Raw genomic sequence first — 60948 nt, forward strand, 5'->3', positions numbered from 1 at the left:
AAGAGGGATGTTTTTATTAATTAGTATACCAACCCCATTATGTTTGGTGGAATTGGAGGCAAAATATGTAGGGCCAAATCTCAAAAAGGAGGTCAGAGGTTCATGACCTCTTTTAAAATGTGTCTCCTGAAGCATTACCACATCACAGCGAAGTCTTTTATAATCTCTAATTGCCACAGATCTTTTCTGTGGAATGTTGAGACCCTTTACATTATGTGACAAAATTTCTAGATTATGCGGTTTTAGTGACATCTTTAATTTTAAGAGTATAGCTTATGATAAATAGCCTGGGACAATAGTAGACATAACCTTTAACCTTCAGGGTAGCAAAGTATAGGGACAATCGAGACATTGCAAACACAAACAACAAAACAGTAACACAAATAAAACAACTGTGGTAAACATTTTGAAAACGTAGTGCATCTTTAAGGTTGTACACCATAATTGGGGGGAAATGGTGTCGATTCAATGCTCTAGTTAGGTACGTTCAAGTTATAATATAGGATAGTGAATAATCTACTCTGGCGGGGGGGGGGCTGACCTTTTTGGCATTAACAGAATCAACCCGTCTCCACGGAGAGAGACCCTATCAGGTATCATATTGATGTTGGGGTTGGGCTTGAAGAGCCCCAAGTTTTAAATTAAAGGCGTAAGGGTGATACCACAACCTTCATAACAACATACAATTATGGCATGAACACAATGTTACATTGATATTATTTTTCAAGTACATAACATCGAACCTCCAGGTCTGTATACCCCCCCCAAGATGGGCCAGCAGAGGAGGCTCCACCCCCAACCATTAGGTGAAGATTAGTATATAAGTCTCTACGGGTATAGTGTAAAGTTATGTTTGCATGGTCCGTGAGATTCCTCTGTTAGAGGAGGGTTCCCCATCTGTCCTCCAAGGTGTTTAAACAAAATTTATCACATCGATGGAGAAACTAGACCTGATGGTCCCAACATTAAACTTAAGAGGAAGGGTGTTATCAAAATAGCTATGACAATATATAGATTATACTAAGCATCCTATCACAACAATTTTTTCTTATATATCTTACCCAACCTTCGTATCAGGGTGTCCCCTCAGAGAGGACCACATTACATTACACAGTGATGGAGAAACCAGATCTGATAGTCCCAACATTAAACTTAGGAGGAAGGGTACTAGCAAAATAAGTATAACAATATAAAGATTAAACTAAGCATCTTATCACAGCAATTTTTTTCAGATATATCTCACCCAACCTTCGTAGCAGGATGTCCTCTCAGAGAGGACCACATTAAGTCTAGTGCAGGAGATCTCATGGAAGACCCTGTTGTTAAGAGAAAACTTTTGGGTCTCTGGAGACTTATAGAGGAAAGGAAAAAAGGAAAATTAAGGTTTTAGCGTTAGTGCATGTCCTCCTGTGGGGGAGAGTCTGTTTTCCGTCTTTTAGGCTGTGACTTGATCCATTGGGAACGTTGCTCTTTGGGAGGGCCATGGTTAGTGTCCTTTGGCTGGGAGGATTTGTTTAGAACGTTGTCCTCTGGAGGGGCAATTGTGATATTTAGTTTCTTGGCGAAATTTTCTAAGTCCTGAAGATTTTTGTATATTGCTTGGGAGCCATTATGAGTAGCTATCAAGCTGAAGGGAAAACCCCAACGGTAACGGATGTTATTGTCTTGGAGAGCCTTTGTGATGAACTTCACTTCTCTTCTCCTCTGAATGGTCTGGGGGCAGAGGTCCTGGTAGAGTTGTAGGGCATTGTCCCTGAATGAGATTTCCCTTCTAGTTCGTGCTACATGCCACAGTTCTTCTTTTGTGGTATGGCGTAGGAACTTTACAATCACGTCTCTAGGAGGTGCAGGGGGTTTTGAGGGTGGCCTAAGCGCCCTGTGTATTCGTTCAATATCTTCTGACTGGAGTTTAGGTGACCTTGGTATCAAAAAAGCAAACAAATCCTTTAGGTATGATTTTAGTTGATCCTGCTGGATCTCCTCTGGGACACCTCTTATCCTAAGGTTGTTGCGCCTTCCTCGATTATCCAAGTCTTCTATTTTTTCTTGTAGACCTTGAACAATAGAATCTTGTATAGATAGATGGGTTGTGTTAGAACTGACTATGTTATTGAGAGCTTCTTGTCCCTCTTCCAGGTATTCAATACGAGAGCCCATGTCTGTAAGGTCTTTTTTGAGATCCCTCATTTCTTCTTTGATAAAGGACTTTAAGGATGCCAGATCGGATTTAGAGGGAAGGTCTGCAAGCTGTGATTGCAACAGCTTTAATGTTTGATGGTGGGTAGTTGAAATTTCCAGTTGTAAATCAGAGGGGGTTTAATCTTGGGATTGCGGTGGATCAGAGGACGCCGCCTCTGAAGAATGGAAAAAAGCAGTCACTGAGGGTGTAGTTGAAGTTGTTTTAGCAGGTTTATCCATTTTGGAGCCCTTGCGCTGTGACATTTCAGTAAAACGTACTAAGAAAAGTTATCAGGCTTCTATCTCCTTCAGCTCTAATAAGCTCTGAATCCCTTTTCAGCCCCTGCGCCACTCAAAGGCCAAGATGGAGTATCTTAAAGTTGCTCAGTCCTTACAGATATAGGTTGAGTAAGTGAGTTGAGCAGATAGTAATTAGGTCTGGCAAGAAAATATTACAAAGTTTATACAGGTATTACTGATAAAAATATTCTCAAAATTCCGCTTTCTAAGGACTTATAAATTTGCTGGGTTAAGCCTTCTGTAATAGAGCAGTCTAATTCTCCTCACCGGATCAATGCACAAAGTGTGTAAAAGGGTCTGAAGAAAAAAGAAAAAAAACCCTCAGCAGCTCCCGCAGGCCTCGTGGGATACAGTCTGCCCCCTCTTATAACTACAGCTTTGCAGATATTATATGGCCTTTGATCGGTCTTATCATTCCCCTCAGGGTAGTGGGTATGGTTAGATTAAGGGGTCCCCCGAACTCCAGATCAGTCAACTCACCTCTGCGTAGGCCGCAGTTAGGCATAGCACGGAGGGTCTGCAAACAGCGCTGTTCCGATGGCTGCAAGGAGCTAAACCAGGTGTCCGTGCCAACAGTAGGAGTAGCCCCTGTACATTTGTCTTGTGTGAGCGATTACTCCAGGTGAGCGTTATACAGGCGCTTACAGGATCTCCTCTCCACGTTGTTAATTAAGATGGCGGCCGCGCCGTCGGTAAACTCAGCAGGGATCACATATAAACACTCCGCAACAGGTCTGTGGCAGGCCAGATACTGTTCCGCTTTAAGCCCTGAGTATTAGCAGCTGGGATATGAGAGACTTAAAACCTACACTCATCCTTTATGCATCATTAGAGCTACGGAGCTCTTCTAGAACACAGCCATGTCCCAGCACGGCTTGGCTCCGCCCCCCCATTAATCAAAGTTTTTTATTGAGGTATTTCGTAAAATAACATTCACTTTGTGTTAGCATACATATAAAATACAAAATACATATTTTAGAAGGAACGCTCAAACGACCATGTCAAACAGAAAATAAAATAAAACTAAACATACTTTTCATATAAATTCTCCTGTTTCACAAATCTGAAGACAACAAATAAGCTTCTCAGAAAATATTACAAACTAGGTTGTCTCTAATAACAATGCAAAACTAAAAGTGCAAGAAATAATATGATACCTCTTTTTAAATTATATGATGGTTTAATACAATAACCTCTTGCTCATGATCTGCTGCCTATTAGGGTGATACGTTATGATAGCCAATTGTAAGCCAGAACAAACTGTTAATTATGAGAGGTTACATTTTTTATGTCACATGTATATATGGTCAGATTATTATGAAATCTCATTTTATATAGTATTATAAAGCCTCCCAGTCTAAATAGGGTCACTCTTGTACCCAGACAGAGAAACATGACACAGGGGAGGGTCTCAATTGAAAAAGACGGTCAATCTTGGACTACTGAATGAATAGGTTCACTAGTATCTATCTAATGGATAATAAGTAATGATATAACATAGCTTAACATAATGTAGCATAAAGAGGATGCTGTAACGCACAAAGAATGCTAAAGTATAAGCAATATAGCTGAGGCTCCTAATCTCTGAAAACTCATCATTAATGGTAAAAAAAAACTGTTAGTAAGGGAGATGAGCTATGGGCAACAAGTAGCTAATCATAATCAACTTAAACTAAGTATAATCCCCAAGGACAGGAATTTTAGTATTATTATAAAGAGCTCTCTTATGTCAAAGGAGGAAGGCCAATCTTATAAACCTGCTTGAGATGAATTGGGACCTTTTCTCAGTCGTACCAGGAATTAGTAGCTACAGTAGAGAACCAATGTTTATGTGGGATTAAGTCCCTTTATATATTAGGCAGGGGTCTTTGGTGGGCAGAGTGAGGGAAGATATTTAAGACTTTATAAGCAGACCTATGGAGATATCTAAATATCTGTTTTTACGTCGGTAGTGACTGCGTTTCTGCAAATAGCAAAAGGTACCTTCCAGATCAGTATACTATCTTAAAGAATAGAAGCATAAAACAGAATTATAAGTGTTTAACAAATGTTCCAGGAGAATAGAGAAATGGGTGTACTAGTTTGAGGTGGATTGTAGCCTTTTCAATGACATATCAGGGATCAGAATCTATAGTAAATTACTACCAAATATGAAGGGGATATTGTAGGTATAAAGTGTCATACTTATATATATAGTAGGCAGGGGTCCTTGGTGGGCAAGGAGGTGAGAAATATTTAGACCCTTATAATCGGACCTGGATCAGTATACAGATATCCGTTTATACAGTAGTGATGACTAAGTATTTCTATTAGTAGCTAAGAAGATTTCCAGGTCGATATGCTAACTTAGTATCAGGGAACATAAAACAGGAGTATAAGGGTAAAACAGGTTTCCAAACAATAAAGACAGTTGTGACACAATTATATACATTTGCCGTCCCTAATAATTACTGTCTGCCTCATCTCCAACCTATGCCACTATCTGAGAACATAAAGTCAGAGTCTTTCCATGTGTTCCAGGCATATTGAAAGATCTGATGGCTGGAGATGCGGTGTTCCTTTGTGGGGGAGCAAACAGAAAACTAAGCTGCTGAACGCCAGTAGGAGGGGCAATAATCTTCTCAAGGTGTCTGGTGGTTTGAGCCTCTAGATCATTAAGATGACTGGAAAAAATATGTACATATCCCGGTGAGACTCTCTGTATGCTTCAATTCAATGACGCATCTTGATCCCCCTCCGACTGGCCGCATTGTCATGGGATTTAGCATTTATCTTATATAGATGTTGGAGTCAGGCCATGCGTGTAGGCTAGAGTTCGGAAGGGTATTGTATAATGGCTCCTTACAACCAACAACCTATAGTGTACCAGCTTTAGCGGTTTCATGTCGATCAGGAACGAGGTCTCCATCTTGATCTTGATATAATTCACTCATGTCTGGAACCTTTGCTGGAGTTGAAGCTGACCTGAATCTGACGTTCTCATCCGAAATGTTGACTCCCTTTGCTCTCAAACTCCCTATGAGGGAGGTAAAATGGTCATCCATCTTGAGAGATATCAGCTCTAGAAGTGCAAAAAGGTCAGACTCCATGTTTGTAGACAACAGCCTGATAGCCTCCAGTGCGCTGTGAGTGGTGTTTTTCACTTGACTCTTATGTAGGAGCTCAGTCAGAGTAGCGAAGCGAGTTACTTTCAGCGGACAGGAGCCGCTCTTACCCGGTCAGGTAACCGGGGGTGTGTGTGTGTGTGTGTGAGTGAATGTTGTTAGTGTGACAGAGGCCGCCGCCAGTAGTCTCGATCAGTTCAGGTCTGCTATGTTCTGGATCTCCACAATATAGGTATCAGCTAATTCAGATACTTCTTCCAAGTGTAGATTATGAGTTTCTTTGACAGTAGAGATGTTAGAAATAAGATAAACATTAGATAAGTCCAAGTATGATCGGAGCTACTGAAATTCGTGACTGAACATGGCCACGGCTTAGACACGCCCCCCTTCTTGGTTTTTAACACAGAACATAAGCAGATAGAACAGAATTGTGCAGGTGGGCAAACCAGTCTTCTCACAATACAAACATGCATTCATTACAGTGATCGCTGAAACAGAACCCTCTGAGGAGTTAATATCAGAATCCTCCATAGTGGGTATAAGGTTTCAATACCGTTAGTTAAAAATTAAGTTTTTTAGTGTGGCACCTCTACCCTCAGCCTTGGCTAAGGTACTTACCACCTCCTAGCTAGACAACCTGGACCGGAATGAAGTTGGATCTCTCCTAATGCCTGAAGCAAACTCTGTATGCTCATCACTCTACGCAGGAGCAAACTTCCGACCAGCCTCAGAGAAAAACTGCACCCTTGTCACATGGTGCGCATCCAGAGACCGCCCCCAGCTAGTAGAGAAACCGCACGAAGCTGAATATCAGCTGTGTAGCGGTATAATGGCCCCAGTAGGAAACTTTTTGCCAAACTGCCCTGCATCATCTATCTGCATCCTCATGAGCCAAAAAAACCCTTACACATGTGCTCCGGTTGGCAAGGAGCTAAGCAGCACATATAAATTAGCCTCTAAAGCGCAATATAATAACCTTCTTATATAAAAGGTATTAAATGTCCCCAAATCTGGGGGGGTGGAGCTGACTACCGTTGCGGCTGGACGTGCACTGCAGGAGCTCCTGCTACAACTACAGAATATAGAGAATTTAATATATATTTCTACATTCTCCAAGATTGTGAGTGGGATCCCCACAATAAAACTCCTTGCAACTACCTTGAGAGATCTGTGGAGCAAACGCGGTACTTGATTACCTGACCTATGTTCCTCGGTAAGGCCACGAGGCCGCTTAAAGAATATATCACTACTAAGTTATGGACGCTTTTTGATATAAGCGGCTCCCTCCAAAGCCTAGGCTGCCGCATAATCCCCCAAGATTGTTGGGAAAAGCCGAAAGAGCTATAAAACTTTCTCTGATACACTTCGAGTATAATTTGGGAAGTTTGGAGAACACGAATATCACTTTTAAAAAATGGCGGTGGTGGAAACATGGGGCAAAGATATGCAACATGTGATTGACTTACAATTTAGAGGATTTGAGTTAACTCTGAGAACCGCAGTGAATGATCTGTTTACAGCATATAAATACAGTATAGCGGCACCAAGGGGGAAACAAACGGAGCGCTTGACATATTCTAACACAGGGAATGCTATTATGAAGAAGTCAATCCAGCCCCAGGCGGAGACAGTCTCAGTAATAGATGTGCCTATTTCTTCGCTGTTCCCCCTTCCAGTAGATCGACTCTATTCCAGAGAGCGCACAACACAGAACGACTCATCCGGTCTATATGTGCTTGCTACAGAGACTGAGGAAACGTCTGCATATGGGACAGTGATACCTACTTTCTTATGCGAGGAAGAAGCTATACGGGAGAGAGACGCTGGCCCTAGGGAACTATTGATCCTATGTAAAGCTGAGTCAAGGCTAACCAAGGGGGGCCATAGGAGATATCCATCAAAACCCCCTGCTAGTTTACAGTGGCTGGGAGTGGAGGATTTTAAGAAAGTAGGTGGAAATCAGCAGAAGAACCTTGTACTGACATATATACCTACACTATTCGTCTCTCTTTCCACTGAGAAACCCTCACTGTCGGAAGGTTTACTTTTTTGGGACTCTAGCGTGGCGAGCTGGAGTAGGCTAACCATTTACCACACCCGGTCCACTCGCTTCCTATCCTAATTGAAGGCAGATTGACCTCCCTATTTTGAGACATTCTATTAGGGGCGAGGACATAAAAATAAATAATATATAGCTCCTGAAGCTCTCAATTTTTTCTCTTCATTTTTTACTGTGTGACGTTACTTGGTAGTAACGTCACACAGTAAAAAATGAAGAGAAAAAATATTTAAATATTTAAGATTTGTGTTTGTGTACCATCAATACCATGTAATATTTAGGGTGTATTGCCTCATTCACTTCTAGATATTGCCTTAGGAGATGTCTTGTTTGATCCTAGGGTGCTTGCTACTGCAGAATTGTTCCAGGTGCGTATATCCAGCACAAGTAAATATTAATATTCATTTGTTGTAGCTAGAGCAGTAAATCATATGTGGGCAAACATTTTATTGTGGTAGTACTGCTTCTATTAATCATAGTCTGCTACGCATGACACTACAGTATGATGTTTGAATACTCTATCCTATAAACAAATATAATATTTAAGATTTATATGCATGACACTAAATGGCTGACATTACATCCCTGGATATTACGCTTTTGGGAGCTAGTCTCCCTGATATATCTAATAGCTCACTAATGTTATGATACCAGTACTGAACTTGTGTTATATAACTATATTACTCCATATCAATTATGATAGCATTGTGCGCACTTTCAGACTATGAACCAGTTGTGAAAGCAGGATATATTTGTTTGGAGCAACATAAGTAGGTCTCTTGAGATTAGGATGCCTCTTATTGTAATGTTACCTCTGTTTATATGGCAAGACTACTACCCAGTTTAGAAGAGTCGGTTCTAAGGGACTATTTTGCTACTACTAACACATCTACTCAAAACTTTCATGAGGAGAGAATATATTTTACCCTGGCATAGACTTAAAGGGACATTAAACACTAAATACATGCTAGATAGAATGATGCATTCAAAGAAAAGATTAGTCCATGACTAACATGTAGATGTATTTTTTAAAGTTTCATTAGTTGTTTAAATAGTGAGAAAATAAATGTAAAGTTTTAGTGTCTATAAAACAATGGGAGCTGCCATGTTGTAACTTGTGTTACCTTCTCTGCTGTGGCCAATTAGAGACAGTTATAAATAGGTCACTAGTGTGCCGCCAATGGCTGTGTGGGATATAACAGTGTTCTGCACTTCCATTTCTAACAAGAACTGAAAAGCTCACAATTTCAGAATGGAATTACAGGCAAAGAGCACAAAATAAATAATGAAAGTATATTGCAGAGTTGTTTTATATATACAATTTATCATTTTATATTAACATCTCAAAGTGTTTAATGTCCCTTTAAGGTGTTTCATTGATGTAACAGTATAATTACTTGACCTGCTGTCAGCGGCCGAGTTGGCGGGGTATTTAGGTTATTATCAGTCACCTGCTAGAAATATTATTTTCTCTTAATATTAACAGATAAGATGTTGCATTACCCAAACCAGACCCTAGAACAGTATTGATAACTATACATTACATCTTGCATTTCATATGAGCTAGGATTGCTTTAGGTTCAGGAGCAGCCTCCCTCCTCCTAGCTATGATTTACTCTATATCCACTGTTAAACTTTTGTATATAACCCACCTATCTATAGTAATATTGTTTTAGGATTAGCCTTATGCTCTCTATGCGATAATTACGTCACATGCTTGAAATATGCTTCCCAATTTTGAACAATAATCGCTGCATGCAGTCCAAAGTGATTGACATTCTTTTTTAATTAGTCTAGGACCACGAATGTCTCTAAAATAAGTAAATTGAGGTATATCAGTTGAGATCCAAGAGTGGTCTCCTCTTGGTCAAAACTACCTTCTATGACGATTCACTTGTTACATTACTGCGAGGTCCAAAAGTGGCCTAATCTGTTATCTTGAAGGTAACTAGTTTGAATGGCAAGTATATTTATATACAGGTACTCCTGAAGAATGTTTTATCATTATGTAATGTTTATCGAGTTTGACTCATTTTGGCTGTAAAAATTGAAATAATCCTTCTTTATGATTTTTCATGACAGTTATTGTATGTTTGCCTTGAACTTTACCTCAATAATAAAATAAAAAAATGTCCCCAAATCTGGAAGAGGAATAAAAAAAAGTATCACACTGCCAACTGTTTGCTTAAAGGGACACTGAACCCAATTTTTCTTTCGTGATTCAGATAGAGCATGACATTTTAAGCAACTTTCTAATTTATCAAATTTTCTTCATTCTCTTGGTATCTTTATTTGAAATGCAAGAATGTAAGTTTAGATGCTGGCCCATTTTTGGTGAACAACCTGGGTTGTTCTTGCTGATTGGTGGATAAATTCATCCACCAATAAAAAAGTGCTGTCCAGGGTGTTGAACCAAAAAAAACTATGCTTTTTTTTTCTTCAAATAAAGATAGCAAGAGAACAAAGAAAAATTAATAATAGAAGTAAATTAGAAAGTTGCTTAAAATTGCATGCTCTATCTAAATCACAAAATAATAATAAAAAAATTTGCATCCCTACTAGGCATAATCCATAAAAGTAAAATAAAGGACTTACCCTCCAGGATCAAAGCTATGGAGCAGCCACAGCGTATCAAGGTCGGACAGTCTCACCAAACACATCAGACAGGGACCTGAACAGAAGGGGAAAACAGTGTAAAACGTTAACACTGATTTCCCAGGAGGTGATAGCTTTAATTCTTAGATCGTGGTCAGATCATCTAGAGCCGGCTTTCACCACAACTATCACTGAGAGGATTACATGGTTACTCAAACACCTCAGTCCACACATGAAGGGAAACTACCCATTAATGGACTAAACTTTTCTTTTAACACTTCTCTGCCATCCTCCTATAGTGACGAAAGGCAAAAAATGACTGAGGGGGGGGGGGATAGGGGAAGTGGGAGGGATATTTATAGCCTTTGGCTAGGGTGTCTTTGCCTCCTCCTGGTGGCCAGGTGTTGATATTCCCAACAGTAATGAATGAAGTAGTGGACTCTCTCTCCCCGCCTTTGGAAAGCAGTTAATTCAATGTATGAAATGTTATGGTCACTTCCTTGGGATGAGTTAAATGTATCCCCCCAGCATGCTTCAATTATGGTCACTCCATTATAACAGTGTCTATGTGTACATGCACAAAACAAATTACAAATTTTGCAACTCTCCCATTTATTTATCACAAACAGGGGAGGGCTGGCATCCTTAGGCCTGGGGGGCAAATCTAGTCAAATGGCCAATCGCACCACCGAATCAGCTCACAGCCAGCAGGACCCACCATAGGCCACAGAAGGACCGATAGTCAGCAGAAACCACCACAGGCTACAGCAGGATCCATAGCCAGCAGGACCCACCTCAAGCCACAGCAGGACCCACCGCAAGCCACAGCAGGACCCACCAGGAATAACCTTTACTGAAGCCGACTGGGAACAGATAGTTCATGTTCACTTCCAATTCTTGGAATTAGAAAAAACCCTTAGTTTTCAAAGTCTAATTGCAGAAAAGAGTGCAAAATAATGAAAGTTTATTGCAAAGGTGTTTCACTAGACTTTATTTAAAATGTTGTATTGTAATCTCAAAGTGTTTACATTCCACAAAAAATGTGGACTGGTGGGATGTGCCACAAGTTTTTTCTGCAATGATTTTAAACCACAGATTTTTTTTTAATGTTTTTTGTAGCACATTCATTGCCTCTGTAAAAATACGGTGACCATGTAGGCTGGTAGAATTAAAGGTCTGTACACACCGGATTCACAGCTAAATAAAAAAAAAAATATATCTAAAATTTCTTCTGAACTAAATAAGCCTACAGTTAGAGCGATCACACGTTACCTATTTTTCATGCTGCATGGAGTGTGTGCAGCCCTCATGTACACCTCAAGCCATGTCGCTTTCATATTTAAATTAGTGATCTCTCGTATTAACACCCTGACTGCTACAATCACCGGATGCCAATGAGACTTAAAGAGGTGCCCCACATGTATTCTAACCTAATAAACAGTAAATAATATAATATATGAATGTACATACAAAGTACTCACTGCATCCCACACCAGCACTGCCATCCCAAGGAAATTTTGGGACCCCCTTACTAAAGCAGTGCTTTTTTCTCTTGGTATCCTTTATTATTATTATCTATTTGTAGAGCGTCAACATATTCTGCAGCCCTATAAACATACAGGGAGTGCAGAATTATTAGGCAAGTTGTATTTTTGAGGATTAATTTTATTATTGAACAACAACCATGTTCTCAATGAACCCAAAAAACTCATTAATATCAAAGCTGAATAGTTTTGGAAATAGTTTTTAGTTATAGCTATTTTAGGGGGATATCTGTGTGTGCAAGTGACTATTACTGTGCATAATTATTAGGCAACTTAACAAAAAACAAATATATACCCATTTCAATTATTTATTTTTACCAGTGAAACCAATATAACATCTCAACATTCACAAATATACATTTCTGACATTCAAAAACAAAACAAAAACAAATCAGTGACCAATATAGCCACCTTTCTTTGCAAGGACACTCAAAAGCCTGCCATCCATGGATTCTGTCAGTGTTTTGATCTGTTCACCATCAACATTGCGTGCAGCAGCAACCACAGCCTCCCAGACACTGTTCAGAGAGGTGTACTGTTTTCCCTCCTTGTAAATCTCACATTTGATGATGGACCAGAGGTTCTCAATGGGGTTCAGATCAGGTGAACAAGGAGGCCATGTCATTAGATTTTCTTCTTTTATACCCTTTCTTGCCAGCCACGCTGTGGAGTACTTGGACGCGTGTGATGGAGCATTGTCCTACATGAAAATCATGTTTTTCTTGAAGGATGCAGACTTCTTCCTGTACCACTGCTTGAAGAAGGTGTCTTCCAGAAACTGGCAGTAGGACTGGGAGTTGAGCTTGACTCCATCCTCAACCCGAAAAGGCCCCACAAGCTCATCTTTGATGATACCAGCCCAAACCAGTACTCCACCTCCACCTTGCTGGCGTCTGAATCGGACTGGAGCTCTCTGCCCTTTACCAATCCAGCCACGGGCCCATCCATCTGGCCCATCAAGACTCACTCTCATTTCATCAGTCCATAAAACCTTAGAAAAATCAGTCTTGAGATATTTCTTGGCCCAGTCTTGACGTTTCAGCTTGTGTGTCTTGTTCAGTGGTGGTCGTCTTTCAGCCTTTCTTACCTTGGCCATGTCTCTGAGTATTGCACACCTTGTGCTTTTGGGCACTCCAGTGATGTTGCAGCTCTGAAATATGGCCAAACTGGTGGCAAGTGGCATCTTGGCAGCTGCACGCTTGACTTTACTCAGTTCATGGGCAGTTATTTTGCGCCTTGGTTTTTCCACACGCTTCTTGCGACCCTGTTGACTATTTTGAATGAAACGCTTGATTGTTCGATGATCACGCTTCAGAAGCTTTGCAATTTTAAGAGTGCTGCATCCCTCTGCAAGATATCTCACTATTTTTTACTTTTCTGAGCCTGTCAAGTCCTTCTTTTGACCAATTTTGCCAAAGGAAAGGAAGTTGCCTAATAATTATGCACACCTGATATAGGGTGTTGATGTCATTAGACCACACCCCTTCTCATTACAGAGATGCACATCACCTAATATGCTTAATTGGTAGTAGGCTTTCGAGCCTATACAGCTTGGAGTAAGACAACATGCATAAAGAGGATGATGTGGTCAAAATACTCATTTGCCTAATAATTCTGCACTACCTGTAGGTATAATATGCATTTTTAAGAGACAAATGGGTAGGGGGCCCTACCAAGAGTTGCACTGTTGCAGTTCAGCTCTCATGAAGGTGATCTATAAAGCAGCTGGGCTTGTATGTTTATGTGCTTGTTCAGGAGAAGCAATGCACTACTGGGAGATAGCGGCTGATTGGTGGCTACATATATGCTTCTTGTCACCTGATGTGTTTATCTAGCTCCCAGTAGAGCAATGCTGCCCCTTCGAGAAAAGATAGCAAGAAAATGAAGCAAATTTGATAAAAATACTGTAAAACAATTGGAATGTTTATTTGAAACTGTATGCTCTATCTGAATCATAAAAAAACAACAACATTGTGTTTCATGTCCCTAAAAGTTACTGATTAATAATAATGGAATAATGTAAATGCAATCAAAAGCTCCACAAACTATGCACATGTTTAATGACTTAAAGGGACATGAAACCCAATGTTGTTGTTTTAAGATTCAGAGCATACATTTTTAACAACTTTCCAATGTACTTTTATTATCAATGTTGCTTCATTTTCGTGGTATTGAAGGAGCAGCAATTTACTACCAGGAGCAAGCTGAACACATTGTTAAAGGGACAGTCTACACCAGAATGTTTATTGTTTGAAAAGATAGATAATCCCTTTATTACCCATTCCCTAGTTTTGCATTACAAACACAGTTATATATACTTTTTACCTCTGTGATTACCTTGTATCCAAGCCTCTGCAAACTGCCCCCTTATTTCAGTTCTTTTGAAAGACATCCATTTTAGCCAATCAGAGCTGGCTCACTGGAACTCCGCGTGCGTGAGCACAGTGTTATCTATATGACAAACGTGAACTAACACCCTCTAGTGGTGAAAAACTGTCAAGATGCCCTGAGAGAAGAGGCGGCCTTCAAGGGCTTAGAAATTAGCATATAAACCTTCTAAGTTTAGCTTTCAACTATCTGAATCATGAAAGTTTATTTTGGACTAGACAGTCTCTTTAAGCCAATGACAATAGAAATATATGTGCAGCCACCAATAAGCAGCTAGCTCCCAGATCCTAAGCTTACCTAGGTATCGGTTTCAGCAAAGGATACCAAGAGAACTAACCAAATAAGATAATAAAAGTCAATTGGGAATTGTGTAAAATTGCATGCTCTATCTGAAGCATGAAACTAAAATGATGGGTTTCATGTCCCTTTAATAAAAATGCTTCAGGAAGCCTGTTTTTTAGCCATTTCCTCCTAGAAACCAAGAAATGAATAACTTAGGGGGGAAAAACAGCACAGACACAGCTTATCTGAATTAACACCAACACAGAATGCTTTTAAAAGATAATTTGCTTCCATATTTCCATGCAGCTCGGCTCACTAGCCCTGGGGTACACATAACTCCCATTGCAGAATTGTATAAAAATGTGCAGCCTAGCAAGGGAATGTTACCTACAGTTAAACAAATATCACACAATAAAGCAATGCATAGGTGACAAATACTGCTGCTGTGAATGGTAAAAAAACTAAATGTATGCTTACCTGTTCAATTTATTTCTTTGAGATGTGGTGAGTCCACGGGTTCATCTTAATTACTGTTGGGAATATCACTCCTCGCCAGCAGGAGGAAATGGCACCCTCTACCTTGGGTGCCGAAGACCAAACCTCTGAAATGGAAGAATCTACTGGAAACATTTTCTTAACCCCTTAATGACCACAATGTACCCTGTATGTCACTGGTCGTTAAGGGTTTTTTCAGGACATAATAGCACAAGTCTAGCAAGAACACGCTATTAATGCACTCCCTCCAGCAGGCTTTGCGGAATAGAGCAGTCTCAGCGCTGGTGGCAAGACCGCGCTATAAAACAATCAAGTCCCAAAAAAAGGCCAACGACATACAGGGTACGTCGCTGGTCCTTAAGGGGTTAAACACCAGAGACTGATTAAAAACCACTCCTGGTTTCTCCCACTCTTGCGCTATGATTTCCTTAGCCCTATCTGGGACCGGAAAAACCTCAGAAGAGGAAGGAACATCAAAAAAACAATTAAGTTTATTGGACTTCTTAGGCGTTACTACTGCCTAAGAATTAGAATCGTCCAAAGTAGCTAAAACCTCCTTTAGTAACACCCGGAGGTGTTCTAGCTTAAACCTGAAGGAAGAACCTTCACTATTAGGGAAGGGCATTATAATGTCTGAATCTGAAATTTCGCCCTCTGAGCAAGAATTCTCCTCATCCTCCGATCTTAGAGGAACATGAGGGTCAGCATTAGAAACAGATACCCTAGTCTCTGAAACCTTAGATTTCCTCTTGCGCTTCCCTGAAAATCTGGGAAACTCGGCTAAGGCGGCAGATATCGATGAGGACACCTGTGCAGCAATCTCTGCCTTTAAAAATGCTCCGCTGGAAGTTAAAGAGGAACCGAAGCACACAGTGTTAGCTGCCATAGAGGCTTGGGACGAAATAGGGGAAGGTCCTGACATTACCTGGACAACATCCTCCTGAGACACATAAGGCTCAACGTTAAAAAAAAAAACCTGCAACGTCTGTTTTACACAGGAAGAACAGAACTGCATTGGAGCTGCAATTTGTGCGTCTAAAAACAATAAACAGGGATTGAAATGAGTGGAATTCATATCAGACATAACTGGTATTATCCTCTATTCAAACTCTCTAGCATTTAATATACAACAAGAATTAAACAATTCAAAAGAATAAGTCTTTAATAAACACTTTTAATAAAATGACCTCAGAAAAAACCTCCCTCCGCACCTCTGTATACCGAGGTGCTCTTACCACCACATGAAGCGGATCAACCCTGCAACGTATCACTTTCGCTCCTAAAGCGCTCCTTACTACGCAGCAAGAATTCACACAGAGCCGAAATGCGCATGCCCAATGAAGTCACCGACGTCAGGAGGCACGAAAACGCTCTTGTGGTTTGAACAAGGAGGTGGACGTGGTTAAATCCCACCCGCAAACTGAAGCAAAACAAACCGTTTAACTAATAATAAACAGTGCAGCTAAAAAAAAAAAAAAAATTGCCTTGAGAGTCTTCAGTCTCACGTCTCTATAACCTGTGCCTGCGAGCATGTCTAGTAATAACACCCATCCCATGAGTGCATTATACGTCCCTTACATTAAATAAAACAGGTATTCTGAAGTGTCCTCTCCCCTTAGGAAGGAAAACAGCACTTACCTGCTCTGTTGTCTGACATGACGACAGCTCCTAATATGAGAGGACACATTCTCCTCACAGCAACTAGGATAACATCAGTAGCCAAGTAAACTTAGATATCAAAATAAGGGCAGCTTAGGTAGAGAAACGGAGCAAGCACCACTTTGCAAGTCCTCCTTCGCTTTAAAACCACCACAGCTCGACTGCAAAGGCTAACGTGGGCTAGATTATACACTGTAGCTTGATTGAAGACTCAATTTTATTTAAAAATATATTATTATTTTTTTAGAAATTTTATGCATGTCCGCAAGACAATTCCAATAGAATAATAACATGCATATACATATCAAACGAGGTGTCGACATAAGAAATAACATCCAAATACAAGTATGGTAGGCATATTCACTCTGAGTAAATTATTATGTAGCTATCCCCTTGAACAATGATAGTCAATGTACAGTAACAAAAAAAGAGGGCAACTGCATCATGCGCCATGGGACTACATTGCACATTCCTTATGTATGTTCAGGGAGGAGGCACCGCAACGGATGTATACTGCAGGAGGTCATCTAGAACATAGAATTCTGAAACCTCATTTTAAATTTTATAACAATAGTATTGATTTTAAATCATATGAAGAATAGAAATGGTCCCCACATTGCAGTAGACAATATATATTAGGTTATCTTATTCTAGAAGGATTGAGGCAAGGTGGGGGTTAGCTTCAAAGTTTTTTGGGAAGGGAAATTCAGCTGGCGAGAGCCACTCTAAATGAGATCAAAGGGAGGATAGGGGGCGGAGCCAGTTAGGATGTCAGACTAGTAAACACTTTTGGGCCTCTGAGCTTTGGAATACAAAACAGGTAAGGGTAACACCTATCTATTCTATGGGGCCTATTTATCATATGTCTGTCAGACCTGATCCGACATTGCGGATCAGGTCCAACAGACATCGCTGAATGCAGAGAGCAATACGCTCAACGTATTCAGCATTGCACCAGCAGCTCTTGTGAGCGGCAGGTGCAACACCGCCCCCTGCAGACTTGTGGCCAATCGGCCGCCAGCAGGGGCGTGTCAATCAACCTGATCGGGTTGAATTCCGGCGATTCCTGTCCGTCTCATCAGAGCAGGCGGACACGGTTATGGAGCAGCGGTCTTTGTGACCGCCGTTTCATAACTGCTGTTTCTGACGAGCCTGCAGGCTCGCCAGAAACAAGGGCCATCAAGCTCCATTCAGAGCTTGATAGATAGGCCCCCGTGTTTGGTCTCTTAATGATCTCTTAATGATCCAGTTAATGGCAGCATGCCGTTAGTTTGCGAACGTTTAAGGAGTGTTTGTTTTAGAGCTAAGTTAGGGTGTTATAATGCCCACCAACCACTATGCGGTCCTCCTCCTAGAAAAGCTAAGGTGCTTGGACATATTTAAATAATATAGCAAGGTTAGGCTTCAAACCGTTTTTCAGTAAATTAACAGATCTTGTATAGCAATAGTAGGACAAGAGAAAGGGAGAGAGGATTAATATATAGTTTGTTAAAGCTGACCATCTAGAACTAGTCAATATGTATTTATCATTGCTGATAAGTTAGGGTGCATATCTACCTTTTGTCTATAAATGTATTAACCAATCAAGATATAAAAAGGAATAGAAATAGAAATAGCAGTGGTCTAAACATTGAGAAGGTGATGCGCTATCCCGGCCCCAGACAACACACCACCAGGGCTAAATAACGCATACCAACCACTCAGAAGTCCCTGTCTGCAACGTGAAGTTTAACCAGATCTGAATAATAGGCTAGAGAGTCTTCCAGCGTTTATACCTGATAGTGAGAAAGGCTTGAAAGATAGTAGAAAGTCGATGCAAATACCGCCCCTCGCTGGTTGACAGTTAAATATCTAGCTTACTCTTATGAAGGAATATAACGATCTATAGTGGTGCAGCAACTAGCTAGCATTATGGTATTATGCCGATATACATAACCCTATGTAATATAACACAGAATTTCTAGGTGACCTAGTTTGCCATACAACTATGGATTTAATACGTGCCTTGGTGATTCATTATGGCTTTGTTACTTATACAAGTCACACCAGGCTCAGGTTGGGTTAAACAAATGATATGGCTATAATAAATAACTGCAGGCACTACTGATTACTGGTTGACAATTAAACAACTATAGTAGTGTAGTAACTAAATAGCGTTATGGTGTTATACAGGTATACATAACCCTATGTAATGGGTGTATAATAAATAACTGACCGGCTTAGAGAGCAAAGCAGGCATGTGGGCAACATAGTTAGTCGCTCATGTGTTGCAGTACAGATATGAGAATGATATCCGGTGAGGAGTATTTAGTAATAAGGGTATGGGCTAAAAGTGTAATAGCAATAGAGTGCCCAAGAAAATATATGAGGGTGCTACCTGCTAACATAAAACTATGAGATATATTCTATAAAAGTTCCAGTCTATGACAAAGATGTGGCAAGTCTTCTCGACGAGGCTACAACACAAGCCCTCATATGCCTATGGGATATCATAATATAATATTTGCTAGATTAGTATATGACAGTGAGTAAAACAGATAACAGATGTGTATTATAAATGTAACAAACATGAGAACTGTGATTGAATATTAACACACAACCATTATGCCCCTTAAGTTAACATCAATTATTGCAATGTTAGAAACAAATATTGAGCTCACATTCCCCAGATCATAACAACATGATGTCTAGTATTGACTCTCCCACAGCATAGAACATTTTAAGTATCCCAATGTTCCAGATCTAAAGTGAGCTATCAGGTAGGCACCATATTAAGCTCAGGATGGAGAATTTTTACAGGTGCTGCATGTGTCTCAGGTGTGTAATTGGAAAAGCCTTTGAAAATAATTTTAATTACACAAAAAAATTCACCTCCTCCATGCACATGGAGGCAAAGAGAATGACTGGCGTTTATGGGTTGGGAAGTGATACTTAACAGTATTTGCTGTGGTGCTCTTTGCCATCAGTAATTAAGATGAACCCGTGGACTCACCACATCTTTAGAAGAAAACGGTTTTATTATTTTCCTATGTAGGAGACCCAGATATTTATACAACATAAACTGAAATGGCTTATCCCAAGGCTTAAAGGGACAGTATACACTTATTTTCATATAACTGCATGTAATAGACACTACTATAAAGATGCACAGATACTGATATCAAAATCCAGTATAAAACTGTTTACAAACTTACTTAGAAGCTCTCAGTTTAGCTCTGTTGAAAGGTAGCTGGAAAGCCCACTGCAAGTGGCAAATAAGACCCTCCCCCCTCCCCCTTCTTTTGCATATGAAAAGACCCTTTACACAAACAGGAGCAAGCTGGAGAAGGTAGCTGACGGTATTCACATAAAACTTTGGGGCTTAGTTAGGAGCCTGAAAATCACAACAATGTTATTTCAAAATAAGCAAAACTATACATTTAAAAAAAAACAAAAAACTTTATGGGCTATATAAATAGATAATCTACAAAACATTTATGCAAAGAAAAAATGAGTGTATAATGTTCATTTAAGCTAAAATAAAAGCTGCACAGTATTTGCTGTATTCTACATGAGGATCTCACTGCAGCCCTGAAGAGACCCCACACACTTGCTGAGAGCACATTTATGTACTTACTGTTTAGCTGTGGCTGGAAGCTTATTAGTTAGTAGAGGTGGCCACACATGCTTCTAGCAGCGCACACTGATGCAAGCAGCCTTTCCCTCTCCATTCATTGAGACTGCGCTCTGTTTGACTAAGAAAAGCCTGCCCTAAGCCCTTCCCCCTCAGTACATGGCCTGTCAGTGACAGAGAGAGAAAGGTTGCTTCACTGCTCCTTATGTGTATACAGCTGCTCCCCCTGCTGGCCAATATTAAAATTACAATAATAATAAAAAAAAAGCAGCAGCCGTTTTTAACATGATTTAGGGCAGCCTGGGGGGCAATTGCCCCTCTGCCCAGTCTGCCCCTGATCACAAACCCACATCAACTGATTATCTTGTTCTTGTGAAGCCACATAAAAGGGAATGTAAGCGGTTAAATAATAAACTAGCTTATATCCTTCAATCAGGTTAAATAGGTTAATTGCCACTATGCTGAGCCAGTTGTAATATTTTAATTGTTAAGTGTATCTAGTGACGACGCTTTGAACACAAGTCAAGCACACTACTGATTTATTGGTACATTCTGTAACAGTAATACAAATAAATAATTTTGATGCCCTTAACACCTCAGCACACCATTGCAAGATGCTTCGGAGTGGAATGTGCCATTAAACACTTAAAGGGTCTGAAAGATTTAAAATCAAGTAAAAACACCGGAGCCCGTCATTGGTGGCTCTGCCCGAGTAAAAAGCATAAAAAAAAAAGAAAAAAAAAAAAGGTGAAGCTGTACAAATTTGTTTTTGCATATTTTAAAGCTTTTTCCAAGATGTAGAGTCTGCAAAGCGCATGATGTCAACATAACTGCATGGTCATCCGGTATGGAGTGGTGTCAGTTTTTTAGTCTGTGCCAAAGTACTTCTGCCCAAAATGTGTAGGAGCAACTGGATGGACTTCTGTGGTTAAAATAGTGATGTCTGGAAATTCCTGGATAATGGAGATGGCACCTGTGAAAAAGAACACAGCAGCGTAAAGTACTGAGAGCTTATTACATATTTGTTCCCTCAGCACCAGAGGTTCCCCTTACTATTCTTCCCAGGAACTGACACAGTATGGCTCTTGAAGGGATTGTTGTTTGAACACAGATGGCTTTATCATTTAGATTAAACAATGGGAAGTAACCTTACTGTAATGCTTTCTACATATGCTGGTGGTGTGGAATTGCCAAAGAAAAAAACTTTGTAAGCAAAGTTTTAGATATTTGATAACATGAGGACACAGTCAGATTGCATTAAAGGGACAGTCCTGTGTAAAGGTAAAACGTTCTACTTTGTCACAACATTATATATTCAACAAATTCATTTGCCTCACTTTTAATGTGCTCATGATAATGCATCCTCCAATCACTTGCCACAGTCTTAACTGAACATGGTATGGGCCTAGGGGCTAAATACTTGATGGAATGGAGAGAAGTGAACCAAAAAAAAAACCCTATTCTTTTGAGCATTATATGGTTAATGTAGGTGCGTCTCCTGTAGATGCGGAACACAATTTCTGGATAAACAGCTCTCAAGCTAAAAACTTTGCCTTTCTAAAATTTGTGAGCAACTTTCACAGTATTTAAAGATTCAGGCCCAGAGTGTGAGAAGGAGTAAAAGTAATAATAATAATAATAATAAGTCTTTAAACAAAACAAAAAATATGTGATGTTTGCAAAAACAGGGGGGAGATGATTAAGATAATATATAAACAAAGTCTTGACTGAAAAGTAAAATATAAAAACTTTCAAAACCACAAACTGACTGTTTACCACATTTTAATATAAAAAACTTGTTGACAGAGCACATGCGGAAGCTACTTGTGTTTGTAATCACAGTGAAATTCAGCACGTCCTGGATAGGCCGATTCAGGGTTAGCTTACAATAATGTACACATTTTATTACCAAAAGTTGTAATTTAGCTTATAAACACAAAATGTATTCTTACTTGATAAATTATTTTCTTTCTTGGTAGCGAGAGTCCACAAAATCTATTCTTACATATGGAAATACATCACCTGACCACCAGAAAGAGACACCCCAAACAAAGCATTTAACTTTTCATCCTACTTCTCCTCCCAGTAGTTCATAAACAAGGATAGGGAAATAAAGCAAGATAATAGAGGGATAAGAGATGCAACTAGAACTGCCACCGTATTATAAATAAGGGGCAGGTTCATGGACTCTCACTACCAAGAAAGAAAATAATTTATCAGGTAAGAATACATTTTGCTTCTCTTTTTAATGGTAGCGAGAGTCCATGAAATCCATTCTGACATATGGAAATCTATACTCAAGCTGTGAAGTAAACAAAGAATTTAGGGTGGGATAAAGTAGGCAAGGCAGTCACCTAGATAGTAGGCACCACCCGTGAAGAACCTTTCTCCCAAAAGATGCCTCTCCTGAGGCAAAAACCATCAAATTGGTAAAAATTTGTAAACATATGAAGTGATGACAGAGTAGCAGCTTTGCAAATCTGTTCTACTGAAGTCTCATTCTTAAAAGCCCAGGACACAGACACAGAACAAGTGGAATGGGCAGTTATACATGCAGAAGACTGATGACCTGCCTCTAAGTAAGCCATATGGATTATATTCCTCAACCAAGAAGATAAGGAAACAGCAGTAGCCTTCTGACCCTTTGCCAGAAAACAGCACAAAAACTGGTGAATATCCTTGGTAGCATGGAAGGAAGGGGAAAAAAAAACACACCACACTTTAAAGAGCCCTAGCCACATCCAGGATAAGAAGGCTAGACCGAAGGGCCGGTCTACTGCCTGTTTTCTGTCCTTTCGTCAGATCGTCTCAGAGGAACTCCTCTTCAAACAAATCTGATCCACCCACTCTTAGCTAGGGTAGAGATAGTACCATCTACTTTAGGGACAGTATTCCACAATTCCAGATGAACCTTAGGAATGGGGAATAACCTTTTAAAAAGGAGGAGATGGGGGGGGGGGGGGGGAGAACCCCACGCTTCTCCCACTCCTTTAGGATTATAGTTTAAAGTACAAAAGAACAAGGTGGGGGGGGGGGGGGCAGAGTAATTATAGGACAGGTAATTCCAGTACGTTACTTCACTTAAATGAGGTGAAGGGTACAATTATTAATAATATTGACCTTATTAAAATGGGAATTTAAAAACCTGTTGCAGAAACTGAACAGAGAACAAGTAACAACTAGCAAACTAATTGTAAAAAGGGTTACAATAGAGTGTGAGAAGTCTAGCTCTGCACAAAAAGGAATTTACATGACTGCAAGACTGGTTGAAATAAAAGGGTATATCATTCCATTGCATTCACACTATTAAACTTTTTTAGGGAAAAAAAAAGAAGGCATCCACGAATGATCATTCATACACAACAACTTAGGTTAAATTTTAAAAACACTTCAACCAGGAGGTAATAATAATATATCTCTTAGAAGTATTATGGTGCTAGTAGATAAGCCAGTAGTTTAATATTTAAATATATACTAAGCCCTTACAATCCAAGGGCTGAATTTACAATTACTCTTAAAGTATAGAACTGCTGAGCTGAATTAGTGAATAGTAATTATACTAGAGACTTAAGTTAGACCATGGTAAGCAGGATTAAAACACTAAGGAGAGACAAAGCTACTCCTGAGGACCCCCTGGGGCCGTATACCCCTGTTTTCGCGCGAGTCTTCATGCTCGCCGGAAACAGGAGTTAAGAAGCAGCGGTCTTAAGACTGCTGCTCCTTAACTCGTTAGCCTGCTCTGAGGCGGCGGACAGCAATCCGCCTGATCGTATACAATCGGGTTGATTGACACCCCCTGCTATGGCCGATTGGCAGCGAATGTGCAGGGGGCAGCATTGCACAAGCAGTCCACCAGAACTGCTTGAGCAATGATAAATGCCAACAGCGTATTTTCACAATGCTGTCAGCATTTATCGATGACTGGCAGACATGATCGCTACAGGGGACATATGATAAATCGGCCCCTTAGTCAAATGAGTAGCAGATTTTTTTTCTGACAAATTTCAAAGTTATGTCTATTTCCTCCAATCCTGTATCATATGACAGCCATCAGCCAATCACAAATGCATATATGTATATTCTGTTTATTCCTGCACATGCTCAGTCGGAGCTGGTGATTCAGAAATTGTAAATATAAAAAGACTGCGTACATTTTGTTAATGGAAGTAAATTGAAAAGTTGTTTAAAATTGCCTACTTTATCTTAATCATAACTTAAGTGTCCTTTTAAGGAGTCCCTTCCCTTATCACCCATTTACCATTGAAAAAAATCATAAAATCCTTAATTTGGATAAAGGGGCAATAATTCAAATAAAGGGGTTTAATGTCATTACAGAAGTGATAGGAAAATAAATAACCTGCCAAAATAAAGTATCATAGATCACTGTTTCTCTGAGCCAATAAAAAAAAAAAACTACAAATAAATGGAAGAATTAGGTAAAAGTGTAAACAGATGTAATTTTTATTGTGTGTGTGTATATATATATATATATATTTAAATATTTAATTTAGTGTAAACTAATTTTTAAACTATGTTGCATCCACCATTAACTTCATAATGAATCAGACTCACATTTATAGGAATTGTATTGTTCTTACCATGTGGGGTAGAAAATAGACTGAGCAGAATGATACAGGCTGGCTGGACTCCATGTTCAATAAGAACTTTCACAGCTTCAATAACCGTGTTTCCAGTGCCTAAAAGTTCAATATGCAACACAATTAAATCACAGGCCGGCAATAGGCATTCTCTACATATTTATCTTGCGCCCAATGAGGACAAAGACATACGAGCCACATTTAAATTAAGATACATTATGTATGGAACTATACTGTAATTTCTCCAATATATACATCAATAGCAAAAATTGTTAGCAAATTATGCATGCTCAGGCAGTAAGACTTACTGTCTGCAAGAGGAAAAGTACTGTATTGTAACCATATTGGCACATGCTTTTATAGGAAGCCATAGTGAATTAATTTACATTATTGATTCCTTAAAGCAATGGTCAACTTTAGCTAATCAAATGTCATATATGTGATCTTGGCCATTAAAAAAAGGTATACAGGCAGCCCTCAGTTTACGCCGGGTTAGGTTCCAGGAGGAATGGTTGTAAATCGAAACCGTTGTAAATTGAAACCCAAAAGTAACACCTAATACATTATTTTTAAAGCTTTGAAATGAAGACTTTAAATGCTAAACAGCATTATAAACCTAATAATATAGATTGTATCATCACCAAACTAAGTTTAATGAACAAAAACATTTGCTAATTAGCACCTAATAAAATAATTACACAACAGACTGCATCATCATCAAACTAAGTTTAATGAGCAAAAACGTTTTTTTACTTGCATTTTTCTGCAAACAGTTCTCTGCGTTGTTAGATAATATTGGGTCTGCACCTAATTTATGCATTTCAATCTGCAGTTATTAATAAGCAGTTAAGCACCCTCACCTCAAGCAGCTGCACAGGAAGATAATAGGGAAGTGCCTGCTAAATTTTGCTTGATAGCTAATGCCTGCTCTGTGTACACAGATCAATTTAAGGCTGTTAAGTTGCATAACTTTGCTGCAAAACAAGCGGACAGCTCCACCTACTGGGTATTTTAATTAGTGCATTGCTTTCCAAAAGCTTTTCAATAGCAGTCACATGACTGAAAAAAAAAGGTTGTTATTCTGAAATGGCGCAAATTGAACCGCCGTAAACCGAGGGCCACCTGTATAGGTGTATCTTTTTATTTTTTTAACCTATCCGTGAAAAGGGTTAAATCCATGCCTATAGTAATGCTTCTATTACAATGTTTTCCTGGCCCACTGGGATCAACTCTCTATTTTTATGACAATTCTAATGAACATCCAATTAGTGTGTGTGTCATAAGTCCAGCCCTTGGGAAGCCTATGTAGAGTGGGTAGGACTGCTTGCTCTCTATGTCACAACTTAGCCAAAAGAGGAAATGAAGGGGGGCGGAGGAAAAGAAGATATGAAGTGGAATTATAAATCTTGTATTATAAAATATATATACTTTTTTTTTTTTTAATAATTATACAGTTTTGCTTGGACACTACTATATTTTTCACTGCAACATTCTTAAAGTCTGACATTTACCATCACTTGAATATTCTTTAAAAGTAGGAGTTGACAAATGTATTATAAATTTAAGAGCTGGCAAGAATGTTATGGAGCCAGACACATGTTTAAAGGTCAAACAATGTTGCCTGCATTTAACCATATATAAATAATTAAAAAATAAACAAATACAGGCCGGAAGTAAAAATCCCAAACCAGTCGAGTGGCATTATGAAGTAGCTGGGTGGGGGTTGTGTAATATTTTCTAACATTTTGTGCTATCCAAAGCACAAATTGCATACTTTAACATAAATGTATTCAATGATAATTTGAGTAAAAAAAAAAACCATTTTTAATATTAGCTCATTTCAGCTTAATATTGGCTAAAAGTTTAGCCGGGTGGTCAGTAAAATCAGCCGCTGATATATATAGCTCACTCATTTTGATTTATAGCACTATTCCCTCACTCACATTGACTCTCTCTAAGTCGGTGTGGTGAAGTATGGTAGTAGTTATTTCTTCTGCATCTGTGTTTCCTCTCCCTCATGTTTTTCTTAATCCATTTCCTTGAGGTACCAAATAAATGTTCTAGGGCTTATATGTAACAACATTCACAGACACATTCTCTCTCACACACACAAACGGTGGTGTTATTTCTATAAAATGATTTTGTCTTTGCTTCTCTCAGTTACCAATAAAACACTGTTTGTTCACTACTTGTCCTTATTAAAAGGGATAGTCTAGTCAAAATTAAACTTTGATTCAGATAGAGCATGCAATTTTAAAGTGAAGGTAAAGTTTTAGCCTTCATAATTCATATTTACAATCCTGTTACCCTGTTCACTACAGTCGCTATATTTTTTTTTAATAAAGATTAGTTATTTCTATCTTTTTAAACATTGATTTTTATTACCCTTGCCTTCCGATTCTCCTCCCATTCCTTATTTCCGGCTTTAGGATACAGTGACGTATAGAGCTGTCCCACCCGCTCTATACGTATCTACCAAGCTCGTGCTCATCTACAAACCGCGCATGCGCATCCTTATTCCAAATTGATAATGCGTATGCGCAAAACGTGGACGCGCGAACTACAAAAAGTTACGCATGCGCATATTGAGCCACAAAGTCATTACGTCAATTGACGTCCGCCTAAAGGCCAGAGAATCAATTGGCTGAGTAAAGAACGTGACCGTGGATTAGAAAAAACAAAACAAAAAAACGGCTGATTTGCAGATAGCGCAATCAGTCAGAAAAATATAAGATATGTAAGTTAATAATTAAATTTCGAAAAATTGATGAATGAAAGTTATATTATTTTGGGATAATAAACTAACTTATTCATTATATACCGTTTTAGTTTACCTTCACTTTAAGCAACTTTCTAATTTACTCCTATTATCAATTTTTCTTCGCTCTCTTGGCATCTTTATTGGAATGTAAGCTTTGGAGCCGGCCCATTTTTGGTTCAGAACGTGGGTAGCGCTTGCTGATTTTTGGCTACATTTAGACACCAATCAGTAAGTGCTACCCAGGTTCTGAACCAAAAATGGGCCGGCTCCTATGCATACATTCTTGCTTTTTCAAATAAAGATAGCAAGAGAGTGAAGAAAAATTGATAATATGAGTAAATTAGAAAGTTGCGTAACAATGCATGATCTATCTGAATCATGAAAGTTTAATTTTGACTAGACTATTCCTTTAAGATACCGTAGATGGGTGCTCTTAATAAAAATAGGCTATACCTAATCTTACATGAAATTGAATTGGGAAGTGTTAAACATATTTTAAAAGCATTGTGATATAAATTGGCATAAAATTTACTATAGTAATTAATACTCTGACACTTAAGTGAGCAAAGGGCACCAACATGACTTGAAATGTACTTGTGACTTTCAAAACAGACTTTGTACCACCTCTGCTTCCAACATTTATATATTGCAGAATACAGAAAAAAATATATAAAATTATTATGCTAATATTAACGAGTGCTTTAACCGATGCTTACTCAATATGGGGTACATTAGTAAAACTTTCCGCCTGTAAATATCTGGAGGGAATTTGGCATAGTAAACTTTTGCTCGTTGTGTCTCCTCATCACTTTGAATAAGGATCTTCCCGATGCGTATAGAGCGGCAGCAGTCTCGAAGCCCCTGCTCCATGGCCTCACCTGTAGAGAGACAGAAGCCACAAAATGAGGATGTCTAGGAAAGCTTGGCATAAAGTTGCCTACAGGGTAAATTGACAGAGCCGTAACAAGAGAATTATCATTGAAAAGAAGACAGATATAATGTATATGGCTTACTAACCCTGTATGGGTAGAATACAGAACACTAAGGGCCAGATGATCTAAAGCGCTCTGCTCTGGCCAGATTACCAGAGTAGTCTCATCAGTACTGCAAGGTCCCTTAAAGTATTTCAAAAAGGAAAGTTTTAGCTTAAGAGCGGTTTTAAGGCGCTATGTATAGTTCTGGGTGTGAAGGAGAAGCACCTACATTACAATATAAATAAACCCCTTTAAAAAAAAAACGGCATGATTTCTCTTCATAACGGAGACTTTTCTTTTTTTTCTTTCAATTATCGGGCCCCAAGTGTGAACCAAAAGCACCCTTTCACTTTCTTTTAGCATGTTTGACATTTCTGAAAATCTCTCTCACTAGGGATATACATGATTTTTCTAACTGCCTAAATAACTAGACAGCAGGATCAGAGCGCAACTATGCTTGAGTCATATCCAGCTGCCAGTTTTGACCCAAATGCCAAGGTTATCTTACTGTATACTTCTATTTCAGTTTATAATAATGATAGGTTTTCTTCAACAGAGTTGACTGTACTTAAAGTCAACTCCAAAATAAATTTTCACGATTCAAACAGGGCATTTAATTTTAAAAAAAACTTTCCAATTAATATTAGCACCAATTTTGCTTTCTTCTCTTGGTATTCTTACTTGAAAGCTAAACCTAGGTAGGCTCATGTGCTAATTTCTTAGACCTTGAAGGCCGCCTCTAATCTGAATGCATTTTGACAGTTTTTCACCACTAGGGCGTTAGTTCATGTGTGTCACATAGATAACATTGAGCTCACGCACGTGACGTTACCTAGGAGCCAGCACTGACTGGCTAAAATGCAAGTCTGCCAAAAGAACTCAAATAAGGGGGCAGTCTGCAGAGGCTTCGGTACTCACAGAGGTAAAACGTGTTATTATAACTGTGTTGGTTATGCAAAACTGGGGAATGGGTAATAAAGGGATTATCTATCTTTTAAAACAATCAAAATTCTGGTGGTGACTGTCCCTTTAAGTCAGACACAGCCCTGGGATTTATAAGAACAAAGACTAGTGAGTTTTATACACATTATAATGAAATGTGTTAATTTCATCAAAATGAGATTGTTAGTGCATGAGCAATGAGCATGCTGAACGACAGTAAGATCTGTGTATTTTTCTGTAGTCAGTGATCATGTCTAGTGTTTAAAGTTTTAACTGTGGTATATACAATTGATTGACAGGTACTTTTGGGTAGTGGGGTGGTCTAGAAGAGGGAAAAGATTATAAAATAAAAATCCTGCTTACCATGGTAAAATTTTAAAAGGATGTTTATTTGGGGATTTAAACAACAACAACAACAACAACAACAACAACAACTACTACTAATGTGCTTAGGAAATAATCATTTTTATAATAAATTACATACAATGAAATAAACAAAAAACGGAAAACTGAACCCACATTATCTCCTAAATCTAACAATTTTAAACTGTTACTACGTGAACACCACCTATTGTTTTATGCAAATACCGTAGATCTATATTAACAGTGTATAGTGCAATGCACAATTGGGCCATTCCATTTGAAATCAACCAGTAAAGAGGCACTTTTCAACCTCACATTCTTTGATTATTATTTTGTCAATTTGGCATACTAGGAACATATCTTTTGTATTTAAAAAAGTAATTAGGGTGCAAAATGTGCAATTTTGACCATTTTGTTAACTTTAACATTCAATATTGTGGTAACCTGTGTACCTGTATAAATGATTCAGGTGTCTTTGGAAATGTCTCAAAGAGCTCTTTCAGTTATTTGTCTATATTAGGAAAAATGTATTTGTAAGCCATTGTAATCAATATTTTGGCAGCCATTTTCGCAAAAACTGGTCTTTTCATTTTTTTTCCAAACTAATATGTACTACATTTTCTATTACTCATTAATGGTAACAAATTTGAAGACGGCATCAGGAATTATGTTAGATTCAGTAAAACAGGAAGTCCCATTTACAGTAATTTCCTTACACCAGACAAGATTAAACATGTTCTAACCCCCAAGGCAGAACATACTGCCATGTGCGATCTCATCGCAGAAAATGTACCGTTTCTGCAGTAATTTTTTGCTGCCTGCACTTTTAATTCCTGCCTGCAGGTGTCACTGTTCCATTCTCTCTCAATGTAAATATTTACTACATTCCTCTCTCTTCAATTTCCTCACCCTTCCTGAACTCCAGTGTGGTACAGGGTAACAGCACATTGCAGAAAAGATAAGTCAGGGCTTAACAAATTTATTTCTAGGAGTCAGATTTTTTTTGTTTGTTTCTGTGTGTATGTATGTATATATATATAAACCACACAGAGCAAACCCAACACTCACTCACAAGCTCTCAGCTAAGATTTAAAAGCAAACATGGAAAGGTTAGTTACCGCATCTGGCCAAATGGGACAAGCCCAGGTACCTCATTAAGGTCCTTTCCAATACCTGGGAGCCTAAAACAGCCACAAAATGCAAGCTTTCAAATACAAACAAACTGGGAACAAGGGAAGGGTGCACAGGCATATGTAATCACCCTAGACATATACAAAACACGGAAGGGAACTGCACTCTCATACCGGACCGGGTACACATCCCATAACCCTGCAACATGCTCAGCCCTGGGTGCCACTGGCACTCACAGGAAGCTGTGCTGTCCCCAGAGTCACAAGCAGTTAACCCCAGACAGGTCTGGGTGCAAGAACCATAGGGAAAATTACAAAACAAATTAATGCAACACACAGAGAAAACCCAGCACTCCCGTACAAGCTCTCAGCTAAGATTTAACCCCTTAACGACCGAGGACGTGCAGGGTACGTCCTCAAAAAAAAGGCAGTTAACGCCTGAGGACGTACCCTGCACGTCCTCGGTGTGGAAAGCAGCTGGAAGCGATCCTGCTCGCTTCCAGCTGCTTTCCGGTTATTGCAGTGATGCCTCGATATCGAGGCATCCTGCAATAACCATTTTTAGCCATCCGGTGCAGAGAGAGCCACTCTGTGGCCCTCTCTGCACCGGACATTAACGGCTAAGTTCATTGGTGGGTGGGAGCCGGTGTGGGAGGTGGGTGGCGGCCATCGATGGCCTTTGTGATGCGGAGGGGGGCGGGGACGACCGGGGGGACGCGCACGGACGCGCGCACGTGCACAGGGAGGCCGGGCGGGCACGTGCACGGGGAGGGAGCGGGTGGGAACCACTACGCTACAGAAATTTTTTAGTTAGAAGTGGGGATCAAAGGGGTAATTATATTTATTTGGTGATCGGTTTGGCTGGTGGGGTATTGGACTGTGGGGGGGAAGCTACACTACAGAAACAAATAAAAAATAATAATAAAAAAAAACATTTTTATTTGCAAACTGGGTACTGGCAGACAGCTGCCAGTACCCAAGATGGCCCCAATAAGGCAGAGGGGGAGGGTTAGGGAGCAATTTTGGGGGGGACCCTACATAGCAGCATATGTAAATATGCTAAAAAAATTATTTTTTTTAATACCTTTTATTTTAGTACTGGCAGACTTTCTGCCAGTACTTAAGATGGCGGGGACAATTGTGGGGTGGGGTGGGGAAGAGAGCTGTTTGGGAGGGATCAGGGGGTGGGATGTGTCAGGTGGGAGTCTGATCTCTACACTAAAGCTAAAATTAACCCTGCAAGCTCCCTACAAACTACCTAATTAACCCCTTCACTGCTAGCCATAATACACATGTGATGCGCAGCAGCATTTAGCGGCCTTCTAATTACCAAAAAGCAACGCCAAAGCCATATATGTCTGCTATTTCTGAACAAAGGGGATCCCAGAGAAGCATTTAAAACCATTTGTGCCATAATTGCACAAGCTGTTTGTAAATAATTTTAGTGAGAAACCTAAAGTTTGAAAAAGTGAACAATTTTTTTTTTTTGATTGCTTTTGGCGGTGAAATGGTGGCATGAAATATACCAAAATGGGCCTATATCAATACTTGGGGTTGTCTACTACACTACAGCTAAAATTAACCCTAGAAGCTCCCTACATGCTCCCTAATTAACCCATTCACTGCTGGGCATAATACACGTGTGGTGCGCAGTGGCATTTAGCAGCCTTCTAATTACCAAAAAGCAAAGCCAAAGCCATATATGTCTGCTATTTATGAACAAAGGGGATCCCAGAGAAGCATTTACAACCATTTATTCCATAATTTCATGAGTTGTTTGTAAATAATTTCAGTGAGAAACCTAAAGTTTGTGAAAAAATTTGTGAAAAAGTAAAAAAATGTTTTTATTTGATCGCATTCGGCGGTGAAATGGTGGCATGAAATATACCAAAATGGGCCTAGATCAATACTTTGGGATGTCTTCTAAAAAAAAATATATACATGTCAATGGATATTCAGAGATTCCTGAAAGATATTAGTGTCCCAATGTAACTAGCACTAATTTTGAAAAAAAGTGGTTTGGAAATGGCAAAGTGCTACTTGTATTTATGGCCCTATAACTTGCAAAAAAAGCAAAGAACATGTAAACATTGGGTATTTCTAAACTCAGGACAAAATTTAGAAACTATTTAGCATGGGTGTTTTTTGGTGGTTGTAGATGTGTAACAGATTTTGGGGGTCAAAGTTAGAAAAAGTGTGTTTTTTTCCATTTTTTTCCTCATATTTTATAATATTTTTTATAGTAAATTATAAGATATGATGAAAATAATGGTATATTTTGAAAGTCCATTTAATGGCGAGAAAAACGGTATATAATATGTGTGGGTACAGTAAATGAGTAAGAGGAAAATTACAGCTAAACACAAACACCGCAAAAATGTAAAAATAGCCTTGGTCCCAAACGGACAGAAGATGGAAAAGTGCTGTGGTCATTAAGGGGTTAAAAGCAAAGCATTGCGTGGCTGTTTTAAGGTCCCAGGTATTGGAAAGGACCTTGACGAGGTACCTGGGCTTGTCCCATTTGGCCAGATGCGGTAACAACCTTTCCATTTTTGTTTTTAAATCTTAGCTGAGAGCTTGTAAGTGAGTGCTTGGTTTTCTCTGTGTGTTGTATTAATTTGTTTTTTTTCTGTAATAAATGTTTGTTTGTTATATACACACACATGTGTGTGTGTATATATATATATATATATATATATATATATATATATATATATATATATATATATATATATATATATATATATATATACACACACACACAGAAGCACACTCACAGGAACGAACAACTGGCTCAATACTATTGTTAGCCTGTTCTATGGCAATTTACCACCTGGGTGCAGCTTCTTTTAGCCCAGTAATGCTTTTCACAGAGAAGAACATTCCTGTAGTATATCAGTCTGATCCTGCCTATCACGGTCAGTCCAGCGCCGAAATACCAGGCAATTCCTTTCTGAACAAGGAACACAGCAACCCCAGACGATCGTTTCGGCCTTCATTGGGCCTCGTCAGTGAGGTGTAGCCATATTCCTCTAAGCACACTGAGCAAGGAGTCCACGTCTGGTTTCCCCTTTTTCCCATAGGGGAAACAGGCTGACAATGGTATTGAACTGGTTGTTCGTTCCTGTGAGTGCATTTCTCTCTCTATGTATGTATGTATGTATGTATGTATGTATGTATGTATACTGTATATATATATATATATATATATATATATATATATATATATATATATATATATATATATATATATATATATTTATTGTGTGAGACACTGCAGAAAAATTTTCACTAAAAAATTCTCATTGCAGAAAATAAAAAAATAAAAAAAGTTCTGCCTCTGGGGTTCTAACTTGCATGTCGCATGACAAATGTAAGTTCTGTTGTGATCTTTGAAGGGTTAAGACTGCTCTACTGCACCTTGAAGTGAATTGAAGAGATAAAAGGACTTCATTATTGTTACTAAATTAGCAAATGACGCAGAAATAAGTACATTTTCTAGTATGTGTTGTAATACAAAGGATATGGTAATGTAAGAAAGATTTTTTTTTTTTATCTTTTACATCATGAATGAGAGAACATTTCTAAAGGCCCCGGAATCACTTATATAGGTGTCCTGGTTATCAAAAGTTGTACAGTCACATTTGAAGATACACACTGGACAGTTTTCATATACTAACAAATCAGTTTCTCGACTAGCTCAGATGGCATAGAGCAGCCCCTCCATTTAATCTTACGTCAAGCACTGAAGTGTGCTGTATTCTTCTTGAAAGGCAAAATATATTACTATATCTGGAAAAGGATCACAGGCTATGAGTACTCTGCAGATTTTTTCAGTTCACTACATATATGTGCTAGGAAAGTAAGACTGGACAATCATATTGTGCAGATGGTCTTTGAGTGGGAAATTCTCTGAGTAATAGGGATTTATTTACTTTTTGACATATCACACCAGCTTTGCCTTGTGTGGGTTGGGATATTTCACAATAAACTGCAATCAAAAAAAAAAAAAAGATTAACAAATTATAAGGGGGATTTGGCTGATGAGCACTGATGATAAAAGATAAGCACATTCCGGGGGGCGTGTCCATGTAGCGTTCTGGATAGGACACACTTTCTGAGAGCTCTGTCAGAATCCACAATATTCCGCCAATTATTGCACTTTAACAGCTAGATTAAAAGCACAATACTCAAAGGCACCACGGTCTGATTAACTGTGGTCCCATCCCAACCCTTCTTAGCTGTTTATATGACACTGGGGACTTAGATCAGATCGATAAGGCCTAAGACAGCGGCCTACTATTAGGCTTTCACCCCCCCAGGAAGAACTGGTTTATCAGTGCAGTCAACAAAGCCTGACATACTGAAATTCTTCAACCTTTCAACTTTAGCTGGACCTAGAGCTGTTTTATCGACTTATTGAACTAGCAATAATACAATCTCTGCAGCAGGGAAAAACAAAACATCATTTACAGGCTAATACCAACAGACAGAGCTTGAGATGGCAGGCATGGTGGTAGTCTTATGAGACATGAAGAGTTCCCCGCAAAAATCCAAACCCTCAAGCTAAAATTAATAGAAAAAGCACTGTATGACTACTTGCTACAGCGCTTACACACAGAGGAAAAAAAAATGGTACTGTAACACCCTACCATCTGAACATACCACAGGACCCATGTGGCTTTGTGCATTTGCAGTAAAGAATTGCTACCAAGACCTCAATCGCCCCTCGCAAAAACATAATTTATGCTTACCTGATAAATTCCTTTCTTCTGTTGTGTGATCAGTCCACGGGTCATCATTACTTCTGGGATATAACTCCTCCCCAACAGGAAATGCAAGAGGATTCACCCAGCAGAGCTGCATATAGCTCCTCCCCTCTACGTCACTCCCAGTCATTCGACCAAGAATCAACGAGAAAGGAGAAACCAAGGGTGAAGTGGTGACTGGAGTATAATTTAAAAGATATTTACCTGCCTTAAAAAACAGGGCGGGCCGTGGACTGATCACACAACAGAAGAAAGGAATTTATCAGGTAAGCATAAATTATGTTTTCTTCTGTTATGTGTGATCAGTCCACGGGTCATCATTACTTCTGGGATACCAATACCAAAGCAAAAGTACACGGATGACGGGAGGGATAGGCAGGCTCATTATACAGAAGGAACCACTGCCTGAAGAACCTTTCTCCCAAAAATAGCCTCCGAAGAAGCAAAAGTGTCAAATTTGTAAAATTTGGAAAAAGTATGAAGCGAAGACCAAGTTGCAGCCTTGCAAATCTGTTCAACAGAGGCCTCATTCTTAAAGGCCCAAGTGGAAGCCACAGCTCTAGTAGAATGAGCTGTAATTCTTTCAGGAGACTGCTGTCCAGCAGTCTCATAGGCTAAACGAATTATGCTACGAAGCCAGAAGGAGAGAGAGGTAGCCGAAGCCTTATGACCTCTCCTCTGACCAGAGTACACGACAAACAGGGAAGACGTTTGTCGAAAATCCTTAGTTGCCTGCAAGTAGAACTTGAGGGCACGAACTACATCCAGATTGTGTAGAAGACGTTCCTTCTTTGAAGAAGGATTCGGGCACAGGGAAGGCACCACGATCTCTTGATTGATGTTCCTGTTAGTGACTACCTTAGGTAAGAACCCAGGTTTTGTACGCAGAACTACCTTATCTGAATGAAAAATCAAATAAGGAGAATCACAATGTAAAGCTGATAACTCAGAGACTCTCCGAGCCGAAGAAATAGCCATTAAAAATAACACTTTCCAAGATAACAACTTTATATCAATGGAATGAAGGGGTTCAAACGGAACTCCTTGTAGAACGTTAAGAACAAGGTTTAAACTCCATGGCGGAGCAACAGTTTTAAACACAGGCTTGATCCTAGCTAAAGCCTGACAAAAGGCCTGGACGTCTGGATTTTCTGACAGACGCCTGTGTAACAAGATGGACAGAGCTGAGATCTGTCCCTTTAATGAGCTAGCCGATAAACCCTTTTCTAAACCTTCTTGTAGAAAGGACAATATCCTAGGAATCCTAACCTTACTCCAGGAGTAACCTTTGGATTCGCACCAGTATAGGTATTTACGCCATATCTTGTGGTAAATCCTTCTGGTAACAGGCTTCCTAGCCTGTATCAGGGTATCAATAACCGACTCAGAAAAACCACGTTTTGATAAAATCAAGCGTTCAATTTCCAAGCAGTCAGCTTCAGAGAAGTTAGATTTTGATGTTTGAATGGACCCTGTATCAGAAGGTCCTGTCTTAGAGGTAGAGACCAAGGCGGACAGGATGACATGTCCACTAGATCTGCATACCAAGTCCTGCGTGGCCATGCAGGCGCTATTAGAATCACTGATGCTCTCTCCTGTTTGATTTTGGCAATCAATCGAGGAAGCAGCGGGAAGGGTGGAAACACATAAGCCATCCCGAAGTTCCAAGGTGCTGTCAAAGCATCTATCAGAACCGCTCCCGGATCCCTGGATCTGGACCCGTAGCGAGGAAGTTTGGCGTTCTGGCGAGACGCCATGAGATCTATCTCTGGTTTGCCCCAACGTCGAAGTATTTGGGCAAAGACCTCCGGATGAAGTTCCCACTCCCCCGGATGAAAAGTCTGGCGACTCAAGAAATCCGCCTCCCAGTTCTCCACTCCCGGGATGTGGATTGCTGACAGGTGGCAAGAGTGAGACTCTGCCCAGCGAATTATGTTTGATACTTCCATCATTGCTAGGGAGCTTCTTGTCCCTCCTTGATGGTTGATGTAAGCTACAGTCGTGATGTTGTCCGACTGAAACCTGATGAACCCCCGAGTTTTTAACTGGGGCCAAGCCAGAAGGGCATTGAGAACTGCTCTCAATTCCAGAATGTTTATTGGCAGGAGACTTTCCTCCTGATTCCATTGTCCCTGAGCCTTCAGAGAATTCCAGACAGCGCCCCAACCTAGTAGGCTGGCGTCTGTTGTTACAATTGTCCAGTCCGGCCTGCTGAATGGCATCCCCCTGGACAGATGTGGCCGAGAAAGCCACCATAGAAGAGAGTTTCTGGTCTCTTGATCCAGATTCAGAGTAGGGGACAAGTCTGAGTAATCCCCATTCCACTGACTCAGCATGCACAATTGCAGCGGTCTGAGATGTAGACGTGCAAAGGGTACTATGTCCATTGCTGCTACCATTAAGCCGATCACCTCCATGCATTGAGCTACTGACGGGAGTTGAATGGAATGAAGGACACGGCATGCATTTAGAAGCTTTGTTAATCTGTCTTCTGTCAGATAAATCTTCATTTCTACAGAATCTATAAGAGTCCCCAAGAATGGAACTCTTGTGAGAGGAAAGAGAGAACTTTTCTTTTCGTTCACTTTCCATCCATGCGACCTTAGAAATGCCAGAACTAACTCTGTATGAGACTTGGCAGTTTGAAAGCTTGAAGCTTGTATCAGAATGTCGTCTAGGTACGGAGCTACCGAAATTCCTCGCGGTCTTAGTACCGCCAGAAGGGCACCCAGAACCTTTGTGAAGATTCTTGGAGCCGTAGCCAATCCGAATGGAAGAGCTACAAACTGGTAATGCCTGTCTAAGAAGGCAAACCTTAGATACCGGTAATGATCTTTGTGAATCGGTATGTGAAGGTAAGCATCCTTTAAGTCCACTGTGGTCATGTACTGACCCTTTTGGATCATGGGTAAGATTGTCCGAATAGTTTCCATTTTGAACGATGGAACTCTTAGGAATTTGTTTAGGATCTTTAAATCCAAGATTGGCCTGAAAGTTCCCTCTTTTTTGGGAACCACAAACAGGTTTGAGTAAAACCCTTGTCCTTGTTCCGACCGCGGAACCGGATGGATCACTCCCATTAATAACAGATCTTGTACACAGCGTAGAAACGCTTCTTTCTTTATCTGGTTTGTTGACAACCTTGACAGATGAAATCTCCCTCTTGGGGGAGAGAATTTGAAGTCTAGAAGGTATCCCTGAGATATGATCTCTAGCGCCCAGGGATCCTGAACATCTCTTGCCCAAGCCTGGGCGAAGAGAGAGAGTCTGCCCCCCACTAGATCCGGTCCCGGATCGGGGGCCCTCGGTTCATGCTGTCTTTGGGGCAGCAGCAGGTTTCCTGGCCTGCTTGCCCTTGTTCCAGGACTGGTTAGGTTTCCAGCCTTGTCTGTAACGAGCAACAGCTCCTTCCTGTTTTGGTGCAGTGGAAGTTGGTGCTGCTCCTGCTTTGAAGTTCCGAAAGGGACGAAAATTAGACTGTCTAGCCTTAGCTTTGGCTTTGTCTTGAGGCAGGGCGTGGCCCTTACCTCCTGTAATGTCAGCGATAATTTCTTTCAAACCGGGCCCAAATAAAGTTTGCCCCTTGAAAGGTATATTAAGTAATTTGGACTTAGAAGTTACATCAGCTGACCAGGATTTTAGCCACAGCGCCCTACGTGCCTGAATGGCGAATCCTGAGTTCTTAGCCGTAAGTTTGGTTAAATGTACTACGGCCTCCGAAATGAATGAATTAGCTAGTTTAAGGACTCTAAGCCTGTCCGTAATGTCGTCCAGCGTAGCTGAACTAAGGTTCTCTTCCAGAGACTCAATCCAAAATGCTGCCGCAGCCGTAATCGGCGCGATGCATGCAAGGGGTTGCAATATAAAACCTTGTTGAACAAACATTTTCTTAAGGTAACCCTCTAATTTTTTATCCATTGGATCTGAAAAAGCACAGCTATCCTCCACCGGGATAGTGGTACGCTTAGCTAAAGTAGAAACTGCTCCCTCCACCTTAGGGACCGTTTGCCATAAGTCCCGTGTGGTGGCGTCTATTGGAAACATCTTTCTAAATATTGGAGGGGGTGAGAACGGCACACCGGGTCTATCCCACTCCTTAGTAACAATTTCAGTTAGTCTCTTAGGTATAGGAAAAACGTCAGTACTCGCCGGTACCGCAAAGTATTTATCCAACCTACACAATTTCTCTGGTATTGCAACAGTGTTACAATCATTAAGAGCCGCTAAAACCTCCCCTAGTAATACACGGAGGTTCTCCAATTTAAATTTAAAATTTGAAATATCTGAATCCAATCTGTTTGGATCAGAACCGTCACCCACAGAATGAAGCTCTCCGTCCTCATGCTCTGCAAGCTGTGACGCAGTATCAGACATGGCCCTAGTATTATCAGCGCACTCTGTTCTCACCCCAGAGTGATCACGCTTGCCTCTTAGTTCTGGTAATTTAGCCAAAACTTCAGTCATAACAGTAGCCATATCTTGTAATGTTATCTGTAATGGCCGCCCAGATGTACTAGGCGCCACAATATCACGCACCTCCCGGGCGGGAGATGCAGGTACTGACACGTGAGGCGAGTTAGTCGGCATAACTCTCCCCTCGCTGTTTGGTGAAATTTGTTCAATTTGTACAGATTGGCTTTTATTTAAAGTAGCATCAATACAGTTAGTACATAAATTTCTATTGGGCTCCACCTTGGCATTGGAACAAATGACACAGGTATCTTCCTCTGAATCAGACATGTTTAACACACTAGCAATAAACTTGCAACTTGGTTACAATCTTATTTAACAAAAACGTACTGTGCCTCAAAGAAGCACTAAACGATTAAATGACAGTTGAAATAATGAACTGAAAAACAGTTATAGCATCAATCCTTAAAAACAACACAACTTTTAGCAAAGGTTTGTTCCCCTTAGTAAAGTAACAATAATTAAATTTGAAACATAAAAATTACAGAGCAACGTTTTTTAATCACAGTCAATATATAAGTCTCACAGCTCTGCTGAGAGAATCTACCTCCCTCCAAAGAAGTTTGAAGACCCCTGAGTTCTGTTAGAGATGAACCGGATCATGCAGGAAATACAAGAGTAACTGACTGGAAATTTTTGATGCGTAGCAAAGAGCGCCAAAAACGGCCCCTCCCCCTCACACACAGCAGTGAGAGAGAAACGAAACTGTCACAATTTAAAACAAGCAACTGCCAAGTGGAAAAATAATGCCCAAACATTTATTCACTCAGTACCTCAGAAAATGCAAACGATTCTACATTCCAGCAAAAACGTTTAACATAATAAATACCTATTCAAAGGTTTAATGTACTTTTAACAGAGTAATTCCAGTGAAATACCATCCCCAGAATACTGAAGTGTAGAGTATACATACATGTCATTATAACGGTATGGCAGGATTTTCTCATCAATTCCATTCAGAAAATAAAAACTGCTACATACCTCAATGCAGATTCATCTGCCCGCTGTCCCCTGATCTGAAGGTTTTACCTCCCTCAGATGGCCGAGAAACAGCAATATGATCTTAACTACTCCGGTTAAAATCATAGTAAAAACTCTGGTAGATTCTTCTTCAAACTCTGCCAGAGAGGCAATAACACGCTCCGGTGCTATTGTAAAATAACAAACTTTTGATTGAAGTTATAAAAACTAAGTATAATCACCATAGTCCTCTCACACATCCTATCTAGTCGTTGGGTGCAAGAGAATGACTGGGAGTGACGTAGAGGGGAGGAGCTATATGCAGCTCTGCTGGGTGAATCCTCTTGCATTTCCTGTTGGGGAGGAGTTATATCCCAGAAGTAATGATGACCCGTGGACTGATCACACATAACAGAAGAAACAAGCTGCTTATTGCACTACAGGATACAGAATCCATAACTCAAAAGCTCTCACTACTCAAAAAGGATCTGCCCTCGGTGAGTGTGGACCCCAAGAGGCCTCCAAGATACACAATATACAGAATATGACATTGGAGGTGAAAGAGAGAGGTCCACAACAACACTTCCATCACACGGAACAACTGCTGGACCTACCCGGCCCCATGCGATTACGGAGCAAAAACCTACAGCATATCCTAACTACCACCGGCACCCACACGAATCTCCCTCTCTGGTCCAACAACAACCTCACTTAAAAACTTTTTTCTTAGCAACCATAAGAAAAGACATACCTCTGAGATTGGAGAGGGATAGATAAAAAAGAGGACATGTTAAGAGTAATATATCCGGTTATAAATTTTTGATTTTCAGTTTACATGTGTGCATTTGTTAACTAAACAATATACCATGACTTTCTCCACATGTTTCCGAGGAGAGGACTACTTCATATAGAAACAAGTATACCCCTAGTATATTGTTATATCACAGTTTATGTTAGCTCATAGTTAAATGTTTACTTGAAATGTTGAAGTTATACATGATCTTGCGGTGCTAAGAAATCTTTAATTCACCCATACCACATACATTTCACAGAGGAAGGCCGCATAACACAACATTACCATTTGCTTTTTAGCTTAATACTATCATGTTGGAAAATTGTTGTTATGCTTTGATATTTGCTGTGCGGCCAGTGGGATAATAAGCTTGACCATCACACACTAGGTAATAATCGTCATTGCATATTATATCAGACGATATCCATAAAACCCTGATCTCTCAAAACACTGAAGATGTCAAATGCTATCTTTATCAGGATATCACAATTACTCTAACCAGTAATCTTTCTTGTGCTACCTTCCACTGACCCTTATCCCTTACCTCTGCGCAAGGCTCACCTGAATTAGCTCAGGGAACTTAAGGCAATACTAACCGCATTGTTATAGGAAAACCTGTCTATTCATAGTAACCACATACGGCACAATGTACCCCTCCCACTGTAGCAATATGATAGGTACTTTGATCATCAATACAGTTTGTCGCATAGCAGTGCTCTTGCTGACAGAGAGGTTTTAAACTGATCAGCAAATCTCCAGTACATTAGGGGTTAAAAAAATGGACTGTCTCAAGCTATTAGATGCTGTTATCACAGGTTTACTCTGTATTTTCTTTGTGCTATTTTTACCCATTTGCCTGTACATATTATTTTGTATGTAAGTGCAAAATAAAAATTGTAATTTAAAAAAAAAAAAAAAAATAAAAAAAAAAAAAAAGGGGAAGAAGAAGATAAGTACATTCCCAATAAAGGAGCTCTAAACCCAATTTTTTTCATGATTCAGACAGAGCATGCAATTGTAAGCAACTTTCTAATTTACTCCTATTATAAATTTTTCTTCCTTCTCTTGCTTTCTTTACTTAAAAAGCAAGAATGTGATGCATAGGAGCCAGCCCATTTTTGGCTGAGAACCTGGGTTATGCTTGCTTATTGGTGGGTAAATGTCAGCCTCCAATAACAAGCGCTATCCATGGTGCTGAACCTAAAATGGGCTGGCTGCTAAGATTTGAATTCCTGCTTTTTAAATAAAGATAGCAAGAGAACGAAGAAAAATTAATAATAGGAGTAAATTAGGAAGTTGCTTAAAATTACTCTATCTGAATCATGAAAGAAAAAATTTGAGTTCAGTGTCCCTTTAAGCAAAATAATTGTGTGAAAAACACATGAAGCCGCACTAACAATTCTTGTTATAATTTGATTTTTTGAGACTATATAAATAAATGGATCAGATTCTAATCTTGCTTGCTTAGTTAGCCTGTAGGGTTTAGCTGGGCTTGATTGTGAAGCTATTACCATAAACTATTTAGAAAGTATCCTTTTTAAGAGGTTTAAAAAAATATTCTGTTAACTCTGAAGATCTTCACCAACTGTGACACATACAGAGTAGATGGCTGGTACATATATACTTATGACAGGCAAGTGCATGCACATTGTGCAACATTGCTTATCATTTACTTTTCCTCCTTCAAACAGTATTTCGCCTATATAACAGATAACTCACCGCTCCTCATAATGCTCACGCCACAGTTTCCCTTTTCAAATTTCACACCCTCATACTTGTAACCTAATCAAGGAAGAAAGTTCATATTAACAAATGAGCAGAATGCTAGAAGCAAACTAGCAATTGTATCATTTTCAAATTAAAGAGAAGAATAGGATCTCAAATTTAAAGAGATTCCTTAAAGACAAACACATTTATTCATCTAGTTCTTAAAAACAAAGAACAGAAAACAACAAGATTAATGCAGGTGTAGCAAAGGTTAATACCCATTCATACAGCAGAAGCAGTCATAGGCAATTATCTCCTGGGGTCATATATACAAATCCTAAATTATATCTATAAACCATCACAATTCCCCCCCAAAAAAAGAAAAACAGACAAAACGTTCTTATTATAGGCAAGTAGTGATCAGCGCTGGTATATGGTTAGTTGCAAAGCATGCTTATTTCAGCGTATCCAGAGTAGCAAAGGTTAGGAGCAGTCCCCTTATGTATATATAGATTCAATCAGTTCTTGATTAGACTTTAAGCACCAGCTGTGTATAAGTATGTAGTGATTGCTGTGTACATACACCTTTTCTACCGACATTTTAAGGGGTTAATTTTATTTATGCTCAATTTATTTCAAGCATAAATGGATTTTATTATTTAACCCCTTGAGTGCTAATGACGGCTCTGAGCCGTCGCAGAGTTTCTCACTCAGGTGCTAACGACGGCTCAGAGCCGTCGCTAGCACTCTCCCACCTTGAGGAAGATCTGGGGGCTCCCACCTGCTCCTACCCCGGCGATCGTGCCTGTAGAGTGACAGGCATCGCCAGGGCTTCCCGTTTTGCGTGGTGACGTCACGCGTAATGACATCACCGCGCAACTTTATGTAAAACAGACAATTGACAATAAAGGGAAAGGGGGCATGCTACTTAGAAGCCTGTATCTCAGGCATCTAAGCAGCTATAGACCCCCAAGTCCCACCATTGGAAAGGTAATAGCCTAACCTTTCCAGTGGTATAAGTATTGGGGATCTGAAAAGTAAAGAAAAAAAAAGTAAAAAAAATAATTAAAAATGTAAAATTAAAAAAAAACCCTCAAATATGCTTAGCACCCAGGTGGGAAAGTGCTTAGCACTCAAAGGGTTAATTTCTGGTATTTTATGTTCACAATGTGAAAAACACTTTTCAATTTTGTTTAAAATGACGGTAGAAAAGGTGTATATATTCCTAGAAGTGGAACAATGGGTTAAAGGGACACTGCTATGTATTACAATGTTTGTGGGGCAGGTCACTGTCCACCAAGAGTTGTGGGAGTGGACTATATCAGTGTTACTGTATCTCTACAATGTAGTAGTTTTAAAAATCAAAACAAAACGGCATTAACTTAAAGGGACATGAAACCCAAAATGATTCTTTGATGGTTCAGATAGAGAAAACATTTTTAAAAAAATTCCAATTTACTTCTATGATCAAATTTGCTTTGTTCTTGTGATATCCTTTGTTAAAGAGATACCTAGATAGGTAGCATGCACATGCCTAAAGCACTACAGGATAGGAAATAGTGCTGCCATCTAGTGCTCTTCCTGTAAAATTGTTGCAAAACTGCTGCCATTTAGTGTTGCAGGCATGTGCACACTCCTGAACTTGCCTTCCTGCTTTTCAACCAAGGATAACCAGAAAACAAAGAAATGTTGGATTATATAAGTAAACTGGAAAGTTGTTTAAAATTGTATGCTTTATCTGAAAGAAAAATGTTGGGTTTTATATCCCTTTAATAATGGGGGGGAAAAGCTTAAAGTGTTCTTTCATAAGCATGACATAATTGAGTTTAATATCCCTGTAAAACTTAAAAGGGACACTGAACCCAAATTTTTTCTTTCATGATTCAGATAGAGAATGCAATTTTAAGCAACTTTCTAATTTACTCCTATTATCAATTTTTGTTCATTCTCTTGCTATCTTTATTTGAAAAAGAAGGCATCTAAGCTTTTTTCTTAGTTCAGAACTCTGGACAGCAATTTTTTATTGGTGGATTAATTTATCCACCACTCAGCAAGGACAACCTAGGTTGTTCACCAAAAATGGGCCGGCATCTAAACTTACATTCTTGCATTTCAAATAAAGATACCAAGAGAATAAAGAAAAATTTGATATTAGGAGTAAATTAGAAAGTTGCTTAAAATGTCATGCTCTATCTGAATCATTTAAGAAATTAAGGAAGAGGAATATTACTGTATTTGTAGTACTTATAAGTTCCCCAACATAATTAAGTCCTATCTATAAGGAGGAAAAATCGTCTTTCCTTCATCAAAGTAGTAAAGGAGGGGGGTGCTCAATATCCTGTATTAACATAGAAATATAAGAAGAAGAAATGGATATACCTGAGCACTCAAGATACGCTAATAGAAATTAATTCATAATGTGAGTAGATATGTAGGACTGGGTTATTTATAAATAAAACATAACTTTTATTATTATTGAATAAAAAATGTATAGGTGATAAACATTCACTCAGTGTATTGTGTATTAAAATCAATTAAAAAGATGAATGCTGCAGTGCCAAACAATGGCCATACAAAGTATGTCAAGTGGGTAGCTAACAATCTCAAGCACTATTGAGTGCTTAGCATTAGCAACAATGCCAATTCAATACAAAAAGGGAAGATACACTTCCACAAATTGCAATGCAAGTACAGAGCTCAGCCAATGTGAGCTTGAATTAATATCACACACTCTGTATATAGTTACACACTAGAATTGAACTATGAGAAAGTATACCTGAATTATGAATCAAGATAAGACCCAATAACAATTGAAAGGTGTGAGTGTATAAGCTATACCGCTAGCATGTATATGTTGCTATAAACAATTATTCCCACGAGAAGTGTGTGCGTGGAGGGTATATCTGGCAGGGGTGTACCACAATATGCTCACGGATTGCACATAAAAAACTAATCTAAAAAGAGGATTGACCTCGCACAAATTATCTAGCTAGTGCAATACTGGAGCGATACTACACCTTGTCAGATTCCCATACTATATACCATATTGCTTAAGAAATACTGGTGACCTGAGTGAAGTCAGACACATTAGCCAAGTAAAGGGCTAATGAAATAAAGGGGATACTTCGTAATAAGTATATGACAATGCGTCTAAGTGTTTCCCAGATAAGCACACACACACACACACTATACTACTGTCAGCATTCAAATGGAGCGCCTGATGCGCATTTCGCCACCTCCGTGGCTTTCTCAAAGGCTAACCCGTCCTGCCTCCACTCGAGCGGTTAAATACCGCTCAGAGCCAATCACGGGTGAGTAATCATACACACCCTTTAACGGCTGGCCAATCACTTGTCATCTACCCGATAGGGTAGAAGTCTGTCACATGACTTATGATGCTGATGTAGATGGGCGTGATTCATCACGCAACTAGATACCAGCTACAGCAAATAGTATTTAGAGATATAGATTATTCACATTTGTTTGTATGTATTAGTCACCATGTTACCATAGCAATCGGGCATTGTAACTTGGTTCCAATCACGTCATTACTGTTCTGTTAACCTATGTGGGGCAAAGAGGATACTAGCTCATAGATCAGAATAACACCACGGGTATTACGTTGCCTCTATTACTATGATAATAACGGATCTAGAATAATGACATTAGACAGTAATTTGCTTTGTGAGTTATGGTACCACATATAGAGTAGTTAGAGAAACTATTTATATACATTTATGCAATTTGTTTCTGATATTACTTCAAATCTTATTAACTAGAGTCTGTTACAACAATATCCAAAATAAAGAATTATATTGAGTTAGCTATAAAATTTTAGGTGTAGTGAATAAGCCCAAGATAGCTCATGTTTAATCGCAACGCATCTCATATCCATGGACTTATAATGGTATAGCTACAAAATGCAAAGTTAAGACTAAATCAAAAAGTATAATCATTTACAAAGCTGTACTAAATAGACTCACATTGATAAAAGCTTTCTTATGTGAATCCTATATAATAGTAGTAGTAGTGGTGTATATAGGGCCAACAATTCAGCCAAAACCACTTCAATTCGAAGGTGTTGCATAATGTTCGACCTTATTATGGAGCCTGAGATAAGGAAGTTCACACATATGTCTGCTACCATATGCAATTATTAGATATGTTATGTTTTCACTCAAATTATATATCCAAAGAATCTTTAGTGTTGTATTCACATTTTATTGTTAAAACAGAGTGGGATAGATATTGTGCAAAAACGTATCACCAGCCTTAGTTCTAAAGCATAGTACTCTTATGGATATCATATTATACGCTCTATAGGAAGGAATTATAACCATCTTGTTCATTAATACCCACTGGGGTTAAAGTATTTAGCCAGAATATCCAGCGGCACTCTGCTTGTAGCAGCATATTTTCTACATTTCCTGCTCTAATCCCAGGTTTAATTACTTGTAATACTGATATCTTCAGTTCAGGTTTTGTACTATGATTTCTTAAGTAGTGTTTCGCTACTGGGGTTAGATTCTTGCCTTTCTCTTGGTCTTTAAGGCAGTTTTTGATACTACTGATATGCTCACCCAGTCGTATACGTAGCTCCCTAGTAGTAATTCCAATATATCTTTTGCCACATTTGCATAGCAGACAGTACACAACATTTTTGGTTTTGCAATTTGCAAATCCCAACATCCGTTTTATGCTTCCTGTTCGTGTCTTATATTCTCTTTCATTAGAGATGTATTGACAAAAACTGCATGTACCACATGCATATGTTCCGCATATGTATTTGTTCGTTTTCCTTTTTGTAAAGTGGCTTTTGACCAACAAGCTACCTATCGTTGGAGCTCTTCTCCAGCTTGTCTTTATTCTCTCACCTACATATGGCGATAAATCTTTATCAGATTTCAGAATTCCACTATGACTATTCAAAATATTTGTGATTTTGTCATGATTGTTATTATAGGTAGTTACAAATCTGACTTCCTTTTCAGCAGTTTGTGTCTTCTTTTTAGGAATCAAGAGTGTTTCCCTTGGTGTTCTTTTCGCTCTCTGATAAGCTTTGCGTATTATTTTGCGACTGTATCCTCTATCCTTCAGTCGTAGTTTCAGTTCTCTTGCTCTCTCATTAAAGACTTTGAAGTCCGTACAATTTCTCCTTATTCTGAGGAATTCTCCCGTAGGGATAGCGTTTTTAGTTCCTCTAGTATGGCAGCTATCGTATTGGAGAATTGAGTTAGTTGCTGTTTCCTTCCTAAAGAGTAGAAAGGTAGAGGTGGGCCCAGCACTCACCATCCAATTTCGGGTGCACGCCACAGGGGTTTCTGCACTAACCCCCAAAGTAGACAAATTGTAGAAAAGAGCAGCAGCACCACACTTTATGAACTTTTAACTGCTTTTAATGATGAAACATACAGAAAAACAACGACGTTTCGGTCATCAACTGACCTTAATCATGTTGTATACAAAAGTAACTAAACACACTACTTAAATAGCTATATGGGGAGGGGTCACAGATACCTGTGTGGGTGTGGACCCATATAGTTAACACTTTCATACATCAAACAAAGTAAGGTTCTCAAGCTCCCTCTAGTGGATAAAGGTACTTCATTTTAAGCTTATACAACATGATTAAGGTCAGTTGATGACCGAAACGTCGTTGTTTTTCTGTATGTTTCATCATTAAAAGCAGTTAAAAGTTCATAAAGTGTGGTGCTGCTGCTCTTTTCTACAATTTTTCCTTCCTAAAGAGATCAGTTTTTATGTAATTATTCTCATCTCTGTAAATATTGATGTCCAGAAATTCTACTTTGTTTCTGTTTATGTGGTATGTCAGTTTCAGGTTGATGTCATTCTGATTAAGTTTGGTAATAAATTCTTTAAACATCTCTTCACTACCCGTCCATATTATGAAGAGATCATCTATGTATCGACACCACATATTTACATGATCAGTGTATTCAGACATGCTGTCAGTGAAGACATATTCACTCTCCCACCACCCTAAATAGATGTTGGCATAGGTGGGGGCGCAGGATGACCCCATGGCGGTGCCCTGGATTTGTAAGTAGAAATTATCATTAAACACAAAGTAGTTGTGCGTTAGTACAAATTGTAATAGTTTGATCACAAACTTATTTCTCTCAGATCTGTCGTTGGATTGCATACTTAGGAAGAATTCAACCGCTTTCAACCCAAATTCATGTTTAATAGAAGTATAGAGCGATTCAACATCACAGGTGACTAAGAAAGAATCTTGATCAAGTATTAGATCATTTATTTTGCTCAATACATCCATAGTGTCCCTTGTATAGGACGGTAGTGCCCATACTATCTCTCTTAGATATAAATCCAAGAATTTGCTCCCTTGTTCGCATAGGCTGTTTATGCTAGAAACAATAGGTCTACCTGGTGGTGATTCCTTATTTTTGTGGATTTTTGGTAAAAAGTAGATAGTAGCAATCCTTGGATTTTTGACTTGTAGGAACGAGTGTTCCTTAACACTAATTAGATTGTCTGCCTTTGCCTCATTAATCAGTTTAAGATAGTCATTCAAGAACTGGGATGTTGGATTGGAAAAAAGGTGTCTATAGCATTTACGATCTTTTAGTTGTCTATTGGCTTCAACAATGTATTTATCTTTCCCCCAAATTACAATGTTGCCTCCTTTGTCCGACGGTTTGATGATTACATCATCCCATGAACTAATTTCTTTTAATGCCTCCTCTTCTTTTTTAGTGATGTTTCTTACTTTTGTGTCTGGTAATTCTAAGAAGTCATTCATGACCATTCTCAAAAAAACCTCAATTTGTGGTACTTTTGAGGTTGGTGGAATATATTGAGATTTAAGTCTAATTTGTTTGTCAAGAAACTTATCATTTACATTTGTTTCAGTTCCTTCGTTCTCATTTAATAATTCAATCAGAATGTCTAGTGTTTGGAGATCAGAAGTCACGTTGTCATCATGGGTACTGTACATTTTCTTTAACACTAATTTTCTACAGTAAAGATGTAGATCCTTAATTAAATCAAATTTGTCCAAGGGGGGGGGATGGAGAGAAAGATAAACCTCTAGATAGAGCAAGGGTTTGTGTTTCTGTAATCATTTTTTGTGTTAGGTTGATGACTTGTAATTTGTTACCATCCCCATTCACCACCTCGGGCGCTTCCCCCAATCCTCTCTTCTCCTGTACCCGTTGTCTGATCTGTACCCCCACCGTGCTCGATCTCGTAGGGTCCCGTTTTCTTTTTTTGCCCCTTCTGGTGGGTCTCTCGTATCTTTGTCTAGATGTGTCATATCCCTTCCTAAAAAACTACTCGTACTTGGTCTGTTAGTGTTACTTTCAGAATCACTGTCCTCCACCGCCGACGACTCACAATCTGATTGGTGTGTCGTCTTAGGTGGGGGCAGACTATTGGGTGGTCTTCGTCTAGGTTGCTTGTCATCCCATGTGAATATCCTTCCTTTTTCAAAGTCTATCATGTCTCTCTTCATCTTAGAGCACTTAGTCTGTATTATCTCTTTCTCTCTCTTATCTAGCTCCTCTCTCATTTCTTTGTATGATTGTTTAAATTTATCTAATGTTTCAAATTTTTGTAATTTTACATTATATTCACCGATTTCTTTGTCCAACTCTGACATGACTTCAGTTTCATAGTCGGATAAAATCGCAACCAAAATTTCGGAGCAGTTGATCAGTGCCTGCTCCCATCTGTCCTTATAACTATCAATGTGAAAGGAGAAGGTGGGAAAGAGGCGTACTCTAAGACCTCTGGGTATGATATGTTTCGCCAGGTATTTATCATACGCGCTCTTATTCCAAAAAGAGCGCGTGTGTTTTTTAATCAAGTAATTCAGGGATTTTAGACCATCTTCCCAATTATCTATTATTGTGTCAGGGGTAGTTTCAGTATCACATGCCAAAGCAAAAGTTTTGTCTATATCTCTCAGTCTCTGATCTTGTCTATTTTTAAAGTCTTGTGACAGACTGTGTGTCATTTTTGTTATGTATCTTAGTGATTTGGCCAGTTACTTACCTCCCTAGGTAAGTACTTTTGTTAGTTAAGTTGTTCCTCAGAATGCTGTCCTAAACAGCGGATAGATATGAATAGTTTAAGAAATTAAGGAAGAGGAATATTACTGTATTTGTAGTACTTATAAGTTCCCCAACATAATTAAGTCCTATCTATAAGGAGGAAAAATCGTCTTTCCTTCATCAAAGTAGTAAAGGAGGGGGGTGCTCAATATCCTGTATTAACATAGAAATATAAGAAGAATCGCTCTATACTTCTATTAAACATGAATTTGGGTTGAAAGCGGTTGAATTCTTCCTAAGTATGCAATCCAACAACAGATCTGAGAGAAATAAGTTTGTGATCAAACTATTACAATTTGTACTAACGCACAACTACTTTGTGTTTAATGATAATTTCTACTTACAAATCCAGGGCACCGCCATGGGGTCATCCTGCGCCCCCACCTATGCCAACATCTATTTAGGGTGGTGGGAGAGTGAATATGTCTTCACTGACAGTGTCTGAATACACTGATCATGTAAATATGTGGTGTCGATACATAGATGATCTCTTCATAATATGGACGGGTAGTGAAGAGATGTTTAAAGAATTTATTACCAAACTTAATCAGAATGACATCAACCTGAAACTGACATACCACATAAACAGAAACAAAGTAGAATTTCTGGACATCAATATTTACAGAGATGAGAATAATTACATAAAAACTGATCTCTTTAGGAAGGAAACAGCAACTAACTCAATTCTCCAATACGATAGCTGCCATACTAGAGGAACTAAAAACGCTATCCCTACGGGAGAATTCCTCAGAATAAGGAGAAATTGTACGGACTTCAAAGTCTTTAATGAGAGAGCAAGAGAACTGAAACTACGACTGAAGGATAGAGGATACAGTCGCAAAATAATACGCAAAGCTTATCAGAGAGCGAAAAGAACACCAAGGGAAACACTCTTGATTCCTAAAAAGAAGACGCAAACTGCTGAAAAGGAAGTCAGATTTGTAACTACCTATAATAACAATCATGACAAAATCACAAATATTTTGAATAGACATAGTGGAATTCTGAAATCTGATAAAGATTTATCACCATATGTAGGTGAGAGAATAAAGACAAGCTGGAGAAGAGCTCCAACGATAGGTAGCTTGTTGGTCAAAAGCCACTTTACAAAAAGGAAAACGAACAAATACATATGCGGAACATATGCATGTGGTACATGCAGTTTTTGTCAATACATCTCTAATGAAAGAGAATATAAGACACGAACAGGAAGCATAAAACGGATGTTGGGATTTGCAAATTGCAAAACCAAAAATGTTGTGTACTGTCTGCTATGCAAATGTGGCAAAAGATATATTGGAATTACTACTAGGGAGCTACGTATACGACTGGGTGAGCATATCAGTAGTATCAAAAACTGCCTTAAAGACCAAGAGAAAGGCAAGAATCTAACCCCAGTAGCGAAACACTACTTAAGAAATCATAGTACAAAACCTGAACTGAAGATATCAGTATTACAAGTAATTAAACCTGGGATTAGAGCAGGAAATGTAGAAAATATGCTGCTACAAGCAGAGTGCCGCTGGATATTCTGGCTAAATACTTTAACCCCAGTGGGTATTAATGAACAAGATGGTTATAATTCCTTCCTATAGAGCGTATAATATGATATCCATAAGAGTACTATGCTTTAGAACTAAGGCTGGTGATACGTTTTTGCACAATATCTATCCCACTCTGTTTTAACAATAAAATGTGAATACAACACTAAAGATTCTTTGGATATATAATTTGAGTGAAACATAACATATCTAATAATTGCATATGGTAGCAGACATATGTGTGAACTTCCTTATCTCAGGCTCCATAATAAGGTCGAACATTATGCAACACCTTCGAATTGAAGTGGTTTTGGCTGAATTGTTGGCCCTATATACACCACTACTACTACTATTATATAGGATTCACATAAGAAAGCTTTTATCAATGTGAGTCTATTTAGTACAGCTTTGTAAATGATTATACTTTTGATTTAGTCTTAACTTTGCATTTTGTAGCTATACCATTATAAGTCCATGGATATGAGATGCGTTGCGATTAAACATGAGCTATCTTGGGCTTATTCACTACACCTAAAATTTGATAGCTAACTCAATATAATTCTTTATTTTGGATATTGTTGTAACAGACTCTAGTTAATAAGATTTGGAGTAATATCAGAAACAAATTACATAAATGTATATAAATAGTTTCTCTAACTACTCTATATGTGGTACCATAACTCACAAAGCAAATTACTGTCTCATGTCATTATTCTAGATCCGTTATTATCATAGTAATAGAGGCAACGTAATACCCGTGGTGTTATTCTGATCTATGAGCTAGTATCCTCTTTGCCCCACATAGGTTAACAGAACAGTAATGACGTGATTGGAACCAAGTTACAATGCCCGATTGCTATGGTAACATGGTGACTAATACATACAAACAAATGTGAATAATCTATATCTCTAAATACTATTTGCTGTAGCTGGTATCTAGTTGCGTGATGAATCACGCCCATCTACATCAGCATCATAAGTCATGTGACAGACTTCTACCCTATCGGGTAGATGACAAGTGATTGGCCAGCCGTTAAAGGGTGTGTATGATTACTCACCCGTGATTGGCTCTGAGCGGTATTTAACCGCTCGAGTGGAGGCAGGACGGGTTAGCCTTTGAGAAAGCCACGGAGGTGGCGAAATGCGCATCAGGCGCTCCATTTGAATGCTGACAGTAGTATAGTGTGTGTGTGTGTGCTTATCTGGGAAACACTTAGACGCATTGTCATATACTTATTACGAAGTATCCCCTTTATTTCATTAGCCCTTTACTTGGCTAATGTGTCTGACTTCACTCAGGTCACCAGTATTTCTTAAGCAATATGGTATATAGTATGGGAATCTGACAAGGTGTAGTACCGCTCCAGTATTGCACTAGCTAGATAATTTGTGCGAGGTCAATCCTCTTTTTAGATTAGTTTTTTATGTGCAATCCGTGAGCATATTGTGGTACACCCCTGCCAGATATACCCTCCACGCACACACTTCTCGTGGGAATAATTGTTTATAGCAACATATACATGCTAGCGGTATAGCTTATACACTCACACCTTTCAATTGTTATTGGGTCTTATCTTGATTCATAATTCAGGTATACTTTCTCATAGTTCAATTCTAGTGTGTAACTATATACAGAGTGTGTGATATTAATTCAAGCTCACATTGGCTGAGCTCTGTACTTAGCATTGCAATTTGTGGAAGTGTATCTTCCCTTTTTGTATTGAATTGGCATTGTTGCTAATGCTAAGCACTCAATAGTGCTTGAGATTGTTAGCTACCCACTTGACATACTTTGTATGGCCATTGTTTGGCACTGCAGCATTCATCTTTTTAATTGATTTTAATACACAATACACTGAGTGAATGTTTATCACCTATACATTTTTTATTCAATAATAATAAAAGTTAGGTTTTATTTATAAATAACCCAGTCCTACATATCTACTCACATTATGAATTAATTTCTATTAGCGTATCTTGAGTGCTCAGGTATATCCATTTCTTCTTCTTATATTTCTATCTGAATCATGAAAGAAAAAATGTGGGTTCAGTGTCCCTTTAAAGAACATGCATGTTTGTGAACAATCCATATTGCTGTATTAAACTGTATTTGTTAACAAGGAAAATACATTCAGTTCTACTATTGGTCAAAAGTGTATTGGATTCAATACAGTGGTGGGTGATACAATATTAAAGGGCTTAATTTAGTGGGGAGACCATTTTTAAGGTTTAGCCCCTGAAAGGTGTCTGGGTGGCAGCATCCTCAAGTGGTATGGTAGGTGTTAATATGGTTGTGAGATACTGAGGTTAATAATTAGGTGCCAGGGGTCCAGGAGGTAAGGATTAATTGTAGTGATAGGGCCTTTTATTGTAACAGTTACTGCAGAAATGGGATGGTGTTTTGGACTGCTGTGAAATGGACTTAAGGGGTTGCCATTGCCTGCTAAAGGATCCATTAAACTTCAACGGCCAATCAGTGCTGACTCCTAGGTAACTCCACGTGCGTGAGCAGTGTATTATCTATATGGCACACATGAACCAACACCCTCTTGTGGTGAAAAACTATCAAAATGCATTCATATGAGAGGCCGTCTTCAAGGTCTAAGAAATTAGCATTTGAACCTCCTAGGTTAAGCTTTCAACTAAGGTTCAGCTTTTAACCAAGAGAACAAAGCAAAATTGGTGATAAAAGTAAATTGATAAGTTGTTTAAAATGACATGCCCTATCGGAATCATGAAAGTTTATTTTGGACTAGACTGTCCCTTTAACTGTATCTGTCACACTGCTTTGAATACAGTAAAATCGTATCAGAGCACACTATCTGTTTAAGGAGACGTTAAACCCCAACATTTTCTTTCATGATTCAGATACAGCATACCATTTTAAACACTTTACTAATGTACTTCTATTATCAAATTTGCTTAGTTCTCTTGGTATCCTTGTTAAAAGAGCAGCAATGAACTACTGGGAGCTTGCTGAACATATCGTGTTAGCCAATGACAAAAGGCATATATGTGCAGCCACCAATCAGCAGCTAGTTCTCTGTTGAGCATTGCTGCTCCTGAGCCTACCTATGTATTATTTTCAACAAAGGACATCACAAGAATGAAACAAAGTAGATAATAGAAGAAAATTGGAAAGTTGTTTAAAATTAGATGCTCCGTCCGAATCATTAAAGTTGTATTTTGACTTTATTGTACCTTTTAAAAAGAGTAAGCCCTGGTCACACTGATTGGGGTTTATTAAACATGCTTCCTCACCAGCAAAAGAAACATACAGGCCTAATCAATGTACCTTAAAAATAAAATCACCGATTATTCTTTGGTTTTCGGTATTGCCATCTGGAGGTTACAAAACTTGAAGTGTGGTATTTACCTGTAGGAGTTGTTACAGTACATTCTGTGTATGGCAATTGATTTAACCCTTCCTCCACCACCAGTCGTATCTACAATAACAAAATAACATCATTAGTCTTGGTCTCATAAATAATTTGAGGTTGTTTTGGATGAATAAAATATTTTAAATTCATACAGTAATGGTCACAAACTATTTCCAGTATCCTTACCTTTCCTATCACATTAAAGGGCCAGTTAACCTAGAAAATAATGTTATAATATAATTCTGCACATAGTGCAGAATTATATAACATTATTTTAGTGCTAGCTTTAAGTAATCTAATATTTCCGGGCATTTTTTATTTTTTAAAAAAAAAAAAAAAAAAAAAAAAAAAAAAAAGGAGGGTTTTTTTAGACCCGCCCTCTGTGCTGTACTGAGCGGGTCTGGTTTTCCCTCAGAGTGCATCTGGCCAGCTGTCTAGTCACAGCCCGGCCCGAACGCGCCATTACACTCAATGTAGCTCGCACCCGCTGTCAGACAGACAGAGCAGGAGCGAGCTTCATTGAGGGTAATGGCGCGGTCGGGCCGGGCTGTGACTAGACAGCTGGCCAGATGCGCTCTGAGGAAAAACCAGACCCGCTCAGTAGAGCACAGAGGGCGGGTCTGAAAAACCCTCTTTTTTAATAAAAAATGCCCGGCAATATTAGATTACATAGTACTAAAATAATGTTATATAATTATGCACTATGTGCAGAATTATATAACATTATTTTCTAGGTTTACTGGCTTTTTAACACCCACCCTATGATGTTCTACATTATCTCATAATAATACCACCTCTCCAATTAAAATGGAAGTCTAGTCTACCTTATCTCTTCTATCCTATAATTATACACACATGTATTGTTTCTCTTTCCTCTATAATGCCGTTTTCAAACTGCTACAAAAAATTCACTCTCCAAAACACAATATTTAATCTGACTGCACACAAAATTAGGGATACTGAACCCAAATTTTTTTCTTTCATGATTCAGATAGAGCATGCAATTTTAAGCAACTTCCTAATTTACTCCTCTTATTTTTTTCCGTTCTCTTGGTATCTTTATTTGAAAAAGCAGGAATGTAAGATTACAAGACGGCCCATCTTTGGTGGTTTAGCCAGCAATCAGCAAGTGCTATCCAGGGTCCTGAACCAAAAATGGGCCGGCTTGTAAGCTTAAATTCCTGCTTTTACAAATAAATATAGCAAGAGAACAAAGAAAAATGGATAACAGGAGTAAATTAGAAAGTTGCATGCTCTATCTGAATCATGAAAGAAAAAAAATTGGGTTCAGTATTCCTTTAATGTCAGAAATTATGTTACGGACTAGTGCTGCCATTTCTTTCACTAATTTACATCAAATGTATTACTGCAAATTGGCCAAAATACACAATTCCAGCATCTTTATTAGAGTTAGCATCAAGACTAGGACCACAAGAAAGTAAAGAAAACTTACATCCACTAAATGTCACGTCTATTAAATAAAAATAAAAAAATAACATTTTCACATTGCTCCCACTCCAAAGCAGATTCAGGCCCACAACTTTGTAAAGTTACAAAGAGCTAAATGGCAAGACAACATTATATTGCCAGGGATAAAGTGATGGTAAATCCTAGAATTTCAAAAACAGTAGTAGGATTTACCATCACTAAAAATAAAGGCCACCTTCATTCATCAGTTTAAATTAAAAAAAAAAAAACACCTGATCAAAAGGTGCCTTAATTTTTTCTGTGGCTTTAGCAACTCTGACAAACCACAGCACTGCTCATTTTTTCAGTGAGGTGAAGTTTCCACATCTTAGTCAATAACTGTGGGTGTCTACAACATTAAGCCGATTGACCCACATAATTATTGGTTATTGGCTAAGAGGTAGAAACATCACCTTATTGAAAAAATGAGCAGTGCCGAAGGCCGACAGAGCTGCTTAGCTTATCACTTAAAGGGACACTGTACCCAAATTTTTTCTTTTGTGATTCAGATAGAGCATGCAATTTTAAGCAACTTTCTAATGTACTCCTATTATCAAATTTTCTTCATTCTCTTGGCATGTTTATTTGAAAAGCAAGAATTTAAGTTTAGATGCCGGCCCATTTTTGGTGAACAACCTGGGTTGTCCTTGCTGATTGGACAGCACCAATAAACAAATGCTGTCCATGGTTCTGAACCACAAATTTGCTGGCTCCTTAGCTTAGATGCCTTCTTTTTCAAATACAGATATCAAGAGAACGAAGAAAAATTGATAACAGAAGTAAATTAGAAAGTTGCTTAAAATTGCATGCTCTATCCGAATCATGAAAGAAAAAAATTTGGGTTCAGTATCCCTTTAAAGTTGCTTTAGCGTTTACTGAACAAAACCATACAAAATGAGATTGCAATATATATATATTATTACAATTCAACCTACCAAGCGGTCTGCAGAGAACACAAAATCTCCTCTGCTTGTAGTTCTGTGAAAACAAAAAACACAGTTATAATTAATGAGGAACCAAAAACCCATGTACTGAGATATATAAGCTCTGACGTGCGCATATTGCCATATATAACTTTAAAAAGGCACACAAAACAAATTGCTAAATTGTGCAGCATGACATGATGGGGACGGTGGTTTCTCATGTATACATGGAAACTATAAGATTATTTACTGTCATCGCATTTTTCTAATTTCCACATTATCTTTTTTACACATTAGCTATCAAACTGATTTTCAGTTTTACATTGTCTAGTCAGGGCAGATCACATAAGTACCCAATACTATGCATCAACAAGATATCGACTGCAAATGTGACATCATATTAAAAAATAAAAAAGTTATTTGCGATAATCTACCTCATTTAAAAGAATCCCACACTAATATAACATTTTATTACGGATTGTTCACATCTATGTAAAAAAAAATGTTTGATATGAGCTTGCAAGCTAGGTATTGTCTAATATTGAAAACATAAACAAATAACAGTTCCTTGAAATTCTGGTTTCAGGAAACAAGAGTAGGGTCACTTACTGGTCTAAAGATCTCATATGTTATGTAACAGCAAAAATAAGGGCAGTGCCAACTGTTCATCTGCACTTATCTGTCAGTCAGGGAAGGCCTGGCCATTCAAGCAAGTACAGATATATATATATATATATCTCTATCTATCTATATATATATATCTATATCTATATCTATATATATATATATAGTGGGCTGGTATAGAGGGACTGCACCCTTTGCCAGCCTGTGCATCTACAAATTTGTAAAAAGCAATGAATGGAGCTGCTTTCTCACAGAAACTAAAGCTTTAAAAACTTTAATATTTATAATACTAGGTACTACAGTTATCCTTCATTAACTTCACTGACCGAAATCTTTAAAATAAAAAAATACTGAAAACACAATCGTCCTTTTTACATTTTGAGAGATTTTATTGCTTCTTAGAAAGACATTACTTCCCCCTGGCCCCTCCGTATAGGATCCACCCTCTCTGCCCCTAAACACAACACTTCTCCCTCTTGCCATGCTGAATATTACAGCTCTCATTCACCTGACCCCATGCTCAGTACCATTCACTGCACTTCACATCCCTGCCACCTGCAGAGCACCTCCCCCAATGGTGCAAGCTCACTTATCCCTGACGATGGTCTGCAGCTCCCGGATTTGGTCGTTCATTGGCAGCAGTTTGAGTTGCGGTCCCACTTGTTGCTGCCACTCCTCGGGTATTTCCAAATCTGGGCTCCCGCTGCCCTCGCTCTCTTTGTCCGCTTCATTGCTGCTCCCATCAGCAAAGCGGATCTGCCGGTGGGTTGGTTCCTGCTGCTGCTGCTGCTCACCCGGCATGGCGTCCATGCAACACAGTGTCTATGCTCAAACCCGACAGCATGACAGCTTCGCTCTCGCGAGACATTTGCTGAAAATCAATTGGCTACCCAAGCTGACAGTCTCTTCCGCATCGCATCTGCCCAACACACGCATCTATTTTAGGGTTTGATCGTGAACCAAAACAAGTGGGCAGCGTGGGTGTGAAAATTTGATTTAAAACGGTGACCTGCAAATATATGAAAGATGAACGCTAGGCATAGACAACAGGTTTGAGAATATAACGTTATAAAATAAAGACTTATAGAAACAGTGCGAAACACTGCAGGAAGTAGTCAGTAGCGGACCTTCTCCCCCCAGTAGTAAGCAATATTAATAAATAATATGCTGCTTATTAGTCTGATTGAGGATAGATGAACCTGCACTAATAAAAGTCTCTTCTGCATTAAAAGGATA

The 60948-nt window shown here is 38.9% G+C and overlaps 1 protein-coding gene across 1 annotated transcript; it reads right to left on the reverse strand.

The window, feature by feature from the left end:
- Positions 1-20739: 20739 nt before the first annotated feature.
- UPRT (uracil phosphoribosyltransferase homolog) lies at positions 20740-60561 on the reverse strand. The gene is made up of 7 exons (XM_053699202.1): positions 60302-60561; positions 59101-59143; positions 56695-56764; positions 43697-43759; positions 28293-28454; positions 24816-24914; positions 20740-21190 (listed from the first exon to the last, which is right to left on the reverse strand). The coding sequence occupies exons 1-7, from the start codon at positions 60520-60522 to the stop codon at positions 21084-21086; spliced, it is 765 nt and encodes a 254-aa protein (XP_053555177.1). The 5' UTR covers positions 60523-60561; the 3' UTR covers positions 20740-21083.
- Positions 60562-60948: the final 387 nt, after the last annotated feature.

The sequence above is a fragment of the Bombina bombina genome, chromosome 1 (genome assembly GCF_027579735.1).
Source record: "Bombina bombina isolate aBomBom1 chromosome 1, aBomBom1.pri, whole genome shotgun sequence".
In the NCBI taxonomy this organism is placed as follows: domain Eukaryota; kingdom Metazoa; phylum Chordata; class Amphibia; order Anura; family Bombinatoridae; genus Bombina; species Bombina bombina.

What these genes read in the sequence shown, in the direction of transcription:
- UPRT (XM_053699202.1), bottom strand. Translation starts at nt 60,522, where the DNA reads ATGGACGCCATGCCGGGTGAGCAGCAGCAGCAGCAGGAACCAACCCAC. An exon ending in ACTAATGTACCCCATATTGA is followed by an intron (nt 24,915 to 28,292) that starts GTAAGCATCGGT and finishes TTGAACTTTTAG; the next exon opens with GCACTGGAAACACGGTTATT. An exon ending in TCTATTTTCTACCCCACATG is followed by an intron (nt 21,191 to 24,815) that starts GTAAGAACAATA and finishes TCTTTTTCACAG; the next exon opens with GTGCCATCTCCATTATCCAG.